The following is a 72089-nucleotide window of genomic DNA, read 5'->3' on the forward strand; positions in this document are numbered from 1 at the left end:
ACGATATGCTCGTTAAAACTCAGCATTCGAAAGATGATATATCACACTTGTCTGATACATTTCAGATTTTACGTAAATTTAATATGAAATTAAATCCGGAGAAATGTGCATTTGGTGTCGCGTCAGGTAAGTTTTTGGTTTTCTTGTTTCTAACCGTGATATTGAAGTGAATCCCGCACAGATTAAGGCCATTGAAGAAATTCCTGATATGCTTTCAAGCAAAAAAGAAGTGCAGAGGTTGACAAGAAGAATTGCATCCTTGGGAAGATTTATTTCTAAATCATCAGAAAAGTGATTTAAATTCTTTTCAACTCTTAAAAAGCAAGATCACTTTGAATGGAACGAGGAATGTCAGCAGGCACTCAAAAATTTGAAGACATATTTATCAAATCCACCATTGCTCGCAAAACCAAAGGCTGGGGAAAGACTGCTCATCTACCTTGTTGTTTCAGAAGTAGCGGTAAGTGTTGTTTTGGTCCGTGAGGACCAAGGTAAACAATCTCCAATCTATTATGTTAGAAAATCTTTGTTAAATGTGGAGACACAATACCCTCAATTGGAAAAGCTTGCACTTGCATTAATCATGGCATCTAGAAAATTAAGGCCTTATTTTCAATGTCATCCTAGCTGTAGTAATTGTTTATCCATTACGCAATATATTACATAACTATGAATTGTCAGGAAGGTTAGCTAAGTGGGCTATAGAATTAAGTGAATATGATATCACCTACCAACCTAGAACTGCTATAAAATCTCAAGTGTTAGTTGATCTCATCGCTGATTTTAGCCAAGGGATGCAATTAGAAGCAGAAAAAGAGTTGAAGGTGTTCAACAGAGCTAACCCAGGAACTTGGACCTTGTTTACTGATGGTTCATCTAACGTAAAGGGTGATGGTTTAGGGATTGTTTTGGTACCACCTACGGGTGAAACAATTCGACAAGCCATAAAATGTCACTCTATAACTAACAATGAGGCAGAGTATGAAGCTGTGATTGCAGGTTTAGAACTGGCACGAAAACTCAGCATAAATTAGATTATAATCAAAAGCGATTCACAACTCGTAGTTAATCAAATGCTGGGGACTTATACGGCCAGGGAAGCAAGGATGCAACAATACTTAGCGAAGGTACATGATTTTATAAAGCAATTTCAAACCTGGAAAGTAACACTAATACCATGGGATGAAAATGTTGAAGCTGACGCTTTGGCTAATCTTGCATCTGCGGCAGACGTGGCAAGCAATGAAAATGCTTCAGTTGTTCATTTGTTTCATTCAGTTCTTGACCTCGATAAGAATGAGGTAAATTTTAATAACTTAACTTGGGATTGGAGGAACGAGATTGTTGCTTTTTTGCAATATGGTACCGTCCCTGAAGATAAGAAAAAAGCTCATGCGCTTCGAAAAAAGGCTGCTCGGTATTGCTTAAAGCAAGGCAATCTTTACCGAAAAATGTTCGGTGATCCCTTAGCAAGATGCCTTGGACCTTCTCAGATGGAATATATAATGAGAGAAATACACGAGGGGCATTGTGGGAATCACGCATGAGGAAGGTCATTGGTAAGAACCTTAATTAGGGCAGGTTATTATTGGCCCAAAATGGAAGAAGAAGCGGAAAGTTGCGTGGCTAAATGTGATAAATGTCAAAGGTACGGTAATAATATGCATAGGCCTGCAAAGTTACTACATCCGGTCATTGCACCGTGGTCATTTATAAAATGGGGGATGGATATCGTGGGTCCACTACTACAAGCAAAAGGTCAGGTAAAATTTTTGCTCGTACTCACTGATTATTTTACTAAATGGGTGGAGGCAGGAGCATTCAAACAGGTGTGAGAAAAGGAAGTTAGAGATTTCATTTGGCGGAATATCATATGCCGATTCGGTGTGCCAAAGGAAATCGTGTGTGATAATGGCCCTCAGTTTATAGGCGCTCAAATCACAGAGTTCTTTCAAAGTTGGCAAATCAAAAGGATTACATCCACACCTTATCATCCGGTAAGTAATGGGCAAGCTGAGTCAACAAACAAAGTCATTATCAACAATTTAAAGAAACATTTAGAGGAATCCAAAGGTAATTGGCCAAAAGTATTACCTGGTGTTTTATGGGCATATCGCACAACAGCAAAAACAAGTACAGGAGAAACACCATTTTCATTAGTTTATGGAGCTGAAGCTTTAATTCCAGTTGAGATAGGAGAACCGAGTACACGATTCACACAGGCGATAGAAGAATCTAATGATGAGGAAATGCGTGTAAATCTTGATTTACTTGAAGGAAGAAGAGAAGCTGCACTAATAAGAATGGCAGCAAAGAAGCAGGTCATAGAACGATACTACAACCGAAAAGCACGCCTCAGATTCTTCAAAATTGGGGACTTCGTGCTCAAAAAGGTTTTTCAATGTACGAAGGCAGCTAACTCGGGGAAATTAAGTCCAACATGGGAAGGACCCTATAGAATTCATGATATTGCAAGTAAAGGAGCATACGAGCTGGAAACAATGGTTGGCAAGATACTTCCGTCACATTGGAATGTTGTTCATCTAAAAAGATATTATTTCTGAAGAATACCTACGATCAGGTATCCATATTTTAAAATTTAATTTTTGAATTGTTAAAATTTTACTAACGATTTTAGATGATAGGCAAAACGCTAACCCGTACTAAATGATGAGTCACGACCTGCAAGGTACGTGGAATAAATTAAACTTCTTGGCCTAGGGTTACAAATTATTCTGATAGAAATTCAAACGGGTTAAGCAGTCTTCATCTATAATCGCACCTCCGAGTCCCGTATGTTTTTCCTTTACAGGGGACCAAATAAGAGGAACAATCAAGTGCTCGAGACTTCATACTTCAACACTCAAACACTTGGGGGACTACATAATATACACGTGCATGTGTATAAGGAAGGCAAAGAAGATCAAGCCCTGAAAAGTTCACTCATTAAATGAAGTATAGAGCAAAGTCACGAGCTAAGGCCAAAGAAAAACCTTACCATAGTTAGGGTAAAGGCTATGTACTGAAATGGGTTATAGATAAAAACCTCATATTTTTTTTTTTAAATCTGTTACAAGAAAAACAGTTACGAGAAAGTTATAGATGTAATTTAAATACATGTAAAGTGTTATTCAAAACTAGACAAAGTTCAAATAAAAACTTGTCAAAGTTATTTCAAAGAAATATGTGTATTCATATTTCTTTTATCGTATGTTAACACCATTATGAAGTTGAGACGTCTTCTTCATTAAGTGTCGAATATAAAAGGGCCCTCTCTTATAAATTCATGATTAATGCAAATATTCATGAAGTTAATAGAAGCATTTTTAAAGAATAAAAATGCAAATTATTCTATAAGTCCTTAGAAATAAAGGCAAGAATAAACTAAATGGAAGTTCAAGATAGTAACGAAAAAACTTCTTAATATTAAAAAGCTTAAGACTAAGTACGAACTTAGTCATAAACTACGAATTGTTTATACAAATTTCCCCATGAAAGGTCCGGGGACTTGAATTTCCAAAACAAACCCTTAAATGAGACCAAAGGTTTTACCACAATGTTTTCAAAAAAAAAAAAAGAAGAAGAAGTTCAAATGCCTCAAACAGGCGACGACCCTCCACATTATTGGGCCAATTTGACCCAAGCAAACATCAAAGAAACGGCAGAACTCGAGAATAACAGGATCGATAGCAGGTTTGAATCTTAAAGTGAAAGGGTACGTATAGACAAATGAAAATCCGGTTAAGTAGGAGGTAATTCTTTGATTCGGATTGGGAATAATGATAGGAAAGTCATGATCCCAATGGCAGTCTCTACGAACTAAAGAAATCAAACCTTCAGTAATTTGAGTGGGATAGATGTCAGCACAGTCTAAAGAAGATACTTGATTTCTAAGAGATTCTCTGTCATTGAAAAAAGATAATTCCGCAGGAACTATTTCTTCTACTAAAGGTTCGCGAAGAGGTTCAGAAGGTTCTTTACCCCTAGAAGAAGATCTTTGTGAAAGAGAACTCCTAGTTCTAGAAGAGGGGCCAGAACTAGGCGAAGGAAGAGAAGAACCATGCAAGGATGAAGATCCCAAATTACGAAGCCTACCTCCTCTTCTGCTCCTACTGAGGACATCAGGGAAGTTATCAACTATGGAGACCCTTCTAGGGTTAGGGTTTGATGAAGACATGATGATACGATGAAGAAGCAAAAAGAGATTTGAGAAAATGGGATGTTCAGAAAACTTTATGTGGTAAAGACAAAGAAGGAAATTATATTTATACTGATAAGCAACCGCTAAAGGAAAAAGGTACAATGATGGAAGGACCATAATAATGATAACTGACGCTTCGTGAATAGTGAAGACGTGAAAAAGCCTTAAAAGAGCTGTAAAACTACAGAACTAATGAAAAGATGACACGTGTGAAGAGTATTAAATGGAAGGGACAATTAAAGCATCGATTCTGTCATAGCATTAATGATGACAAAAATCCTCATTTTTAATGAAATCCACTTCCCAAATATTCAGTCGATGAATAAATGGCAAGTGGGGGGAACTATCTGTATTGGAAAAATTGAGTTTACATGTTAAAGTGGTGTAAAGATGACGTGTCATGACACATATACTGGTCAAAGAGATACAACTGGCAAAGAGGCACGAGTTGCAACAGAAGCGAGCAGAGGCAAAGGAAGAGGCACGAGCGGTTATGTAAAAGACTCAGCGCTCGTGCTTATTTAAGTCCAAGAATTATGGGAAATGAATCTGACATTACATGGAGTATAGATACAGTATTTATTGAGCCTTAAATACTAAAAACATTAGAGAATTTGTATTAAATGCAATGATTATGTAACGTAGCATTTAATGTCTTTAATCATAATAGCCTTATTATGACAAAGGCAAAATGCATATCCCCAAAATAGCTATAAAAGGGGGAGAGTGGGTCAATTGTAAGGGACACGAAAAACAATCTTAATATACTGGTTTACTTGCTTTCTTCTGATTATATCATTGCTAGTAAAATTACGCTCTTTCATATATATTTTTTATTATTAATAACGCGAGTTCTTCTAAAATTAAAGCTTTGACCGAAATCTCATTTTCTGTTAAACAAAGACGAAGGAGAAATGATTGGTAAAGGCAGCCATAAGAGAAGGAAGAAATAAATAAATTTGTATAATGTCTTAATGCTGTGAACTTGTTGTAATTATTTCTTTATATAGAGACCACTTCTCATTTTAAAGTGTGGCAATCTTTAAGTGTTTAAATCTTACTTTTGAAATTATTTTGAAACTTACTTTACTTTTTTCTTCATTTGTCCAAGGGGAGGTGAGGGGAAAGGTTCGAGTGATTATTGTTTCCTTCCAAAATTTCCTGCTGATTAGGTGCAAATAGGGACATGTAAACTGGAGGAAAATAGTGGTCCTTTTATATTAATAAGGAAAGTACTGTTTTGTGTTTACTTTGTATATTGATAATATAAAAATTATTTTTAAAATTATTTAAAAGGTAATTACATGTGATTATATGTAATAAGTGAATTTAGCAACCGAAAGAATAAAATAAATAATCTTTTATAACATATTAAATTACACATATAAAGGTTACATTATATGGCCAGGAGATATAAGTGCTTACTACTTAGTTCATATATTAGATATCGATAGTACTCTTTCTTTAGTTTTTACTATAGTTTTCTACTTTAGAAATAGGAAGAGAGAAATAAAAAAAGAAAAAAAGTTAGAAAATGAACAAAGACAGATAAGGTGATAAACGTGGATTTTGGAAGAGTGTGGGAGGGTTTAAAGAAACTTCCATATTAGGAACATGGAAAATTATGACATTAGGTGACCACTCATAAATCAAACATTACGTGCACATCTCTTAATATTGTCTACTAGAAAGTGCATCCCCAAAACCTAACCTTTTTTTCACTTCTCCTGTGTTTGGTTGATCCTCTTCATTCTTCTACTCTATCTCAATTTGCATGCACATTTAAGTATGTCCAATAATTGACTTATATTATATTCCACTTCAAAGTGTGTATGTCTAGAAGAAATAATGTGTATTTAAAAAAATATTTAAAAAGTAGTCAGTGAATTATTGTGTGTTTACCCCAATTCACAAAATTTATCATGGTTAAGTGAAGAAAATATAATTTTTATTATTATTTTTGGTGATAATTAGTGTGTTTAGTCTAAATTCATGCGGTTAAGCTTTTTGCTCTGTGTGTGATTGAAAAATAGACAGTTGTGTTGGAAAAAGTAATATATCACAATATATTTGTCACGATCCCAGTTCTCCCTCCGTGAACTATCGTGACGGCACCTAGTCTCTACGACTAGGTAAGCCTAACAAATGCGGAAAAGAAAATAATTGCGGAAAGAAAATAATTAAAAACTGAGATAACAAAATGAAACAGTAATTAAGATGTTGCCTGGCATATAACAGTACAAAATCTCAACCTAGCACTCCCAAAATCCAGAACCGCATGAATCACAAGCTAAGAGTTTACATAAAAAGCTCTAACTCCAGAAATATCTATCAACAAGGAAAATACAGAAGGGCTATACTAGTACTGAGAATAGAAAGGGACTCTTCGGTCTGCAGACGCGGCAGATATACCTCGAAGTCTCTATGAAAGCACCTTGCTTCAAGTGTGATAAGACTGAGTGGAAGTACCTGGATCTGCACATGAAAAACATGCGCATAAAGGACATGAGTACACCACAACGGTACTCAGTAAGTGCCAAGCCTAACCTCGGTCGGGTAGTGACGAGGAAAGTCAGGGCCCTACTGAGATTAATGAAATATAAGGTATAACAGTATAGAACAAGACAATATAATTAAGTGCAACAACAAGAAAGAACATAAAATAGAAAGAACAACAACAACTATAACAGAGGCAAAACAATCACGGAAAGGAGTACAGCTCAACACAAAGGTAACAACTGGGGATTTCCTAGGATACCGTCCTGGAGTCCCAAATATACATATCCAGTGGATCTCCCGGGATACCGTCCCATAGTCCAACTCATAGTGCGCGGGGATCTACCGGAATCTCGATCTGTAGTCCCAAATATAAATACTCAGTACAGGAGAATCTACCGGGTGCAGTCCCGTAATTCTAATATAAAAGTGCAGGGAGATCTCCCGGAATACCGATCCGTAGTCCCAAAGTAAACATGCAGGGGATCTCCCGGGATACCGTCCCAAAGTAAACACACAGCAACAACACAAAGAATGCACAATTCATTTCAAATTCCATAACAAGGTAAAAACAAGTATTTTTAGCCTAGCATGCTGCACATAATCCAAATAAAGCAGTCTAAGCAAGTAACGCAATTAAGTCAATTAGACATGCTTCCCTAAACTAACAACATGTTTAAATTGCAAGTAGTATAAACAAAAAAAGAAACACAGTTAAAAATACTTAAAGAAAACATGATTTTCAACAATTAGCACAAGTATGCACTCATCACCTCACGTACAAGGCATTTCAAATATCAATAATACCAAATCTTAAGGGGAGTTCCCCCACACAAGGTTAGACAAGCCACTTACTTCGAACCGGCTCAATAACCAACTCGAAACCACGTTCTTGCCACGAGTACTCGACTCCAAATGACCCAAATCTATTCAATTCAATTGCATAATGTAAATAACACTTCAAGTAATTGATTCCGCTAATAAATTTTAAGCTATTACGCGAAATTGGGTAAAATAACAAAAATACCCTCCAGGCCCACGTCTCAAAATCGGGTAAAATTTATATTTTTAGAATCCTCATACTCTCACAAGTCTAACCATACCAAAATTATCCAAATCCAATGTAAAATCCCCAATCAAAACTCGAAATTTAGGTCCAAGAACTTTCCCCCAATTTTCCACCATAAATTCGAAATTAAATAATGAATTTAAGTGTAGATTCATGGAAATTAGTCTAAATCGAGTAGGAATCACTTGCCTAAATCGCCTAGGTGAAAATCTCTTCAAAAATCGAAAATTTCCCTAGCTCGCAAGTCCAAAATATGAATTATGACTCAAACCCTCGATTTTGGGTTTTTAAAATCTGCCAAGCTATTTCCTTCTTCGCGAACATGGAAGGACCTTCGCATTCGCGAAGCACAATTCCGCTTGGTCCAGCTTTCCTCTTTCGCGAATGCACTAACCAGCCTTCATCCTCCTACGCAAACGCGAGACTACCCTCGCGAACGCGTAGGTATAAGATCTCATAGCCTCGTCAACGCGGAAATGCCTTCGCGAACGTGAAGAACTAACCCTTCACCAGCCCCAACTCCTCTTCGCGAACGCAAACCCCACTCGCGAACGTGAAGAAGGAAACCAGAACCGACTACTGCAACTTTTTCTGCAATTTTTCTAAGTTCCAAAATGACCCGTTGAGCATCCGAAACACACCCGAGGCCCCCGGGACCTCAACCAAACATGCAAACCAATCCTAAAACATCATTCAAACTTGTTCCAATCTTCGAAACACTCAAAAAAATATCAAAACACCAATTTAACATCGGATTCAAGCCTAAGAACTCCAAAAACTCTCAAATTACGCTTTCGATCAAAAAGTCTATCAAACCTCGTCCAAATGACCTGAAATTTTGCAAGCACGTCACATTCAACACTACGGAGATACTCCAACTTCCGAAATTTCATTCTGACCCCGATATCAAAATGTCACTATCGAACCGGAAACTTAAAAAATTCAACTTTCAGCATTTCAAGCCTAAATAAACTACGGACCTCCAAAACACAATCCAAACATGCTCCTAAACTTGAAATCACCCAACAGAGCTAACGGAACCGACGAAATTCCATTTCGAGGCTGTCGTCACACTGCTCTGACTGCGGTTCAAATTCTAAAGCTTAAGCCCTCATTTAGGGATTAAGTGTCCCAAAACACTCTGAAACTCAAAACCAAACATCCCGGCCAATCAAAATAGCAGAAACAAATACGGGAAAAGCAGTTAATAGGGGATCGAGGCGTAAATTCTTAAAACGACCGGCCGGGTCGTTACAGTATTTTTCTTTTTTGACACATTTTCAACCTTTTTATTTTTCGTAAATATGGATATGATTATTAACACCCCTATGTATTGGTAAGGTCAAGGCGATCATTTCGGCAAAATTTAACTCGCAGATTAGAAGTTGTATTACAATTTGATTTATCAAACAAATTTATTGGTATAATAAAACTTAGTTTGAACATAGATAAAATATTAGAAAAAACACAATTAATGCACTAAGATTATATGGATGCAAAAAATAAAAAGTACTTAAATTCATATTAGTTTGAAGTTGGAAAGAAGGGAAAATTTTGGAAGGTTGTAGATCAACCACAAATTGGTGTATGATTCATGATTTTGATATTAAAATGTCGATGGAGACAAGATAGATATGAGCAGTGTTTAAAAAGTATGGGCGTAAGACAAGATATTTATCTAACACGGGGCGAGGTGTAAGCCTTGAGATGCAGGGTGAAGCCTCATGGATATTAATTTTAGATATTTATAAATTAATAAAATAAATATATAAATAAAAAATACATTAAAATTAAAAAATTCAAGAAAAATAAAATAGACAGTTGTGTTGGAAAAAGTAATATATCACAATGTATTTTTCTTCTTTGACACATTGTTAGCCTTTTTCTTTTTCGTAAACATGGATATGATTATGAACTCCCCTATGTATTGGTAAGTGCCTTCTCCCCTAATTCTTTATGTGAATTTATGGTCAAGGCGATCATTCCGGCAAAATTTAACTCGCAGATTAGAAGTTGTATTATAATTTGATTTATCAAACAAATTTATTGGTAACTTAGTTTGAACATAGATAAAATATTAGAGCAAACACAATTAATGCACTAAGATTATATGGATGCAAAAAATAAAAAAGTACTTAAATTCATATTAGTTTGAAGTTGAAAAGAAGGAAAATTTTTGGAAGGCTGTAGATCAACCACAAATTAGTGTATGATTCATGATTTTGATATTAAAATGCCGATGGAGACAAGATAGATATGAGCAGTGTTTTAAAAAGTATGAGTGTACGACGAGACATTTATCTAATACGGGGCGAGGTGTAAGCCTTGAGATGCAGGGTGAAGCCCCATGGATAATAATTTTAGATATTTATAAATTAATAAAATAAATATATAAATAAAAATACATTAAAATTAAAAAATTCAAGAAAAATAAAATTAGTAGGAAAATGTATATATCTATTATAACATGCTACCATATGCACAAACTTTAAAAAAAAATATTTTTTTACATTGAAAAAGTAAAAAACGCAAAGATGCATTACATCTGTAACATGACTATGATGGAACATAAGTAGAATTGTAAAAATAATGTTTTAGTTCTAAATAATTCAAGGAATTAAAAACAAAAATAAAATAATATTATTATCTAAAAGCCTAAAACTACATAACAGATCACAAATACTTATTATACTACAAATAGCGAGAGTCTTCAAAATAATATATAAACTAGAGTGATACCAATGAAATTCTAAAACCAAACGCAAAATTAAAGGAAAAGAAACTTGAAGGAAATTAAGCACAAATAAGAAAAATGTTGTAACGATTCGGACGATCGTTTCGAGAGTTGTAGCTTCGTTCACCCATTTTTTGCTTCTTTTGTATTCTACAGTTGTATTATGAATTATCGAGTAAGTTGATTTGGGTCTGGAGTGATTTCAGAATGAATTGAGACACTTAATCTCTTATTTGAAAGCTTAAGTTGGAAAAGTTGACCGGATGTTGACTTATGTGTAAACGTCCTCGAATTTAAATTTTTGTGGTTTCATTAGCTCCGTTAGGTGATTTTAGATTTAGGAGCACGTCCAGGTTTTATTTTGGAGGTCCGTAGTAGAATTGGACTTGAAATGCCGAAAGTTGAAATTTTGGAAAGTTTGGCCGGGAGTGAACTTTTTGATATTGGGGTCGGATTGAATTTTAGGAAGTTGGAGTAGGTTCGTGGTGTCATTTATGACTTGTGTGCAAAATTTGAGGTCAATCGGACATGATTTGATATGTTTTGATGTTGTTTGTAGAATTTGGGAATTTCAAAGTTCATTAGGCTTGAATTTGTGAGTAACTCGTATTTTTGATATTGTTTGAGGTGATTTGAGGATTCGACTAAGTCCGTATGATATTTTTGGACTTATTGGTATGTTTGGTTGAGGTCTCGTTGGTCTTGAGTGAGTTTTGGGTGGTTAAGGGATCATTTTTGGACTTTGGTTGATGGCTGATATCTGATGGTGTGATTCTTCTGGTTTCCTTTATCTGTCAAAAATCAAGGTCAAGATTGAGGCCATGATTGAGGGCAGAATATAGAGGGCAGAATTGAGGGTAGAATCAAGGGCAGAATCGAGGGTAGCGACCAAGGGCAGGACCGAGGGCGCCCTGGACAGAAACTTTAAGTTATAAAATAAGGGGACTTCATCCCATTTTCCATTTTTGACAAATTAGGGCTTGGGGAGATGCGATTCTTGAGATATATTTCAAGAAAAAACATTGGGGTAAGTGATTATTACTTGGTTTTAGCTAAATCCCATGATTATGTCTTTAATTTCATCATCTAATTTGTGATTTGGGGTGAAAAATTGGGGGGGGGGGAAGAGGAAGTGTTCTTGAGACGGATTTTTGAGGTTTTGAATGGGATTTTGTTATCGGATTTGAGTAAATTTGGTATGGTTAGACTCGTGAGTGAATGAGCTTTTGGGTTTAGTGACTTTTGTCAGATTTCGAGATGTGAGCCCGGGGGCTGGATTTGGGCCAATTTCAGATTTTTGGCTCTAATTCAGTAGTTTTCTTGTGGAATTTATTCCTTTAGCCTATATTAATTGTATTGTACTACTTGTGGCTAGATTCGGGACACATGCACCGTGGGAATTGTGACTTGGTCCGTCCTGTGGAATCATAAATTGGAATAACTTACTATTAGCTATATGTTTCTCTCAGTGTTATAGAAATTGGACTGAAATTCATGTTAGAAATCATGCTTAGGCTATATGAAGTCACTGTTGGGACCCGCAGAGGTTGTGTACTTACTGAATTAACTGCTATTTGTTGTCTTGTACTCAGTCATGATTTTCTTGCGTATTATACCTCCATTTGTTCTTGTTCCTTATTGATACATGTTATTATCTCTATTTAGGCTGATTTATATAATTTCTGAGAACCCGAGAGATTAGGGAGGTTGATGACTGAGTGAGGCCGAGGGCCTGAAGGTGAGGTACTGATATTGTGGTACTTGAGTTATCCGCGCGGATCCTGATATGATACCGTAGCACGTGAGTTGTCTGTGTGGATCTTGATATGATATTATAGCACGTGAGTTGTCCGTTCGGATTATAGCGCTTGGGTTGTAGGAGCCCATCTGGAGCCTGTACACCCCCAGTAAGCGTAGGTACCTATTGATTGTGAGAACTGAGGGTCGAGAGCCGAGTGATTGAGCTGTGAAGATGAGTTGAGTGACAGTTGCCCTGGGAATCTGTACTTGCTTTCATTTGTTGTTGTTGCACTTAGTTGCTATCTGTCATTGTTGTGAAATTCTAAAAGACTTTATATTCGGTTTACTTGAACTTGAACTCATAAAACTGATTTAACTTAAACTACCAGATTTGAAAGCATGTCTAGTCTTTGCTGAAATTACTGAAAATGAACTATAACTCTGTAGCTCGTCACCATCTTCAGTTCCTTATTTATTATTGTTACTTACTATGTTGGATGTACTCACATTACTCCTTACACCTCGTGTGCAGATCCAGGTCTTTCCGGACACAGTGGACATTGATCTCGTGCGTGGTTGAGTATCGGAGACTTACGAGGTAGTTGCTAGCGTCCGCAGTCCTTGTCTTTCCTTTCTTGTTATGTTTTCTTTTTTGTATTGTCATTTTGACACAGGCTGTTGTAGACTCTATTTTTAGACTGGTCGTTAGATGCTCATGACTTAGTGACACCCTGATGTCGGGCTATTTTTCGCACTTATGATTTGGGTTTACCCCATTTTTATGAAAAACTTCGATTATTTTGAATGTCTTAATTTATTTCTGTTAAATGTTGAAAGTGTTTTGAAAATGTTGGCTTGCCTAATACCACGATAGGCGCCATCACGACGGGCTAGGTTTTGGATCGTGACAAATGCAAACGTGGAAGAGAGTAAAAACTAAAGATTTTTTTTGTACTTTATATTTTGCAGACAAAGGTCTAACATATATTTGTTACTCAGTAAACGACAAAGAGAAAAAATTATGAAATTAGGATAAATTTTTTAAAAATGCTGACTTTTAAGATTTCTAGTTTGAAAATTTACAATGAGTTAATTTGTGGATATTTAAGTTTAAAAAAGAATTTATTGAGCAATTTAGCCTCAAATTTGGAATTTTTTTGGGGTACGCCCTAAACATTAGGACTTACATCTAAGCGAACGCCCAGAAGGTTGGGGTGTATGCCCCATGGTACTTACACTTCACTAGTACGCCTCCGTGCGATTTTGGTACTCCTCGCCCCAAGTTTTGCCCTGGGGCTCGCCCAAAACATCCTTTTTAAAAGATTGGTTACATTTAGCATAACTTATACCTAGTTTGGTTGCAATGTGGCATCTTCTTATAAATAATACTATGCTATTCACACAAAAAAATGTGAAAACTAATTTATTATATTATGTGGGATAATATATATATATATATATATATATATATATATATATATATATATATATATATATATATATAATTATTTTTAACAAAAATGCACTAAGTAGTTCTCGTATAATAGTAATGCCTTCATTATTGATCAATGCATAATAATTCTTTCATTATTAATCTATACTATATTAAAAGCACGAAGACCCTTAGCGAAATGTCGCTTGTCTTTTTTACCCTTCAAAAATGAATTTTATATTGGACAAAATTGTAATTTTAGTTATTTTCCTAATATTTATGATAAAATTAAAATTTGGACTTTATTAGTTACGAATTTGTTACTTTGACATTCCTTTAACTTTGGTAAGTTACACAAGTTGGATAGAATTATTCTAGCAAGTTTGCCGAATAAAATTAAAACTCTCTTCAATGTATTCTAGACATAAAAGAAATCAGAATTCAATGGAAGGTATTAGAGTTTAATGGAATTCATATTAAAAGGTAACCTAATTTATTTGTTGGTAGAATTATGACTGAAATTAGAATTTTAAAGCTAATGCATTCAAAATACAGTCCCCGTTTTTGGTTTGCATGCTTTTTTCTTTAATTAGAATATATATTTGAATTTAGAACTAGATACTTTTTAAATTATGAGAACAAATAAGTGCAAAAACCTAAGTACTATTAAATTACTTACCATGTGTACGTGAAAACGAAATGGTAAAAAGAAATATAAATACATCTAATGATGATGAAATTTTTTACAAGGCATTTATTTTTTCATTATTAAGTTAACTATATATGACAATCATCAGGTACATACTTTTTTATTTTATAACTCAACAACTTAATCTTAACATTATATTTATGAATTTTTTTATATAAAAAAAAAGACACGCGTGTACGTATAAACTAGTTATTGCAAAATAATCATTGCATAAATAACTTTTCCATGACTAATATTTACATTGCTAATTCCTACATAATTTGTCTTGGAATCAAAATAGTCCTAAATATTTTAAAAAGGAAAAACGATTGTGAAAGCAGACAGTCCAACAAAAAAAAAAAGTAGTGAGGAGGAGAAATTGTGAAAGCAGACAGTGCAGATAAATAGCAGGCGTTCACCTAAAACCCTAAACCCTCTCCTAAATCGCGAGAGCAGCAGAAATGGGGAAGAAGAAGAAGAGAGCCGAACGAGAAGCTGAATCGGAACCTCTGAATACAGAAAACCTCAAAAAGCAAAATGATGCCCAGCTCGCGAATGGGGGTTCGCTGGAGGAGCAGAGGAAGAAAAAGAAGAAGAAATCGAAAGAAAGCGTGTTAAAGAAAGAAATAACCACAGTTTCCATAGCATTACCTGGCTCTATCATTGACAACACTCAATCACTCGAACTCGCCACACGGGTAACTTCCTAAAATTCATTATCGTCTTCTCTTTCTCATTGATTTTTTTTACATTAGAAATTTTTTGATACACACAACAACAACGACGATGCCTCAATCTCAAACTAGTTATGCTCTGTTGTATAAGTCATAATTATCCATTCTACTACATTTGAACCGGTTTCATACCCAATGTAGTGTCAAGCGTGTGTTTATTAGAATATGTCTATGGGGATTTAACTTAATTAGCAGCTACTCCATTCCATATGGTCCCGTTTCGGTTGTTGTGTTAGCAGGGGCGTAACTAGCCCTTTGGTATGAACCTAGTATTTTGCACGTGGAGCAAAATATATACGTGAAAACCCACTTAAATTTTAATTATTGTTAGATTTGAACCCATAATTTTGAAGATAAATGAGTTCAGTACTAAGAATCTTAAAGGCCTAACCTATCAAGTTAAAATCATTGATTTGCCTCTTGTTGTGTGTGCCTAGAAAACGTCCCTACACATTGGTTATCAACTAATACTACTAGTTTTGGTACTGCATCCCACCTTATCGGGGTTTAGCACCGGCAATGCGAAGCTCATAGGGATGAGTTAGATGAAATAATGTTTGAGAGGAAACAAAAAGTTGGAAGTGATAAATGCATACAATACTTGATTTTTTATGCAAGTTATGAAGTGTTTATGGTTTACCATCCAAGTGTTCTAGTAGTTTTTAATTATGTTACTTGTCTTCTAATTATTTGTTATTTTTCTATCTTATATGGGCAGTTGGCCGGCCAGATTGCTCGTGCTTCCACCATTTTTCGGATAGATGAGGTGCTAATATTTGGCAAGTTATTGATTTGATCATGTGTAGATTTTGTTGAGAGAATTGGTATCGCTTTCAGTATGTGGACGTCATGTCTATATGTTTGAACATATGCATACAATACAAAATCTCTAACTGGGTTACGTGTGGTTCAAAAGTGAAATATCTTGCAACTTTGAGTGCTGAAATGAGTTGTAAGTTTTTTTCTTGCACAGGTTGTTGTATTTGACAACAAAGGTAGTTCAGTGGACGGTTCAGATCCGACTATGGAGGACGAGTCACATGATGATGAAAGTGGTGCTGCATTTCTTCTAAGGATTTTGAAGTATATGGAGACACCTCAATATCTTCGGAAGAGTCTTTTCCCCATGCATAACAATCTAAGATTTGTGGTGAGGATCACCTCTTGAATTATAAGAAAAATGTTAAAAATAGTGTGGTTTGCTTGAATTATGAAAACTAGTTTTATTATTTGAATAAGTTACTATTGTGTAATTGAATAAGTTTAATTCAGTACTAGATGGTGCTTGGTTATTACTTATTAGCTTTGAGAATTGATTTTGATATATTTACTTTTTGTACGGTAACCGAAAAAAGGTTGTGATTAACAATACTATTTTAATGATTTAAAAATAATACAATTTTGATGAGGTTTACTAATTAAGTGCACTGAAATGTCCAAACCAAACAGGCTTAAATTGAATCAATTTCGTGATTCTGAATCTTAAATTCACTATTTGTATTCAGGGTTCATTGCCGCCACTTGATGCCCCACACCATTTGCGGAAGCATGAATGGGCTCCCTATCGAGAAGGTAGCATCCTAAAGAATACCCCTATCATTTGCATGTGTGTTATGACTTGCACACTAGCAGAAGATCAAAGAACTAAAAGGACCTTGCACTCAGTCACTTATTAATTGTTAATTTTCTTCTTTGCTAAACTCTCCTATAATGAATGTGTTTCAATATTATGCTTACAAACACATTTTCCATTCCATATCTTGCAACAACTTCGAAATGTTGATAGAAGAGAATAGCAAAATACATCTTATATGTAAATGTTGCTCTCCATATACAAGCTCAGACTATCTTGATTTCCGTCTCCCAGCATCCTCCATTGGGGAGGTCTGGCACACGTAGTTTTGGCCCCTTGGATCAGCAAGGGTGTGATTGAGATGGTATTTGATATAAGTGTTTTTTTTTTTAATTTTTAAGTTGCTCTCCCCGATAGTACAATCATACATGAAAGTGATGAACAGTGCGATCATATACGAAAATGATGGCCTTTTCTTTGGCATATACGTAAATAATTACGCGCGTATGGCTGCGTGCATGAACTTGTCTCTGTCTATTGCATTGGCATTTGACGGAGTTATTGGTGGATACGAATTCTGGCCACTTGAACAATCTATACGGTGTAGGTGCATAATTAAAAAATATCTATATCTCTATTTAAATATGATATATGGTGTGATGGTGCAGAAGATGTTGCAACAACTTCGAAATGTTGATAGAAGAGAATAGCAAAATACATCTTATATGTAAATTTTGCTCTCCATATAAAAGCTCAGACTATCTTGATTTCCGTTTCCCAGCATCCTCCATTGGGGAGGTCTGGCACACGTAGTTTTGGCCCCTTGGATCAGCAAGGGTGTGATTGAGATGGTATTTGATATAAATGTTTTTTTTTTTAATTTTTAAGTTGCTCTCCCCGATAGTACAATCATACATGAAAGTGATGAACAGTGCGATCATATACAAAAATGATGGCCTTTTCTTTGGCATATACGTAAATAATTACGCGCGTATGGCTGCGTGCATGAACTTGTCTCTGTCTATTGCATTGGCATTTGACGGAGTTATTGGTGGATACGAATTCTGGCCACTTGAACAGTCTATACGGTGTAGGTGCATAATTAAAAAATATCTATATCTCTATTTAAATATGATATATGGTGTGATGGTGCAAAGTTTGTTGCATATGATGGCTTACACTTGATCTCTGAACTTCAGGTAGGTCCTGTTGAAAAATTCACTTTACTGATGCTACAACTTTGCACCTATTTATTGTCTTTAGCTAATGTATTTTGACCAAAAATAGTTATTTTGTTTGGCATTGAAGCACAATTTTTGTTGCGTATCGCTACCTAAGTACAAGAGTTGGAATATAAAAATTCTAGAAGACTATATAATGTAATAGTCTGTTTTGTTTTCATACCAATCATGTTCCTGGTCAGTTTTCAAAGATATAATAAATGGATTATGGTGCAAAGTTTGGTGCATATGATGGCTTACACTTGATCGCTGAACTTCAGGTAGGTCCTGTTGAAAAGTCCACTTCACTGATGCTGTAACTTTGCACCTATCTATTGTCTTTAGTTGATGTATTTTGACCAAAAAATAGTTATTTAGTTAAGGATCGAGGCATAGCTATTGTGTATAGCTACCTAAAAACAAGATTTGAAATACAAAAATTCTAGAAGATTATCAAAATTTAAGGGCCTGTTTGGTTGTCAAAGCAAACATGTTTCTTCTTTGTTTTCAAATATATGGTAAATGAGTTATGGTGCAAAGTTTGATGCATATGATGGCTTACACTTGATCGCTGAACTTCAGGTAAGTTCTGTTGAAAAATTCTATTTACTGATGCTATAACTTTGCACCTATCTGTCTTGATTAAAGAAAAAAGACTTTGCACCTATCTTTTGTTAAATTGACATATGAAGTTCTAGATGGAAATATAGTAAATAGAAAAACTAAGGGCCTATTTGGACTTAATACGAATCTTACATTAGATGTTTAAATTACCTGATTTTCCTTATCTATCAAGTAAATTTCTTTCTTCTCCTTGTAACATCTTCTCAAAATAATTTCTCAAGTACTTTTGTGATCTGGTTATCCCTTTTGTTTATCGTGCTGTGTTGTGATCTAAATATCATCTTGACATACTTGCTGGGTAGGTAACACCTCGAGACATCTTTTTCTGTTTCTAGGTGTCACATTGAAGGATCGAAGTTTAAAATCTGGGAGCACACTTGTTGACATCGGGCTTAGCAAGGTACTTCATGCTCCAATTTCGATGTGTTGTCTTACTTTGTGTACAGCCATGTGGTTGCTACTTTTTTCCTTGTAGTGTAGCTGTTGTCATCATGACTCTACCATTTCTGTAGCTGATAGGCAGATTCACTTTGAATGTTAAGAAGCGTATGTATGCAAATGAAAGAAGAATCTACTCACTAGCAGAGTTTGTAACAGTAATACAATTGGAGCTACTCTCGTATCTCATTTCTATTTCATATTCTTCAGATTGGCTGTTACAGTTATCATTGTTTTAATGAAATATTGTTAAGATGGGCTTAGATATGAAGGAGAACAATACCTGGAATGGGGTTTCAAAATATTGGTAAAATGGTATATTAAATATGGGCTATGAGGCAGTGTTTAAAAAAGTGCCCGCTTCCTTGCTTTAAGCGAGAAGCTGCACACTTCACCCTGCTGGGGCGACTCAAGTGTAGAAAAGCGACCGCTTCCTGCTAAAAAGCGAGATGGGGGTTGTTGCTTTTTCTCGCTTCACGCTCTTCTCAACACTGCTATGAGAAAGAAACCCACATAGAAGCTGTATGTAAATTAGGTAATATTGTTATTCTTTTTTGATTTATTGATCTTTATTTGCTTTCAAAAGCTAGAACTTTGCCATTTCCTAGGGTCCTTTTTTTCTTCAAAATATGAAGTTGGTCAGAAAGAATAGGATACATGGAGATGGAGTACCTATGTGGATTTGGTCACCAGCTTAATGTGAAGCTAAGTGTAGATTCTTTATCAGACTTTGAGGACTGTGAAGCTTAGTGTAGATTTTTTTCATTCTATGAGGAATATTTGGCTTGATGTTCACTCATGAGGTTGGAACGCTGAATGATCGAATTGGGGCCTATGTATGCAGTGCTTTGGCATTGCTTCCTTTCCCCCTTGTTTTCCAATGGTGTGGTTGCTTGAAAAGCAAAAGTTCTATTTGTCATTAATAGGATGTTTGGGATTTTATGTCCCCCCTTGTCTTCAAATAAATTACTATTGCTGCATCCCGGAAAAAGAAATTGAAACATTGTTGCCATCTTCTATTAAAATTTTTGGTTTTTCTGAGTTGGCCATCAGTTTATATTGCTAGTTTTACGCAGCCTGTCGCAATTGATCAAGTCATTGACCCAGGAAAAAGAGTGACAGTGTCCATGGGAACAGAGAGAAACTTGAATGCAGGTCTGTACCAGAACTATACAACTTACATGGCTGTATATCTTGCTTTCCTTTCAATATTTGTTGTGCTTTATTTGACTGTTACATTAATTTCCAATTTTAACACTGTTATGGCTACTCAGGAGGTGTTGATGAAGTAATCTGATTGAATAAAATTTGTTTTTACATTGTTGGAATCTTTTCTGCAGACAAGTTTACTGCCCCCCCCCCCCTCCCTCTCTCTTTAATTTGGATATATTTCTCTCTCTCTTTTTCCAACATGTATGTGGTGGTTTTGATAGGGCATCTTTGCAAACCTTGTTGATGTTTGTAGACTTCAATATAGTTTGTAGCTAACCCCGGCACAATGCACTGTAACGTTAAAACATTCTTAATTTCTCAAACTTATCGAACTTGCTTACATGATGTTTTAGTATAACAACCAAGGAAACAAATGCTTCCAGAAAACTGCCTGCAAACCTGAAGTACTGCCACTGGAACTGCTCTATTCAATTAATATTGTTGTTGGCTACTTGAGTTCACAATTCCGAATTTCAATTCTCAGACATACCGCATCAGGTCGTCTCTTCTTCAACACCTAGGGAAGATGCAGGGATGTATTGGGGATATAAAGTACGATATGCTCCAAACATCAGTTCTGTATTTAAGAATTGCCCATACGAGGTATTTGTGGTTTAGTGTGCTCAACCCCTGCTTCAGAAGCAATGTATAGATGATAACTGTGTAACACCTTTTGTTTGATTAGGGAGGGTATGATCACTTGATTGGTACCTCAGAGCATGGTCTTGTTATGAAGTCCTCGGATCTTATTCTCCCATCATTCAGGTATACTCGTCTACAGTTGGTGGTGAAATTTTTGTATATAGGTAGCCACCTTTCTTGTCTTGTAATACTTGTAGCTCAATATGTTCCTAGGCTGAATGATTTTGGAAAGCATCTCCTTTTCATCTTTATCGAGTAATGCTATATAAAATGCGTGTTGACCATGTGGAAAGCCATTTCACAGCAAAGTCTTCAAGGGAAAGAAAAGTGAGGACAAATAACATCTCCACCTTTGGGACTTGTTAGCAGAGAAAGCTTCTTAATTCCTGTTGTCTTTTCATTTTTCATTGGCTGAATTCCTTGCTATTGTGTTGTATTTGACTGAAGGACATCTACTACTACAGTGTGTAGGTCTTGGGTACTTTTATCCCCTAGTTGCCTTTCTTACATCAAGTCATAACCCAAATGTTTTCTGCTCATAAATCCTAACCTTTATACTCTTCCATTTCTCTATTTATATGTTCCCCCTTTTTGGGCTACCAATTCACAACTTAAAAAGCTGGTGAGCTCTGTAACAGGGACCCGTTTCTTGAATCTTGGCTAATTGTTCATGTTTTCAATCGTTGTTTGAGGGTATGGTTTGTTCTCTTCTTATAGGGTCTTGTGCAATTCTCCCCTCATGAGTCAACTTTTAGGGTTGAGTTGGTTGAGTTAGATCTAATTTCCATATTCTTAATTTGGTAACAGAGAGAGACATACCATCCTTGACCTTGGTCTACTCAATGTTGTTCTCTCAAGTTATGTTGCCCACGCTCTAGATGTCTAGTCCTGAGCATACGGTATGGGGGGTTGTCTTCTTACAGGATTTTGTGCAATATCACCTCATGACCTAATTCTTAAGGTTCAGTTAGGTCTAATTTCCATATTCTTAATATGGTATCAGAGACAGACCATCCTAGATCTTGGTTTACCCAATGTTCTGCTCTCATGTTATGTTATCTATGCTCCAGATGTCCATTTCTGAGCATAGAAGGAGGGTGTGTGTTAAGAGTGTACTTTTTCAGTGTACATGTTGTTGTCTCCTTGTATGGTCTTAGACAATCCTCATCTCATGAGCTAGTCGGCCTAATGTTCAAACTTTTAATAGGTCATATTTGCTCTATCTTCATATCAACATTAAATAGAAGTGCAGAAGTCTTTTCTTGCTTTCTTTTCTGAACGATTTTGCGTTACGTTGAAAATATTATTCTCGTATGACGGCTTTGGGCTACCTTTTCATGGAACTGGGTTATCCTTGAAGTGAGCATTGAGCTCAAAATATTGTGTATTTATCTGTTAATTCAGTTGGATTTGTCTTGATTTGTCTTAATCTTTAGGCACCTCCTAATTGCTTTTGGTGGACTTGCGGGGTTGGAAGAGTGTATAGAAGAAGACAAGAGCCTAAAGGTACTATTTATGGAAAGCTATTTAATTGAATATGCTAGGTCTCCAAATGTTAGAATCTTTATTTTTGATGAAATGAAGTATGTAGGTATTCCTTTATTCAAATATAGGTATTTTTAATGTTTGAATCTTTATTTTTAATTTTTAAATGATCACCTTTCACGTCTTGCCCATGAAATTAGAAGCAATTTTTCTGTGGCAAGTTGTAGTTTCTGTGACCATCTATCTCCTAAGTCACATTTTCTCTTATTTAGTCTCTGATCAACTTTGAGCATATAGGGACAATATTTAAATCATTCTGATGTTCCAGAACATTAAGGGGTCGTTTGGTAGGATGCATTAGATAAGCTAATGCATGCATTAGCTTTGTGTATTAATAATACATTGTTTGGTAGACATTTTGAACCTATGCATTAGTTATGCAAGCATTATTTATACATCCTATTTGGTATTATCCTATGCATAACTAATGCATAGAAAACAATGGTATTAGCAATGCAATGAGTTTTAATGCATGCATTAGCTTAGTTAAAGACAAAATTGTCCTTCAAAATTTATGCTTGGTTAAAATATGCTAGTTAGTATATTAATGCAAGTTCAAAATAATCCAAATAGTGAGAAATAAAATTATATCCCTAGTAAATAAATAAATACTTAGCATATTTTCTTTTTTATAAATAAATATTTAATTTTATTTTACAATATAGGTAGACAAATAAAATAATTTTTTAAAAACTTTTTCATATAAAAACATTTCTCAACATATGTTTCTTTTAAAAAGTTAGAGTGTGGACTAGTTTTGAGGGCATTTTTGGAAACAAACAATTCTTTTAGAAACTGTGCAATGCTTTAATACATCAAACCAAACAATGGATAAGAAATATGTTAGCATAACTAATACCAGCATAACTAATGCAAGCATAACTAATACCAGCATTACTAATACACCCTATTCAGCATTATTCTTATGCACCCTACCAAATGACCCCTAACTGCTAGAGTTCTAATAGATTTACAAGTGTTTAGTGAGGGAAGAAGCAGATGAGCTATCATTGAATTTTGATCTTTTACCATTCAGGGGAAAAGTGCGAAGGAGGTATTTGATTTATATTTGAATACATGTCCACATCAAGGAAGCAGGACAATTCGGACAGAGGTACTTTTCAGGCCTTTTTTATGTGTGTGTGTGTCTCATGTTTCTAAGTCAGAGCAACTTTTTTGCCACCAGTGAGGTGTCCACTAATAGTACTTCCGACCTTTCCTGCAAACAGGAGGCCATCTTCATTTCTCTCCAGTACTTACAAGAGCCAGTCGACCGTGTTTTGCAGAAGATTTAGTACCTTGGAAATTACCAACCACCTCAAGAACCTAGAATATATGTCAGAAGCTTCTGTATGACCTCTTCTAAGCTCAGATATTGAAAAATCTGTCAAGGGGAGGAAATCACGAGTTTATGGCAGTTAGTGGTGGCTCTTCCAGATTTGGGGATTCGAGATGTTTGGATTATGAGTGGGTTTTGATTGCTCAGAGAATTCACTTGGCTGTACTCTTCTGCTGCTCTGCTGCTATAATTTTCTACCAATGGCAGCTGAATGAAACATATATTCCTGCCCAAACTTCCAACTTCAAACCCCTGTTTGCGTGCATCAAGTTGGGGAGTGCTCAAATTTTGTGACCATTGTTCGCATTCATTTGATAGTCTTCTTCTGCTTTCTTTTGTTTGTACTCTCTTTTTAACATAAAACTAACCAGGTGAAAGTGAGTTTAAGTTTTGACTTTAGAGTTTTGTAGGCTGGGTGTCAATTGATTTCCAGGTTGAGTTGAGCTGATTGGTCAACTATTTTTATTGTGTACCTCTAGTTCTATTATTTTTCAAGTGTCAACATCGACAACACCAACAATTCTGTCTCAACCATATGAATTCTTATTGTTCGTGTTGCTTTATTTAAGCTTTTCTTGTTCTAATATTATTGAAAAAACTAGTTTTTAGCACACTAGAAGTTCTCTCAATTTTCTATTGGCATGTCTTTGATCAGACCACGGACTCATTGACAAAACGGAAAAAGGCCAAATATACTCATGTACTATCAGAAAAGGTTTAAACGTATCCCTCGTTATGCTTTGAGTCCAAATATACCTTTGTCGTTACTATTGGTTCAAATATAACCATTTTCCGTTAAGTTTGTCTAAAGTGGACATCAACCCTACGTGATACTGACATTTGATGAGGTGGATGCCGCATGGCTTGCCACCTCAGCGCCCCTAACCCATTTTATCCCTCCCTTCTATTTTTTCCACCACTAAAATTTCTTTCCCCTCCACCACTATTACCGCTACCATGAAACATATTTTATTTCAAAATTTAGTCTTTTATATATAAATTAGGGGCACTGAGGTGGCATGCCATGTGTCATCCACCTCATCAAATATAAGTGCCACGTACGATCGGATGTCCAGTTTGGATAAACTTAACAGAAAATAGGGATATATATTGACCCAAAGTATAACGAAGGGTATATTTAAAACTTTCTCATAGTACAAGGGTATATTTGGTCTTTTACCGTTAGACAAAATATTTGAAACAACTAAGTAGTAGGTTTCCTTACTTTTGCATATAGATCTTGCATGCGGCCTTTTACCTCATCATCTCAACGAAAATTACAAAATAATAGCTTAGAACTTCAAATTAACGTGCATTTATAGCTTATTTGGCCAAACTTTTATAATCGGCTTATTTTGTGTTTACCTCAAAAATACGAGTAACAATTAAATTTGATTTGTGATTTTAAAGATATGTGATTTAGTTCAATACCAATTAATAATAAACAAATATGAAGTAGAAATGAAAGAAATAAGGGAATCAAACCAATATTACTCAGCAGTGGTGACCTCGAGCTTAGTGACCTCGAGATGAACTAAGAGCAAGTAAGAACAATAAATGTAAAGGACAATTCTAATGAACAATTAGAGAGAAAAGTAGGATAATATATTCTTTGCCAATGATTGGATGATGTTACAAATGATTGGGGTCCCCTTTATATAATAGGAGAATCCTAAATAAGGTACATTTCCATTTACAGTAAAAAATCTTATTGGTACAGATGTCTAACCGCCTAGTACGGAATCATACAATCCTATTCCGGGATTTACGCCATAATTTTGTGGACGTGGCAGGAATCTCGCTCATTCTGTTAGATATTCATAACGACATTATTCCGAAGCCGAGCATACTCGGCTTCGATGTCCATTGTACTTTGATCCTCGGGAATTGCATCCTACCCGAGCTCGGTTCTGACATCGGGCTCGAACTCGGCCTCCCATGAACTCGGGCTTAAGACGGACCTTCGAGCCTATAAATCGGAGCCATATGATTTTGACCGTATACAGATAGTCCCCGCATTTCTTAGAATAAGATGATAAGAAATGACTTGAATCTCGATGATTCGATGCCTCGATCCTGACGTCAATCTCGTGATGTCAGCGGTTGAAGTGACTAAAAGGTCACTTTTACGTAATTCCCAGAGTCATTAATTAGAGACGGCTGACGGCCGCCTATTTGGCTTCCCCAATACGCTTGAGTGACCCCTATAAATAGACCAACTTCACCACTTTACAAACTTTACTTCTATAATCGTTTTCAAAATCTCATTAGCTCTTTCAACCTCTCTGAGTTCATCCTTCTTTCTGGTTTGCCTTTACTTCATCATCAACCCCCTCTCTGTGAATTTCTACACCATAATGGCTAAAACATCTAAATCTGTTCCCCAAAAAGAGAAAGCCTCTTCATCATCGTGGTCGCCCAGAAGTAAAATGAAGGTGCCACCTCATATCGAGGAGTGTATTCCCCCGCCGTGTGAAACAACATCCAATTTCAAAATTGAAAAACCTGTATCGACCCTAGGCCGATGTGAACCCATGTCCCGATACATATTGTTTACCGTGAAAATGGTAACAATAATTAAATTTGTAAATGAGATTCTAAAAATACGTGATCTATTTTTATGCTAGTTGTTAGAGCAGTTGATGCTAAGAGTATGGAGTTTAACAAAGAGATGCAAGCTAAAACGGGAAGTAATCAAACCAAAGGGCTTGCCGCCCGAGCCTCGGACTAGTTGATGAAGAAGCCTCGGGGTTGATATCCGGCTCGAGCTCGAGCTATCAGGGGTAGTCGGGAATTGGATAACAGTTAAGGTATGGTCAAACAAGGCTCTTTATGGCCAATACCAAGCAATAAATGAAGAACACGTATGAAAATGATAAACGCTAAAGTGGCCACGAACGAACAAGTTAGAGAGAAGAAAGAGAGAGAGAGAGAGATATTATTGATATTGCGTAGAGTAGTTGGAGATTTGCCTTATAGAGTGTTAACGACTCCCCTTTTATAAGGGGGGGGGGAGCCCAAACTTAGTACAAGATACGTTGAGTGATAAAGGAAACGGGATGAGACAAATAACTAGCTTCATGACGTATGCGTGGGCCAATGTTAGGCTGCCCAAATAGACTTAATCGACTCCGGATGCATTCTTCGAAAGCTTCCCGTGTTCGTCAGGGTTTTGGCCGATGTTATCTTCGGCTGGGTATCGACAGATCTCGAGGGAAGTGATCGGCTCGAGGTCTTGAGCCTCCGAGGCGACCTACTGAAGCAATTTGTCAACGAGAAATCGTTCCTCCGATTTCACCGTGCACAGATAGTCTCCACGTTTCTTAGAGGGAAGCGATAAGAAATGATTTTGACACCCCACTTCACAGGCTCCCGTAATGACCTCGTGCTGATGGCGCAACCCCTTTTACAAGTGCCAAGACATTTCACCCTTTCGCTTTTTCAGGGTCGTCCGTTGTGTTATGACTCCTCATTCTTCGGGGTCATAATATTGCAGTCGATTCAGCTTCCATGAACACATTGATTGCACCTGCTGTTACGCTTTTCGAGGGAGATAATGGCGCCGTCGGTTACTTTGCCCCCGTATAAATGGGGCTTCTTGTGATCAGTTTTTCATCCAAGCATTCTTTGATATCCATCCTTTCCTCCTTTCTTGATATTTTTAGTCTTTGCCGTCTCGCCATGTTTGAGGCCCACGACCTCAAGGTCTTATGTCAGCGTCATGCGTGCTATGGCCCAATTCTCGATCCTTCTTTGGTTGGACGAAGTTGTGCTGTTGTGATGCTATTGTTGTTATTGTTGTTGTTGTTGCTGCTACTACTGCTGTTGTTGCTGTCTCCGTTGGCTCGGGGCAATGAAGTAGAGGATTGATTTTCTCCGACCCGGGGAGATACTTGGATTATGCACCGCTGCTCAAAAGGGGGCTCAGATTATACACCGCTGCTCACCTTTCTTCCTCGGCTTGGCATGTTACACCCCCTTTTGGACTCTTGGGGGTATGGCGACAGTCTCTACTAGCTGTTACCTCCCGGGCCGAGGCAACATCTCAAGAAGTGTCTTTACAATGGTAGTACTGGCGGAGTTCGTACTAGCCAAATTTTTCACCCAGCCACTTCTTGTCTTCTTCCGGCGTCTCCTTCGTCATTTTTCTCTTCTCCCTCGCTTTCCTCTTCTATATCCTTCCTTCTGAAGATGCCATTCCGGGAGGATCAAGATCAGGTCCCTGAGGGGATTGGACTTGGAAGATATCTTTGAGGTCATACGCCTGAGGAGATGATGCCGGAGATGCCACACTTTGGGAATAAGTTAGATTCTTGGACTCTTGTTGTATGCATACCCTTGAACTTCTTTATTTTTGTGTAAGGATCCCCTTGCGGGCTTTTGTAATCATATGTAAGGACCCCCCGAGGGCCGTTGTAAGCGAACATTTTATGAATACAAAGATATTTCCTTGACTCCTGCCTTTGATACTTGCTGTATTTCTTTATGTTTGCGGCAGCTCTGATCACACCCTTAATCGTTGTTGCTAGGAACAACAGAGGCATGGACAAGTTGCTCTGCTCGGGTGATGACCGCTGGTATTATACCTTAGGAACCCGTATTATTTTCTTGGAAAATGGAGCAATACTCTTTAGGCGGTGGGCCCCGCGCTTTGACAGTTCTGCCTATGGCGAGAGCGAACTTAGTAGCTGTGTCTTCCTTCTTCTGTTATGTTTATACGGGCATTTGTAGGTATCGGATGGTCCCCCAGGGGCGAGGCTGTACTCCTCCGTAGAGGGGGAGGAGTTGTAGGCTTCCGAGCCAGGGGATGATGGCGATAAATAGGATATGCACTCGTAGTGCGATGGAGCTTTTAGCGGGGCTAAATGGGTCCGTGTCTCCGACGAGAGAACATCATCCGAGCCTACTGTTCTTGAAGTTTTTGATTCCGGAGCGGTGGTTCCTCCGAGTGATCATGCTTCAACCGAAGTCGATTCTTTCTAAGGCCGAGGGGGATAGGCCAACAAGGGTGTGCCTCGGCCTTCGTGGAAATCTGCCGGCTTTACTTCGCGGTGAGCTTCGACACAGATCTTCCGCATCTCGTGTCTTCCCTTCCTTATTAGGGTTTCCCTCTATAGGACTTTGATAGGCTCAGGTTTGAGCTGCTCTACCCTGGGGCTAGACATCGGAGAGTTCTAGATGAGGGTAAGTCCCTTAGGATCCTTAGCAAGGAGAAGGAGGTTGAGTTGATGCACTGGTGATATGGGGCTTACCGGAGCTCGAATTATGAGAGCTATTTGATAGGGCAGGTGACCTCTCGTAGTAAGCGTTTCGCTTTTTTAACCTTTGAGGTTAGGCTTTTGCTTATTCTTTAGTTGCAGAAAAAAGACGAAGGCTCAGGTGCAGGCTCAAGCTTCGGTTCGAGTGGATATGATCGCGAAGCTAGAGTCTGATCCCTCGAAGGTCTGGATCGAAATAATCGATGCTCGGACTGAAGTAGCATTAAGTCAGACTAAGGCTGATGAGGAAATGGTGATCCATTTGAAGGACGTCACTGATGTCCAAGTTGAGTTGGAGTGGGCCCTCGATCGTGAGAAAAGGATCGAGGGATACGTTTGTTGTAGATCTCGAGGAGAGGTGCTTGAAGAGATCAGCGCTAGGGGTTTTGTCCTCCTGGAAGAGTTGGTTTGAGTGAAGGCAAACGAGTGTGATGCTCGGTTTAATTCTTGCCGACATCACGAGGAGCAAAACTGGGGCTGGTAGGTCGTAGTCTTCTGGAGCGGAGCATAGATTTTACCACTTTGTATTTTCTGTTCGCAGAGCATGTTTGTAGATGGAAACCGCACCTTTTGCTCTTGTAAAAAGAAAAGAAACTTGAAGCTTTATCTCCTTTGTATCTCCTTCCGTATTGCTTTTGACCAGGCGGGTTGGTTTCAGAGTTCATCAGGCAGGCCTGGGGGCTCTTGTACGTTTGGTAGACGTGGCCTTTAGTGCAAGATGACGTTATAGCTTTTATGCTTTGCCCAACTATTTTGGGTTGAGTCTCTGATTCAAGTTTTTGACCCGAGCTTACTTGACCTTTGATCTCCTGCGCTTGCATGGGCGGATGATGATGGATCTTATTCCTTGCCCTTGGGCATTTGTATTTCAACTATTTTGGGTTCAGTCTCTGAGTCGTGTTGCGACTCGAGCTTAATTGACCCTCAAGTTTTTTGTGCCTGCGTGGGCGGATGAAAGTGGCTTTTATATGCCTCGGATCGAGGCGACCTTTTAAGTGTGTGTCCATGAGGCTCATTTGGCTGGCGACAATGGCACTTACGTTGTGCCCTTAGGCATGTGTAGTTAACTATTTTGGATCCGGTCTCCGAATCGGGTTACGACTCGAGCTCATTTTAATCTTCAAGTTTTCAATTTTCAAGTTGGCGACAGTGGCTCTTACGCTGTTGGTCGTTACGACCTTTTAGTGTGTGGACCGGAGGCTCGTTTGGCTGGTGACAATGGCTCTTACACTTTTGCCTGTGGGCATATTGTAGGCTTTGTTTTCCTCTCGTTAAGGTCTTTTTGAAATAATTTTGCCTAACCCGTCGTCGGTTCGGGAAGAACCTCAATTTCAAGTCGTTAGCGGCGATGTTCGAGCACCTCGGAAGGTTTTTAACTCATAGGTTGAGTAGCTCGAAGCCTCGTGATTTGGAGCTGACATGGTCGAAGATCATTTTCCTGTTGAGGGAAGCCTGTTTTAACCGGTTCTTGTCGAAGTATATTCGAAGTAATGGCCTACGATTTTGTTAGCGACGGTCGGGCATCCCCGAGTCGTGTTAATTTGGCTGGTGCAGCCGTTTTGACCGTAGTCATATGTGTTTGGCCGGAGCCATTTTTGATCCCAAGTGATAGTTTAGGCGTCTACACCGAGGGTATGCACTTTTGGGATTCTTACGAATGTACGTATAGCCTAAACTTCGGGATTGAGTTTTATACTTGTAGTAATGTCTTACAAAATTTTCATGCCTGTTGAGGTCTTATAGTTTGTCATGCCTGTTGAGGTCTTATAGTTTGTCATGCCTGTTGAGGTCTTACAGTTTGTCATGCCTATTGAGGTCTTACAATTTTTTTGCTATGTAAAATAGACTTGGCTAGACCGAGTTTGCCCGCTCGGGGTCTTATGGCCTCAGGTTTTCCAGTGTATGGCGATCGAGTCACCGAGTTTGCTTAGGCTCGGAGACCGTTACTCGTGAGTTTGGAATTGCCTCGTTGGGGCCTTATGAGCCCGGAGTTCTGACCTGGGGTCATGTGGGTGCCAAATTGTTGACGCTAAGTCTCCGAGTATTTCGGGACGCATTCGGTGGAGGGATCCCTGCTGTGAGCATGTTGAACTTTCTTTTTGGTGTACGAGGTACTTTTGGTGACAAATACCCTTTGATCTATTGACGTAAATACGTGTTGTTGTGCTTGAATAGATCTTTGCAAGATCGAGTTTGCTCGATCGGGGTCTTACGGCCTTGGGTTTTTAGGCGTGTGGCGATCGACGGTAGTCTTCATGTACTCAAGGTACCTTTGATGTTGGTGATGCTCAGCGATTCACGCGTTGCCTTACCTGAAGGTTTCGTGATTTCGGAGTTTTGACACGGAGGTCGTCTGAGCATTGAATTGCTGGCGTCAGTCCTCGAGTGTTCGGGATGTTTCCGGTGAAAGAATTGTTACCTTACTTTGCGAACGTGTATTTGACAAAAGGTATTCTTTGATTGCTTGGTACAATGGTACACATATTTGCCGACGGGGGCCTGACTATATGGACACGGTTCTTACGACTGTTTGACCTGGTACATTGCTTTCCTACAGGAACCCCATTTGGCATTTCAAGATCTTTTCGAGCGGGTAGCTTTCCGGGGGAATGCCCCTCACTGTTCAAAGTTGTCTGCAACTTGCAGAGTTTTCCTTGAGCAGCTCGCAGACGTTGCCTTGTTAAAAACCTTGCCGGTAAAACCCTTCTTTTGGGACTTAAGCTCGGTCGAAGGAAAAGAGTGCAACGGGTGCATTTTTAGAGCCTTGAAGTCTTCAGGCAGTGTTAGCGTTATGACAGCTCCGGTCGGGTGCCTGTATAAGGGTTAGTTCTAAACAAAAAAGGAGATGGTCGTACCTTGAAGTGAGATATGCTGGCGATGCCTCGGGATTGTTTTGTTATAATTGCCCGAGGCGAAAACACGGTATGGATTTCTACTTTGTTTTGTCAAGTTCGATCGAGGGTGAGGCCCGATTCAGCCTTTGGTTTATTCGGGGGCGGAGGTACAAACGTTGGTACCACATCGTGTATTGCAAACATCTCCCTTGCTGCGTGTTGTTCCCTATAGACGGTTTTAATTCTGTCCTTTGTTGGGAATTTTATCATCTAGTGAAAGGTGGATGGCACTGCTCTCATGCAGTGTATCCACGACTGCCGTTATACCTCATGTCTCCCTCGATGGCATGGAATTTGGTGTCTTGGGTCGTGCCGGCTACAGTAACCGGGAGGATGATTTCTCCTTTCGTCGTTTCACTTGCCATGTTGAATCTGTTGAGGACCCGAGTGGCGGGCACGATTTGGTTGAGCAGTCCGAGCTGTTCTATTACCCTCGACCTGACAATATTGGCCGAGCTACCTGGATCCACGAGTACACATTTTATCTAAAAGAATTTACAAGGAAGGAAATTACCAGGGCGTCGTTGTGGGGTTGAGACAGGGTCTCAGTATCCTCTTCACTGAATGTGAGGGCGTCTTCGGGGATATATCTCCGAGTACGCTTTTCTCTGGTGATGGATACTTTTGTTCTTCTCATTATAGGCTCCTGCGGGGCATCGGCGCCCCCTATGATCATGTGGATGACATGTTGCGACTCGTTCGTCTCGTTCTTCTTGGTTACCTCCCTTTCTCAGAACTGGTTTTTGGTTCGATCGCTAAGGAATTCCCGGAGATGTCCTTTGTTAAGCAGCCGAGCTACCTCTTCTCGTAGTTGATGACAATCCTCGGTCCTGTAGCCGTGCGTGTTGTGAAACTCTCATACTAAGTTGTAATTCCTTTGCGAAGGATCTGACTGTATAGGTTTGGGCCACTTAGCGTCTCTAATTTTACTGATAGCAAACATGATGTCTAACACATCGACGTTGAAGTTGTATTCTGATAGGTGGGGAGCACCCGTTGGTACCACGTTTTGATCTAACCTGGTCCTGTTGATGAGCCCTCGAGGGTCCTGCCCTCTATCCACTCTCCGATCATTGCGGGGTAGGTTGCGCCTAGGAGTGTTCCTCCTATCCTCGAGGTATGGCTGATACCTTTCCTTGTTTAGATTCGGTTCCTTTGCCAGGAGCCTGCTTGGGTATACTGAGCCCGAGGGGGCTCCCAACTGCTAATCCTCGGCCCTGATCTTCGACTGGTACCGGTTGTGGACGTTTGACCAGGTCACGGCTGGATACTCGATTAGGCTGTTTCAGCTATTTTGAAGCCACCGAGCTTCGTTCGTTCAGGCCTTGGGTGAAGGCCTGCACTGCCCAGTCGTCAGAGACTGGCGGTAGCTCCATCCGTTCCATCTGAAAGCGGGCACGAATTCCCGCAGCATCTCATTTTCTCTCGTTTCTTGATTTTGAAAACGTCAGACTTCCTTGTTGCTACCTTGATGGCTCCGGCATGTGCCTTTACGAAGATGTATGCTAGGATGGCGAATGAATCTATGGAATTAGGATCCAAGTTGTGGTACCACATCATGGCCCCCCTTCGAGAGTGTTTCCCTGAATTTTTTCAGCAATACGGACTCGATCTCGTCATTCTTTATATCGTTGCCTTTTACTACGCAGGTGTAGGCAGTAACGTGTTCATTAAGGTCGGTGGTACCGTTGTACTTAGGGAGTTCCTACATTCTGAACTTCTTTGAAATGGGTTTCGGGGCCGCTTCCTTGGGGATCGGCCTTTGTATGAACTTCTTAGAATCCATGCCATTGAGGATCAGAGGCGCACCCCGAATCTGATCGACCCTAGAGTTGTAGGTCTCGACCTTTTTATCGTTGGCTGCTATCATTTTCTTACCCGATTCGATCCTTGTGTTAAGGTCCTCAAGCATCTTTACTATGGCAGGGTCGGCTACCGATCCGTTATTGCTTGATCTCTCTGGTACTTATTCGGCGGGGGGAGTTGTTTCCGGCGCTGCTGTGCTGGGAGTCTTCGGATGGCTTTGTATCTGAGCAATGGCCAACTGTTGTGCCTGCAACATTTCAAAAATAACATGAAGACTAACTTCCTATTCTTCCCGGGCTGAGGTTCTTTGGGCTTTTTGTCGGTCGCTATGCCGTATGCTCCTGTCGGTGTGTGAGGTTTCATCGACCTGTTGTGCATCCTGTGAATTCGTGTCTGCTAGAATTGGTCCGGGCGCGTTATCGAGATTCTGTGTTGGCGCGCCGACATCCGGAATAACCACTCCATTTTCCCCGTGGTTTTCGAGGTTGTCGTTCTCGAATCTGTTTACTGAGCCAGACATTTTGACCTGAAATAAAAAATCTCGAGCAAGAAAAAACGTGAAAGATAACTTGTGTTTGTGTAATGAAACTAGCAAGAAAATAATCACTATTATTTTTAGCCCCACGGTGGGCGCCAAACTGTTTACCGTGAAAATGGTAACAACAATTAAATTTGTAAATGGAATTCTAAAAATACGTGATCTATTTTTATGCTAGTTGTTAGAGCAGTTGATGCTAAGAGTATGGAGTTTAACGAAGAGATGCAAGCTAAAACGGGCAGTAATCAAACCGAGGTGCTTGCCGCCCGAGCCTCGAACTGTTCGATGAAGATGCCTCGAGGTCGATATTCGGCTCGAGCTCGAGCTATCGGGGGTAGTCAGGAATTGGATAACAGTTAAGGTATGGTCAAACAAAGCTCTCTATGGCTAATACCAAGCAATAAATGAAGAACAAGTATGAAAATGATAAACGCAAAAGTTGCCTCGAGCGAACAAGTTAGAGAGAAGAAAGAGAGAGAGAGAGAGATATTATTAATATTGCATAAAGTAGTTGTAGCTCTACCTTACAGAGTGTTAACGACTCCCCTATTATAAGAGGGGGGAGCCCAAACTTAGTACAAGATATGTTGAGTGATAAAGGAAACGGGATGAGATGGATAACTAGCTTCATGACGTATGCGTGGGCCAATGTTAGGCTGCCCAAATAGACTTAATTGACTCCGGATGCATTCTTCGGAAGCTTCCCGTGTTCATCGGGGTTTTGGTTGATGTTATCTTCGGCTGGGTATCGACAGATCTCGAGGGAAGTGACCGGCTCGAGGTCCCGAGCCTCCGAGGCAACCTACTGAAGCAATTTGTCAACGAGAAATTGGTCCTCTGATTTCACCATGCACACATATGTCTGATAACCGAAGACGAGCTCGAGCAGGTAAAAAAGGACTGCAACTAGTAGAAGAAAGATGTAGTGATCCCTTCACACGAGGAGGACATCACTACTCATAAAGTGGGGTACTTAAGCGTGTATACCTACCCATTCATGTTGGGTTCCGCATATCCAACTCTGGGTCCCATAGAACCAGTTATTCTTGATTTTTGCCAACAATACCAAGTGACGCTCGGCCAGATCTACCCTTCATTCAGGCGAATCATCAATTTGATAAGATACTTCTCGAGCCAAGTCTAGGGGATGCCTTTTACCCTTGACCATCTGATCAGGCTGTATAGCCCTCGTCTTTAACGAGGTGGCATGATAAAGCTGCAATGCCGATCCTCGAAATCTCTCTTCTCCAGCATCGATGAGGAGAAAGACCGAGGGTGGATGAGCTGGTTTGTCCGAGTCAGGACTTCTGACCTGATTCGTGCTGAGAGGATGCCATTCCCTAAGGAATGGAACATGAAACGTAAGTACATACTTATCGGTAGTAATTTATACCCTGCTCCCCCTTCTTTTTCTTGACTCCATCTTTCTCTCGATGTAACCTCTTTCCGATGGTGCAGCTGTTGCTTGGTTTCTCGGTGCGGTCCCAGATCTCAAAGATTGGGTTCAAAAACTGGCCTCTACTTCCTCATACACGGAGCGCTGTTAGCGTGACCTGGCCAAGGGTCGATGAGAGGCTAAAAACCATGGTGGGTTTTCTTGTTTGTTTACCTGTATTTCTCGATGAAATACTTACTTTGTTCTTACGCAGGCCTTGGAGACACCGTTGCTATGTGGCCGCCCCCGGCCAGTGAAGAAGAGATCTCAGAGCCTTCCAAAGAAAACAAGAGAGAGAGGGGGGGTCGCATGCAAATCCCCCGAAGCCCAAGAAAAGCGTGACTCGAAAGCTTAAGGTCGATACTGTGGCCTTATCTCGAGAAACGGCCCAACACCTTCGGGACCAGGAAGAAGAAGAAGACGATGACTGCCTATTGGTAATTCGTAAAAGAGGAAGCACCGGTGCTTCAAAGTCTGCCGAACCGGTGGTGGTAGATACGGTTCATTCTAGAACCGAAGAAATTTCTGAGGGGAGTTCGAGCAAAGTCCCCACGCCATTGGACAGCAAAAGAGCAGCTCGTCTTGGAGGTCATTTGGGGGTGAGACCGAGGGGCCCGGTACCGAGGTCCTTCGAAGAGAAGAGAATGCCCCGAGTGGATCACTTGGGGTAATCAACTTGGATGAGTCGCCGCCTGGTCCTGAGTTCTCCGAGGGGCATTTCCGAGATGCTCAGAATATGAGAACTCTTGACGTGGGGACGAGCCACGAAGGGCATGATATCTTTCGAGAGTGCCTCACAAGGATGGAAGATGGTCCCGACCCAGATGCTTCTTTTATCTTTGACGAGGCCCATCAACTTTTCAAACAAGTAAGTTTCTATCCTTTAAAATTATGCTTGTGCTTTATCCTTGTTGTTCTGAGTCTAACTTTTCCCTTTTTGTGAAGGCTGTGGCGCTCCATAAAGAAGCATTCTCCAAGTCTCAAGCTGAGCTTGCTCGATGTGAGGCATGTTTGACTCATAAGATATTAGAACCTTTTTGAACAAATCAATCAAAGAGAATGAAGGGGTAAATCCTAGTTAAGGATAATTAACTCTAGATCCGAGATAAATAATATGAATAAAAAAATATAGCCGAGTATAAATATTGGCAGTGATTATGGCCAGATTTAATAGCATAAAGAAATATGCATTAGGTAATATTAAGTAGCAATAAAATATAAATAAAGGAAAAGATTCACCCAATCTTGAGTAAGACAAATCTTCTTTCATTAGATAAAGATGAATGATAGACAAATACAAGAACCTTAGGACTCTTTTTGGATATGATGAAGGTATGGGATCACAGATCCTCCCATCACTTTAGAGATGTGTGTTTACATATTTTCTAGAGAGAGGGAGAGGGAGGGAGAGAGAGAGAGAGAGAGAGAGAGAGAGCGAGAGCCCCCTTTTTGGGAAGTCCTCTCCCCTATTTATAAGGGTATTCCTAGAAAAACCCTAAAAGAAAAGGTACAATTAGAGGGAATATTCATTAGAATATTCCTTTTGAGGATTCCGAAGCAAACTAGTTGTTTCATCAATGCCCGACCTCGGCTTTATTGATGAATTTCTGACCTCGGCCTTATGTTGCTGCGTGTTGATTTTCTCTGATCTAATTTTGACCCATACAGTTAGTCCCTCCGCTTATCGAGGTCGTCTCTTGGTTGAGCTCGGTGAGCGGACTTCATTAATCGTAGTTCGAGAAATTCGGATGGGGAGGTTGACTAGTGTGGATCGCGGCTGAGGGTGCCAAAAAGTGGTATCCCCATGGGCCGAACTTTAGCAGAGTTCGATTAGGGCCAATGACTTGAGTGATGAGTCGATCGAGAAGACGGTAGAGTTAGAGAAGGCCGTCGAGGCCAGGGTAGCGGTTTTGGAAAGGATAGAGGCATCAGAGGAGGTCATTCGCATCCTTAGATCTGGACGGGCGAGGAGGTCGAATATGAATTCGGACTAGGTCACCGAATCGGATTCGGGCGAGGTCGCCGAATCTGAATTCGAACGAGGTCGTCGAATGTTGATGCGGGTGAGGTCGTCGAATGTTGATTCGGGTGAGGTTGATGAATGTGCGTTCGGACGAGATCACCTACTGTGAATTCGGACGAGGTCGCCAACTGTGAATTTGGACGAGGTCCCCATTGTAAATTCGGACGAGGTCGCCCATTGTGAATTCGAGCGAGGCTAAAGTTTGATTCAGACGAGGACGAATATTGATTTGGATGATGCCGAAGATTGATTCGGACGAGGCCGAATGTTGATTCGAACGAGGCCGAAGTTGATTCAGACGAGGCCGAAGTTGATTCGGAAGAGGCCAAGGATTGATTTGGACTTGGTCGAACTCTTCTTTTTTGGCAATGGCCCTTGGGCGTCAGGGTGTTATTTCGAGCTGGTTGAAATGTTAACTCGTCGCGGTTCGAACGAAGTCGAACTCTTCTTTTTGGTGATGGCCCTTGGCCATAGGGGTGTTAGTTTGCGCTGGTCAAAATGTTAACCCGTCATGGTTCGAACGAGATCGAACACTTCTTTTTTGGAGAAGGCCCTTGGCCTTAAAGGGTGTTATTTCGAACTTGTCGAAATAGTAACCCGTTGTTGTTCGTTCGAGGTCGAACTCTTCTTTTTTGGCGAAGGCCCTTGGCCTTAAAGGGTGTTATTTCGAACTTGTCGAAATAGTAACCCATCGTCATTCAGCCGAGGTCGAATTCTTCTTTTTTTTTTGATGAAGGCCCTTGGCCTTAAAGGTTGTTATTTCGAACTTGTCGAAATAGTAATCCATCGTTGTTCGACCGAGGTCGAACTCTTCTTTTTTGGCGAAGGCCCTTGGCCTTAAAGGGTGTTATTTCGAACTTGTTGAAATAGTAACCCGTCGTCGTTCGGTCGAGGTCGAATTCTTATCTTTTTTTTTTGGAAATGGCCCTTGGCCGTCGGGGTATTATTTCGAGCTGGTCGAAATGTTAACTCGTCGTGGTTCAAACGAAGTCGAACTCTTTTTTTTGGAGATGGCCCTTGGCCGTAGGGGTGTTATTTCGAGCTGGTTGAAATGTTAATCCGTCATAGTTCGAACGAGGTCGAACTCTTCTTTTTTTGGCAGTCACCCTTGACCGTAGGGGTGTTATTTCGAGTTGGTTGAAATATTAACCCGTCATGGTTCGAACGAGGTCGAACTCTTCTTTTTTGGCGAAGGCCTTTGGTCTTAAAGGGTGTTATTTCGAACTTGTCGAAATAGTAACCTGTCGTCATTCGGTCGAGATCGAATTCTTCTTCTTCTTTTTTGGCGAAGGACCTTAGCCTTAAAGGTTGTTATTTCGAACTTGTCAAAATAGTAACCCGTCATTGTTCGATCGAGGTCGAACTCTTCTTTTTGGCGAATGCCCTTGGCCTTAAAGGGTGTTATTTCGGACTTGTCGAAATAGTAACCCGTCGTTGTTCGATCGAGGTCGAACTCTTCTTTTTGATGAAGGCCCTTAGCCTTAAAGGGTGTTATTTCGAACTTGTCGAAATAGTAACCCATCGTTATTCGATTGAGGTCGAACTCTTCTTTTTGGCGAAGGCCCTTAGCCTTAAAGGGTGTTATTTTGAACTTGTCGAAATAGTAACCCGTTGTTGTTCGATCGAGGTCAAACTCTTCTTTTTTGGCGAATGATCTTGGCCTTAAAGGGTGTTATTTCAAACTTGTCGAAATGTTAACCCGTCATTTCATTGTCAGATTTTGGAGGATCGCAGGTCGCTGTACCATTTGTGCATACGTCGAGGTGAATCCTAGCATACTCGATTTTGTGTTTACTGGAGAATATTGGATGTTCCCTGGGGGAGTTTCAATTTTTCTTAACTTTTGCTTTTCTTGTGTGAGTCCCAGTTTGCTTAGTTTTGCTTGCGCTGGGGAATACGATGCATTCCTAAGTGAGTCCCAGTTTACTTAATTTTACTTGCATTGGAGAATACGACGCGTTTCCCTGGTGATTGCTCCTGCTTCTATTCCACTTAGAGAAAATCAATTAAAACAAAATGAAAGCGTTCGTTATCTCAATTTGATCGGTCGACGAGTGGAGAGGAGTGTCCACGTTCTCTTCTCCGGTTATGCTTTTAGTGGCCGCTACCAGTTTGGCAAGAAAGGGTTGTTCCGCCGAATAAAGAGGAATATATGTGGAAGACACCCTAAATCTTAGAGAGAGAAGGCAAGCCCTCGTCAAGTACAATCCCAACATTCATCTTCACGAAGACGTCTGAATCGACAAACTTTCCGGCACCATCGTCTCCGCCAATTTCCTCGTCGGGAACGTAGAGGCTCAATTTAATAGACAATAACAAGAAAACTTTTGTCCTTCGCTTTTGATTTACTTTAACATATATGTGTATTAATGAGGCAGTTTGACCTTGATGCTTCTTCCCACAAAAAATAGCATCAGTAAACAGAAAAACAGTAAATTTTGAGCAGTAGTGATCCTCATCCTGTAATCTTTCATGAGATACTTAGTCATATTGGGTAAAAGCCCATAGCTTGCGGTGCTCTCCAATGCCTCATTTGCGATAATAAAAGGCATAGTTACAATGCCGCCCTTTTTCTTCTCTTAATCGGAACATTTAAGGAAATATCATGTGGAGATTTTTGCTACTGCTATTGCTGATCTTCCATTTTAATAATTGTTTGATGTAAAGGAATCATCTCTTTCATCTCCTGTTGCTCCATATCTTTTACAATTACTTAAGATTAAGCTGTTGAGGAAAGTAATTAAACTCAAAGCTAAAGGAAATTGTGAATTCAGATAATTGGAATATCTAAAATCAGACAACTGAAGGTTGCATGCAGTTACTTTTTTGCAAATACAACAAAGCCATGTCTATCTTCCTTTTTATATTTAAGATAGAATGACGTATACTTCATTATGTATTTGGAAATTCTTTAATTTTCAAATTTTCATTGTTTCCCCGTAATGATATGCCCTCCTAGGATGACGCTACAACGAGTAGAAAGTGGAACTAGGATTGAATTAAAATCTAGAGGAAACTAAAATTTTAACTAGAAAATTTCCACAGACGGCGCCAAATTGTTTGACTCAAAAGATATTAGAACCTTTTTGAACAAATCAATCAAAGAGAATGAAGGGGTAAATCCTAGTTAAGGATAATTAACTCTAGATCCGAGATAAATAATATGAATAAAAAAATATAGCCGAGTATAAATATTGGCAGTGATTATGGCCAGATTTAATAGCATAAAGAAATATGCATTAGGTAATATTAAGTAGCAATAAAATATAAATAAAGGAAAAGATTCACCCAATCTTGAGTAAGACAAATCTTCTTTCATTAGATAAAGATGAATGATAGACAAATACAAGAACCTTAGGACCCTTTTTTGATCTGATGAAGGTATGGGATCACAGATCCTCCCATCTCTTTAGAGAGGTGTGTTTACATATTTTCTAGAGAGAGGGAGAGGGAGAGCGAGAGAGAGTGAGAGAGAGAGAGAGAGAGCGAGAGCCCCCTTTTTGGGAAGTCCTCTCCCCCTATTTATAAGGGGTATTCCTAGAAAAACCCTAAAAGAAAAGGTACAATTAGAGGGAATATTCAGTAGAATATTCCTTTTAAGGATTCCGAAGTAAACTAGTTGATTCATCACTGCCCGACCTCGATCTTATTGATGGTTGTCCGACCTCAGCCTGCCCGACCTCGGCCTTATTGATGACTGTTCGACCTTGGCCTGTCCGGCCTCAGCCTTATGTCTTAGCATGCCAAATTTCTTTGATCTAATTTTGACCCATATAAGGCCAAGCTTAAGAAAATCTCAAAAGAGAGGGACGATCTTAAAACCCTCTATGTCAAGAAAGAGGAGGAGATCAGTGATCTTCGAGCCGTACTGGCAAAGGCTCATCAAGAACAGACCGAGCTTATCAAAAAGGTAAGATACCCTTTGAAGTTTCGTTATGCATTTGCCCGATCAGTTGACTAACACTTCAACTTTGCAGGATCAACAAAAGGGCAAGCTGGTGGAACAACTCCGAGATGAGCTCAAGATGAAGGAGGCCGAGACCCTAGGGTGGAGGCAAGGCATGGATAGTCTTTCCTCGGAGAAAGATACTCTTCGGGAGCAGTTGGCTTCATCCGAACGCCACCTTCAAAGTGTGAAGGAGGATAACCTAGCTCGAGGCCATGAAATCGAGGAGCTTAAAGCTAACTCCGTTACTGAGCTTTCCAAGGCCAAATCTGACGCTGAGGCATTTATATCTTCGTACCGAGCTGACGCTGAAGCAACTAACACCCGAGCAAAGGAGATCTCTACTGTGGCCGAAGTTAAGTTATCATGTGCACTTGACCACGCCAGGCGACAGTCCTGGAGAGAAACCCTTGAGGAGGTGCATGCTCGTGGCTTCGATCTCTCAGTCGATATTGAAAAGGCAAAGATTTTGGAAGAAGAGGCTGCCGCTTTGCTTTCTAATGACGAGGATTCAGCCAACGGCTCCGAGAGTGGAGAAGATGAATATGAAGTCCCCGATGATGAGGCTCTCGAAGATGCAGCTCCCGAAGATGCAACTGCCGAAGATGTGGCTCCAGAGTAGTTTTAGGTTTCTTTATTTTGTTTTTGTGTTTTTGTGTAAGGACCCCTTGTGGGTATTGTAAATATTTTTTGCAAGCATCTCTTGGAAATACAAAAGGACCTCTTTGTTTCAACTTTGGCTTGTGTTGAATCTCATTTTGTCCTCGTTTGTGGAAAATTCAATTGAACGACTCAAATGATCAGTCCGAGTATTGGTTTGGTCTTAGAACATAATAAACCCTTAGGTTTTTATTGATCAATATAATACCCCTTAAGGTTTTTGTTAATCCTCGAGCTAAGTTTAAATTGAGTTGATGCGAGCTCGGGATGTCGGGACTCTTGAGTTTGAGTTGGGTGAGAGCAAGGTCTCAACCCTATGTATTTTGGCCCTTAGGCTCTTTTAGGTTGGCCCTTAGGCTCTTTTAGGTTGGGCCAGTTCGGCCTCTAAAGTTGCTATATAATTTTTCCCTCTTTTCGGCTAAAAGACTTAGTGAAAATTCTTGTATGCCTTAGCATGTGTTTTTTGTACCCGTTTGGGTTTTCCAAGGTTCAATCAAATTGAAACTCGTTTGTAAGTTGTTTGTGTAAACATAATCGAATACCTCTTGAGGTTTTTCCGAAAACTGATGTTATCGAAGCCTCTAAATTATTCGAGGGCTAATTTTATCGAATCCCTTTATTTTTGCTTTTGTCGAGGGTAGCCTGATTTAACCGTTTTTTTTCAAAGTGTTTGAAGGCCTTTAATTTTATGGCGGAAGTCGGACGTCTCTGAGGCGCATTATTTCGGACGTAGCCTTTTTATATGACCATTGTCTTTAATATGGTCGTAGCCTTCGGGGGTGTCTTTTGGACTTGGTTCCCGATAACCTTTCAAACTTGTTCGGAAGGCTAGTCCCCGAGTATGTTGGTCTTGGCCTTTATATCGAGGGATGCCTCTTTGAGGTCTTATGAGTCCGAGCTTTTTGGTGACTCGGAAGCATTGACTGTCGATGACTCCCCTAGTATTCGGGGGTGCATTTATGTTTTGGCTCTTGAGCCGTTTCCCATAGGATTATAAGTGTATAGAAATAATAACAACCCAATAAAATTCCACTAGTGGGGTCTGGGGAGGGTAGAGTGTACGCAAACCTTACCCCTACCCTAGAGGGGGTAGAGACGCTGTTCCTGGAGACCCTCAGCTTAGATACAATATATCTATGACAACAAAACCCAAAAAATAATCAGCAACGTAAGAGACAACAAATAAATAGAAAAACAGTAACACAAGTATTATGCAAAGGTGTGAAATACAACATAAATCACTAGCAGTGCTAGACAAAACACTATCATACTCGTCGGTACAAAGAGGAAAACCACTCGACTACCCTTTAACATACAACCCTAATGCTCGACCTCCACACCTTCCTATCAAGAGTCATGTCCTCAAAAATCTGGAACTGCGCCATGTCCTGTCTGATCACCTTGCCCCAATACTTCTTGGGCCGCCCTCTACCTCTTCTCGTACCTGTCAAAGCCAACCGCTGACACATCCTAACCGGGGCATCTAGGTTTCTCCTCTGCATGTGTCCGAACCATCTAAGACGCGCTTCCCGCATCTTGTTGTCCACTGGAGCCACGCCCACCCTCTCCCGAATATCTTCATTCCTAATATTATCCAGCCTAGTGTGCCCACACATCCATCTTAACATCCTCATTTCTGCTACTTTCATCTTCTGGATATGTGAATTCTTGACTGGCCAACATTCAACCCCATATAACATGGCTGGTCTAACCACCGCTCTATAGAACTTCCTTTGAGTTTTGGTGGCACATTCTTGTCATACAGAACTCCAGATGCTGACCTCCATTTCATCCACCCCACCCCAATATAGTGCGTAACATCCCCATCGATTTCCCCATCTCCCTGGATAATTGACCCTAAGTACTTAAAATTTTCTCTCTTGAGGATTACCTGTGAGTCAAGCCTGACTTCCACATCTGCTTCCCCCGTCACCTCGCTGAACTTACATTCCACATATTCCATCTTAGTCAAGGATTATAAGTGTAAAACTCGTATAATAATAGACTTCTCTGAGACACAAAGTGTTTTAGATATAAATAGAATGCTTCTTTAAATAATGCGTACATGTTTTTCCTTCGGGGCTCGACTATTCTATATGGACACGGTTCATCTGACCGTTTGGCCCATTACAAAGTTCTCCTATCAAGGCCCTCTTAGGCATGAAGTGTTTTCCTTGAAAACATAACCTCCGAGGGGTGATGCCCCCTAGTATTCGAGGTTGATTGAAAAGAAGCCTTGGATACTGTTGAGTTCTCCTTAGGTAGCATATAGTTGTTGCATCGTTAAAAACCTTGCCGGTAAAACCCATTTGGGACAAAATCCGATCTAAGGGAAAAAGAGTGCAACACATGCTTTAAAACCTAAGGTCTTCATGTAAAAAAGGGTGCCTTCTATAGCTTCGATCAAAAATTTGCAATGAGTTAGTTTTAAAATCAAATGGACAGAGGATAAAGTCATACCTTAGCAGTAGTATCGTTTGAGTAATGATATGTTCCCATTGTTCAGCCCTTGTTCACCTTCCATTGTACTAAGTTTGTAAGATCCTTTACCGACAACTCCGAGGACTCGGTACGGTCCTTCCCAATTCGAGTCTAGTTTCCCTTCATTCAAGTCTCGAGTATTGAGGGTGACTTTTCATAGAACTAAGTCCCCAATTCCAATGTGTCGAAGAATAGTCCTTCTATTATAGTATCTTTCGATCTTTTGCTTCTGCGCGGCCATCCGAACAAGCACTGCTTCTCGCTTTTCATCTAATAACTCGAGGCTAGCAGTGATAGCCTCGTGATTTGACTCCTCCAATTCATGTCGAATCCTGGTGCTGGGTTCTCCGACCTCGATAGGGATGAGGGCCTCGGAGCCATAAACTAAAGAGAACGGAGTAGCCCCTATGCTAGACTTTGATGTTGTTCGATATTCCCAAAGGACCTTGGATAGAACTTCTCTCCATTTTCCCTTCGCATCATCCAACCTCTTTTTTAGGTTTTGAATTATAGTTTTGTTTGTGGACTCGGCCTGTCTATTTCTAGTTAGGTGGTACGGTGTCGATAAAATACTTTTTATTTTGTGTGCTTCAAGGAACTCCATCACTTTGCTGTCGATGAATTGTTTTCCATTGTCACATACAATCTTGACAGGTATCCCGAACCGGCATATGATGTGGTCCCAGATGAGGTCAATAACTTCTTTTTCTCTGACCTTCTCGAAGGCCTATGCTTCCACCAACTTAAAAAATAATCAGTTATAAACAAAATAAATTTAGCTTTACCTGGGGCCATTAGTAGAGGGCCGACTATATCCATTCCCCATTTTATGAAAGACCACGGGGATAGGACTGAATAGAGTTGTTCTCTGGACTGATGGATCATCAGTGCAAATCGTTGAGACTTATCACATTTTTTGACAAATTCCTTAGTATCTTTTTCCATGCTATCATAGTAATACCATGCTCTGATAATTTTGCGAACCAAAGACTCGGCGTCAGAGTGATTTCCACAAGTACCTTCGTGGACCTCTCGTAAAACATAATCGGTGTCCCCCAGCCCTAAACATATTTCCAATGGCCCATCGAACATTCTCCTGTACAATGTTTTGCCTTCGTCTAATGCAAACCTAGCAACCTTGGTTCGTAAGGCCCTCGATTATTTATGGTCCGATGGGAGTTTGCCATCTTTTATATAATCAATGTACTTATTCCTCCAGTCCCAAGTCAAACTTGTTGAATTTATCTCGGCATGACCCTCTTCAACCACAAACCTCGATAACTGAACGACTGTCCACGGGACATTATCATTTTCTTCGACCGACAATCCCAGATTTGCAAGCGCATCGGCCTTACTATTTTTCTCTCAAGGCACATGATCCAGAGTCCATTACTTGAAACGATGCAATGTTATCTATAGTTTATCTAAGTACCATTGCATCCTGTCCTCTGGAACATCAAAACTTTTGTTTACTTGGTTTACCACCAACAGTGAATTGCACTTGGCTTCAATGACTTCTGCTCCCAAGCTTTTAGCTAGCTCGAGACCTGCAATCATGGCCTCATACTCGGCCTCATTATTAGTCAAACTAGAAGTTTTGATAGACTGTCTAATGGTACCATCCGTAGGTGGCTTCAAGACAATGCCAAGCCCGAACCCATATTCGAAGCACTGTCCGTGAAAGCGGTCCATACCCCCAATGATGTACACGAACTTAGCAGGAGTTCTTTCTTCACTTCGGGTACGAGGGTCGGCATAAAATCAACCACAAAGTCAGCTAGGATTTGAGACTTGATGGTCGTACGGGGTTGATATTCGATATCTTACCCGCAAAGTCCGACGGCCCATTTGGCTAGTCGGCCCAACAGCTCGGGCTTATGCAAACATTTCAAAGGGGGTAAGTGGTTAATACACATATGGGGATGACATTGAAAGTATGGATTTAGCTTTCTAGATGCGCTTATCAATTCAAGTGCTAATTTTTCTACGTAAGGGTACCTAGTTTCGGCATCTCCTAGAGTTCGGCTTACATAATAAACAGGAAATTACGTACCTTGCTCTTCTCGAACTAGTACCTCACTTACTGCTATCTTGGATACTGCCAAATATAGGCAAAGTTTTTCATCTACCTTCGGGGTGTGAAGCAAAGCGGGCTCGATAAGTATCTCTTCAGTTCTTCCAAGGTTTGTTAGCATTCCGAGGTCCATACGAAATCCTTTTTCTTTTTGGACAAGGAAAAAACTGGTGACTTTGATCTGATGACCTCTAAATGAATCAACCCAAAGCAGCTATTCGACCTGTTAGCCTTTGCACGGCCTTCACACTATCCATGTTCCACAATCGTGATATCCTCGATGGCCTTGATCTTATCGAGGTTAATTTCAATACCTCGATTCGATACCATGAAGCCGAGAAACTTACCCGAGCCGACCTCGAAGGAAAATTTCTCCGGGTTATGCTTTATGTTGTATTTCCTCAAAATTTTGAAGGTTTCCTGCAAATGAGCTAAATGGTCCACTGCACGTAGGGACTTAACCAGCATATCATCAATATAAACTTCCATTATTTTACCTATCTGTTCTTCGAACATTTTGTTAATTAGGCGTTGGTATGTAGCTCCTACATTTTTTAGCCTGAAGGGCATTACATTGTAACAATAAGCTCCAAATTTGGTAATAAACGAAGTATTTTCCTGGTCCTCTGGGTTCATCTGAATTTGATGTACCTGGAGTAGGCATCGAGAAAAGTTAGGATCTCGTGGCCGGCCGTGGCATCGGTCATACAATCGATGTTGGGCAGTGAGAAAGAGTCTTTTGGGCATGCTTTGTTCAAATTCTTGTAATCTACGCACATTCTAAGTTTATTTCCCTTCTTAAGAACTACAACTACATTAGCTAACCATTCAGGGTACTTTACCTCCCGAATAGACCCTATTTTAAGAAGTTTAGTTACCTCGTCCTTTATGAATGCCTGCTTTACCTCGGACTAGGGCCTCCTTTTTTGTTTTATCGGTTTGGACCTCGGGTCGAGGCTTAGCCGGTGTGTTGTTATTTCCGGTGGAATACCTGTCATATCTAAATGGGACCAAGCAATTCAATATTATCAATAAGAAATTGAATGAGTTTTTTCCTGAGTTTGGGGGTTAATCCCGTTCCCAGGTATACCTTTCTCTCAGGCATGTTTTCGATCAGTATGACCTGCTCCAGTTCCTCGATCGTTGACTTAGTTGCATCGTACTCTTCGGGAACGACGAAAGTTCGAGGAGTAAGAAAATCATCATCTTCGTCTTCGATTACCAGTTGCTCCAATTCTGTCGAGGTTGGAGGCAGTAATTGCTATTTGGCCGCTTGCTTACCTGTGGTGTTCAATTTTTTCGAGGTCGAAGGCTCTGGTATCGGCGTCATTTCATCAACTACAAACATCTCCTTTGCAGCGTATTGCTCTCCGTAGACCGTTTTCACGCCATCCTCTATTGGGAATTTCATCATCTAATGAAGAGTTGAAGGTACCGCCATCATGTTGTGTGTCCATGGTCTTCCAAGGAGTGCATTGTACCTCATGTCGCCTTCGATGACATGGAATTTGGTGTTATGTATGGTTTCGGCTACGTTTACTAGTAGGATTATCTCCCCCTTTCTTGTTTCACTTGCCATGTTGAAGCCATTTAGGACTCGGGATACAGGTACAATCTGATCTTGCAGGCCGAGCTGTTCTACAACCCTTGATCTGATTATGTTTGTTGAGCTACCTGGATCCACTAAAACACGTTTAACTTGTATTTTATTTAAAAGTATAGGAATTACCAGGGCGTCGTTGTGCAGTTGGGATATGCCCTTTGCTTCTTCATCACATAATGATAGGACGTCCTCGGGCACATAGCTCCGAGTTCATTTTTCTCTTGTGATTGACACCTTGGTGCGTTTGAACACAGGCCTTTGTGGGATATCGACACCGCCAACAATCATATGGATCACATGTTGTGGTTCTTCTTGCTCATTTTTCTTGTATCTCTCTCCCTGAAGTGGTTTTTGGCTCGATCACTGAGGAATTCTCGAAGATGACCTTCGTTGAACAACCGAGCCACTTCTTTCCTTAGCTGCCTGCAATCTTTTGTTCTATGGCCATGTGTGCCATGATACTTGCACATCAATTTTGGGTTCCTTTGAGAAGGATCAATTTGTATAGGCCTGAGCCACTTGGTATCTTTGATTCTTCCAATAGCTGACACAATCCCTGATGCATCTATGCTGAAGTTATACTCCGACAATCGAGGTGCCTCTGCGAGGTCGGTATGCTTATCGAACCCGCTCTTACTCATGAGTCCCCGTGAACTTTGACCTCGATCGCTTCTCCGATCATTTCGAGGGGCGTTACGACCCAAGCCGTTGTTTCTCCGATCGACGTATGGCTCATACCGTTCCTTGTTCGATCTTGATTCTTTGTCCGTATCCCTGGAGGGCTTGGCTGCGAATCTGTTAGGATGAACTGAACCCGAGGGGCTCCCAACTAGTCGTCCTCGACCCTGATTTTTGATTGATAACGATTGTGTACGTCTGACCACGTCACAACTGGATACTCGATAAGATTATGCGTTAACTGTCAAGACGCAATCGAGCTCCTTTCATTCAAACCTTGCATAAAAGCTTGTACTTCCCAGTCATCTGAGACCGATGATAGTTCCATTCGCTCCATCTAAAATCTAGACACGAACTCTCTGAATATCTCGTCGATCCTTTGTTTTATCTTGAAGATGTCCGACTTCCTCGTTGCCACCTTTATGGCCCCGATGTGTGCTTTTACGAAGGCGTCTGCTAACATAGCAAACGAATCAATAGAGTTAGGAGGCAAGTTATGGTACCAAATCATGGCTCCTTTCGACAATGTTTCCCCAAACTTTTTCAATAATACTGATTCGATCTCGTCGTCATTCAATTCATTTCCTTTGATCCCACAAGTGTATGAAGTAATATATTCGTCAAGGTCGGTTGTCCCGTTATATTTAGGTATATCGGGCATGCAAAATTTTTTGGGAATGGGCATCAGAGCCGTGCTCTGAGGGAATGGTTTTTGTATGAACCTTGTGGCATCTAAACCTTTCAAAACCGGAGGTGCCCCGGGTATTGGGTCAACACGGGAGTTGTAAGTCTCCACCTTTTTATTATTGTCCTCAATTTTATTTTCTCCAAACTCGATCCTCTTAGTGAGCTCTTCGAGCATCCTCATAATGGTTGGGTCAGTCCCCGAGTCATTTTCGTTCGACCTCTCTGGTGCTGGTTCAGTACGTCAAGTGTTTTCAGGTTCAGCTACACTCGGAGTCTTATTCTGACTTTGAAGTTGAGCGATGGCGATCTGTTGTGCTTGCTGCATCTCGAATATTACTTGGAGGCTGATTCCCCCATCTCTCATTCCTTGTGTTCCTTGGCCACCGGATCGGGCTTCCCTGCGTTAACTCCCTCCAGGGTTTGTGCCTAAATCCGAGTTTAGAGCAATGTGCGAACTAACATCAACTGGTTCCATATTTGGAACTTTCCTAGGGTTCACTTGTGGTACATCGGCCCCTATATTATTGTTTTCTCCAAGACCTTCGTTGTCATGAACATGTGCGTTTTGTGAGCTAGACATGTTTTAGCCTGAAAATCAAAAAGTTTTGACAAGAAAAATTGTAAAAATAACGTGTGTACTCAGAATCAGTAATGGAATAATTACTATTATCTTTAGCCCCACGGTGGGTGCCAAACTGTTTACCCTGAAAATACGAGTAACAATTAAATTTGATTTGTGATTTTAAAAATATGTGATTTAGTTCAATATCAATTAATAATCAAAAAATATGAAGTAGAAATGAAAGAAATAAGCGAATCAAACCAATATTACTCAGCAGTGGTGACGTCGAGCTTAGTGACCTCGAGATGAACAAAGAGCAAGTAAGAACAATAGTGTAAAGGACAATTCTGATGAACAGTAAGAGAGAAAAGTAGGATAGTATATTCTTTGCCATTGATTGGATGATGTTACAAATGATTGGGGTCCCCTTTATATAATAGGGAAACCCTAAATAAGGTACATTTCCATTTACAATAAAGAATCTTATTGGTACAACTGTCTAACTGCCTAGTACGGAATCGTACAATTCTATTCTGGAATTTGCGCCATGATTTTGTGGACGTGGCAAGAATCTCGCTCATTCTGTTAGAAATCATAACAACATTATTCCGAAGCCGCGCATACTCGGCTATGATGTCCATTGTACTTTTATCCTCGGGCATTGTGTCCTACCTGAGCTCGGGTCTGATCCATCGGGCTCGAACTCGACCTCCCATGAATTCGGGCTTAAGACGGACCCTCGAGCCTATAAATTGGAGGCATATGATTTTGACTGTATACATTTTGAAAAGCTTTTTTCTCAAAAGTGCTTTTCAAAAAGTATTTTGGAAAAGAAACTATTTTTTTTGTTTCTCGAAACTTGCTTCTACTCGAAAGTACTTTTTAACAGTTTGGCCAAATACTTTAGCTTTGGAAAAAAAAATAATTTTTGGCAACAAAAAGAAAATACACTTTTGGCCACGAAAAAAAACTTGGCCAAATAGACTAATTAATTTTGTTTACTTATCTACTTCTCTGTTTAGGTTCCAAAAAGTTAATTTCATCTTCAAGCATAAATAGATTAATAGATCTCAGTAACATTATACTGCAGTTTCAAACCAATTGAAGTCCCTATATAAATTGCTTGTATCTATTTCGCTGCATTGGATGAAAATAAAAGGTGGAATACCGGAAAAAACCCCTAAATTTGGCGTGAATTATTAGTTGCACCCTAAATTATTTCTGGTCTTAATTATTCCCTTGAACATAGTTATTTGATAGTTGTTATTCTTTTGGACGCTAGTGTGGCAAAAAGCATAAATACACTCTCTTCTAGGCGTGTGGAAAAATAAAAAATCAACTTCCAGATAAGCTATTTTCTAACTAATAATTGGCACATAATCATATATAATAATCTATTTGTGACAATTGTGTATTTCTTCTTGTTTCATTTTAATTTACAATGCACACTTTACCTCAAAAATTTTATTTTATTAATTTCTTTTATAAATACAATATCTATTTATTCCAATTGTGTGTTTTTTCTTTTCGGGCCAAATAAGTGAAAAATTTGGCCAGAACTTCATCAATTTAGCCAAATAAAAATATTATATCTAAAATAATGGAGTACCATATATGTATTCTTGTCATTTTTTACTTTAAATATAATGGTTATATATTTTAACTATGCATTTTTATTTTTGAGTCAAATCAATAAATATTTTTGGCTACAACTCCATAATTTTTTACCAAATAAAAAAGTATAATCAAAATAATGAACTTGTAATAGTGTACTTCTTTATTATTTCTTCTTTAGATGCAACAACTATTTTTCTTAACTGTATTTTTTTTGGGCAAAATATGTAAATAAAAGTACTTGCTTAGAGCTTCATAATTTTTAGCTAAATAAATTTTTCTGCCTAAATAATGAAGTTCAAACTATGTATTTTTTTTTAATCTTTTTCTATAATAATTTTTATGGTGTATTTTTTCTTTTAGGCTAAAATTTTAAAAATTTAACTGAAACTTTATCATTTTTAGTCAAATAAAAACGGGGGATTTGCATCTATACCAGTTTTTTTGTGTTACGTTTTAACTTGTGCTCGCTTTGCAAAAAAAATTACAAGCGTACCGCTTTTTCACATAACTTCAGCATACGGGACAGAAGTAGCAAAGACAATCACACAAAACTTCAGCATTCTAGTAGCCGGGCCTGAAGTTCAGCTCTAGAGCTGAAGTTTTTGTTTTTGTAACTGGCGAACTTCAGCTCTAGAGCTGAAGTTTTTATTTTGTAACTGGCGAACTTCAACTCTAGAGCTGAAGCACCACAATTAGCAGTGATTTTTTAAGAAAAATAGTGTACATCTTCTCAGCTCAAACACGAATAAACATACAAAAACTCCAAAATTTTACAGCTCATCCTACTGGTAACTTAAACTTTTTCCTAAGACTAATTTGCTGTAAATTTGGAGCAGAAGTACACCTGCCGAACTGTTCAATTAAAAACAATTGACCGAACTGTTTGTATTTTACCAAAATAGAAAAGCGATCGGAGAGCGGGGAGAGAAAGACATCATCCAAAATTGATTAAAATTGAGAGGCTTATCGTCTATATCAATTTTTAAGTTTTAATCAGCTTCTTCTTCGATAGTATATGATCTTTTGTTTTTTTCCCGGTGGTGCCATTGCATAGTAACGAGAATTGATTCTAAGGAAAAAGTTGATTTATATAAGATTTTCTTTTAAAAATTACTTGATGAAGTCATATTATGAAAGAGCTTATTCATTAGCATTATTTTTTGAGCACCTGTAATTGTTAAATGTTTTATGTTATAATATTTGAATTCTGAAAGTATAGAAAGGAAAACAAGGGAGTAGATTATAACAGTTTTTATAAATAAATAAGGTTACGAAAACAGGCAAATAAGATATATGCTATTTTACGGAGTGCAATTAAATTAAATCCATAAAAAAGTTAACTCATATTTTATAGAGTGCATTTAAATCAAGTTTATGGAATGTTCCCGTAAGGTCTTATTAGTTAGTACCCGCGCGGATGCGCAGACACTAATCATGTCAAATATATAAGTTATTTGGATTGCATGTAAATAATCTTAAAATTTATACTTTCTCAGTAAATATAGATAATCATTGGATATTAACTACATGAAAAAAAATTAACCATTTCTTCTATTTTTTTTTTGATAACATTCTTGCAGGTGTCATTGGATCCTAAAAATAGTCAGGAAGCAAAATAATAGCTCATATTTATGGCAAAACAATCAAATGATGAGATAATGAATGACTCTTTGGATAAGACTTAACTCTTTTACTACTATTTGAACTCTTATTTGGTGTGTTGATATCTGTTAAAAAATATTTCTTTCTTAAAATTTCAGTTTCTAAAATATTATTTTTCAATAATAATTATTTTTATAATAATGTAATTGAAAATATTATTCTTAATTCAAAACTCATTTTAGTTGGTTATCTAAAAATATATATAAAACAAATTAGCTAGTGAATTTTTTAACTCCACTTTGATATTTGACATTAACCATGTAAATATCTGAGTTATTTGAATTATATATAAATAACCTTAACATTTAAACCTTCTAAATAATTATAGATAATCGCCAGATATTAATTAAGAAACACTACATGAAAAAAGACTAACATTTTTTCAATTCTCGTAGTGATAATTTTTATTTTTGTACTATTCTCATAGGTGTCATTGGAACCTAAAAATAGTCACAAAGTAAAATAATAACTCATATTTATGGCAAAACACAAAGGTTGACACGATATAAACAATTATTTGATTACGACATGACTCTTATACTACGACTTGAACTCTTATTTGGTATGATTTTATCTTTCAAAAAATATTTCTATTTTGAAATTTTAATTTCTAAAACTTTTTATATATTATAATAATGATTATCTTTATAGTGATGCAAGTGAAGATAATATCCTTAATTTAAAATTCACTTTAATTGACTATCTAAAAATTTAAATAATTCTTTGGCCAGATTTGTTTCAATATGACTCCACTTTAAGTTTATCGATATCTCTAGTCCCAGAATTTGAACTTTTAATACCCTATATATACAAAAAATTTGTTTTTTGAATCATTAAATATTTTAGTTGATTATTAGTATAAAATATTGCATATATTGTCTTAAAATTGTCAAGTAGTTTATTTTTCGACACCATACTTGGCTTAACCTCAATGCAAACTACTCAAATTGCATTCCAATTCAATTTCAAATATCATATCAGTTTGTTAGTAATAATAAATTAAAAAAATATTCGAAGATATCTTTATCTTATAATCTATGTATTTGAGTTGGAAAAAAAATGTGAAATCGATGAGATTAACTTTCAATTTTTTTATACTCAACAAAGATGAAACATAAGAAGAAATTTATTGTCATCTTTTATTTCTCGTTTTTCTAGATCTTTCTAACATTTTTTTCAATATTTATTTTCTTTTATCTTATTTTTATGTCATTATTTCCTTTGTTACAAAAAATTAATTTATTTCACTGCAAAAGGATGTGTTTTAATAAAAATTATCTACATATGAACTTTAATTATATTTTTAGTCTTTGGTTGAAATTATTTCATATTTTCCTTTTGGCTTTATCTAATCAGCCTAAATAGGTGCTCACCCGACCACTTAAATTAAAAAATTGAATGACGTGTAATTTATATATTGTCACGACCCGAAATTTCCACCCTTGGGAGTCGTGATAGCGCCTACTAGTGAAAGCTAGGCCAGCCAACCGTTTGAACAATTTACTTTTTCCCATTTTTAATCCTTAATCAATTAGGAACCAACAGTTTATAAACAGCGGAATTTAAACAAGCGGAAGAAATAAATAAAACCATTTAAATATTTTCAATACAATTTCTTAAACAAATACTACCCAGAACTGGTGTCACAACTTCACAGACGGTCTAGGAATACTATAATCAAGGTCTGAAAAATAAATGCAACACTGTTTCTTAAATGCGTAAATGAAACAGGATGAAAGGATAGAGGGAGACGCCAGGGCCTGCGGACGCCTGCAGGACTACCTTGGATCTCCATATGGACTAAAGGCAGCCACCCAAGCTAAGGTCCAAAAGCTGCTGCACCGGGATCTGCACACAGTGCAGAGTGTAGCATCAACACAACCGACCCCATGTGCTGGTAAGTGCCTAGCCTAACCTCGGCAAAGTAGTGACGAGGCTAGGACCAAACTACCAAATAAACGTGTGCAGTTAAATCATATACGGCGGAAAATAAAAGCAGGAATGCACAGTAATGAATGGGAGGGGGAACATGCTGCGGGGATGCATCAAATGATAACAGAAGGACAGTAGGTAAATATAAGAAACACCATAACTCAACTATCAACAAGAATCAGAAATCAAACAAGTGCGCGACATCACCCTTCGTGCTTTTACTCTCGTCCTCACCATAAGAATCAATATAATATGTACGGCATCACCCTTCGTGTTTTTACTCTCGTCCTCACCATAAAATCAATATTATCAGCACAGAATTGTACATCGTGCGACACGACATCACCCTTCATGCTTTTACACTCTTCCTCACAAAATCATACACGACATCACCCTTCGTGCTTCAACACTCTCTCACCAAAATAATGCACGACATCACCCTTCGTGCTTTAACACTCTTCCTCACCCAAACAACAATCACAAACAATAAGGGCAAGGAAATAAATAAAATCACAATAAAATTCCGGCAAGGGAACAATAGTTCAACAACCAAATCTCGGCAAGTGAACAATATCAAAGGCATAAACATCCCGGAAAGGGAGATAGCATTAAAAGCAACAACATCCCGGCAAGGAAGATAATATAATAATCCTCTTCTCTTTTTCACATTTACTTCACAACCTGAGCCAATGCTCTATAAGGTTTAATTGCCAATTATACTTCCACAATTCATTATACAACTTGCGTCAACGATCTTCAATATGCAAATACCACTATTACTTCCATAAGCTTTGTTCAACAATAGAAACTATCACATAAGGCCTGAACAATACAAACAGAGTCATAATATAAGACTCACGGACATGCTTGACACCAACGTATAGATACTCGTCACCATGCCTATACGTCGTACTCAACAAATAACACATAGCAAATAAGACAAAACTCTTAATCCCTCAAGCTAAGGTTAGACCAAACACTTACCTCGATGCCACGAACACAATTCAAGTTTCAACTATCGTTTTACCACTTGATTCCACCACCAATTCACTCGTATCTAGCCAAAAGTTACTAAACTATATCAATAAATGCTAAATGAATCAATTCTAATGCATAAAAATAGGTTTTCTAAAGTTTTTCCCAAAAAGTCAAAAATCGCCCCGGGCCCACATGGTCAAAACCCGAGGTTCGAACCAAAACCCGATTACCTATTCCCCTACGAACCCAAATATATAATTTATTTTGATATCGAACCTCAAATCGAAGTCCAAATCCCCGAAATTTAAAAAACCTAGGTTCTACCCAAAACACCCAATTTCCCCCATGAAAATGTTTGATTTTGAGTTGAAATCATGAGAAAAGATGTTAAAGATTAATAAAAAATAAGTTAGAAATGACTTACAATCGTTTTGGAAGAGTACTTGTCTTTGAAAATTCGCCCAAGAGTGTTTTGGTTTTGAAAGGGTTTGAAAAATGAAAGATTTTCGGCTGAGTTATGAATTTGCAGGCCGCAGATGTCGCAATTGCGAACCCTTTAAAAGTATGCTATTCTTGCATTTGTGACAGTAGTTCGCAATTGCGAACTCGCATTTACAATGGGGGAGTCGCATTTGCGACAAAGGGAAATTTCTGGGCCACTTCGCATTTGCGAAGAAGGGATCACATTTGCGATCAGCCCTGCCCAGGTCTTCTCTCACATTTGCGAGCTCACATTTGCGAGCCAGGCTTCGCACCTGTAGGCCTGCAACACACTAGCTAAAAACCTGCAACTTCCTAAGTCTAAATTTCACTCCGTGGCCTATCCAAAACTCACCCGAGCCCTCGGGGATCCAAACCAAACATGCACACCAAACTTAAAACATCATACGGAATTGCTCGTGCAATCAAATCATGAAAATAACATGTAAAACTATGAATTAAACCTCAAAACTCATCATTTTCATCAAGAAAACTTGAAAGTTCATAACTCTTTGACCGAATGTCCAAATCACATCAAATAAACTCTATTTTTCACCATATTTCACAGTTATCATTTAAATACTTTAACAAGTTTGTACTGGGCTCCGGAACCAAAATACGGGCCCAATACCAATGGTTTCAAGCATTAATTCTTTTCTTTATTTCATGAATAATTCAGCAAAATAATTTCTTTCAAAAATTGATTTCTAAGGCTTGGGACCTCGGAATTCATTTCCGGGCATATGCCCAAGTCCCACATTTTATTGCGGACCTCCCGGGATAGTCAGAACACAAATCCGGGTCCGTTTGCTTAAAATGTTGACCAAAGTCAACCATAATTAGATTTTAACTCTAGAAATTTCTATTTCTCATATTTTCACATAAAAGGCTTCCCGAATATAGGTCCGTACCACACACGCAAATTGAGGTAAGGTAAAAAGGAGGTTTGAAGGCTTCGGAACATAGAATTTATTTCTAAAATAAGTGATGACCTTTCGGGTCATCACATCCTCCACCTCTAAAACAACCGTTCGTCCTCGAACGAACATAAGAAGGAAGTACCTGAGTCGGGGAAAAGATGGGGATAACGGCTCCGCATATCAGACTCGGACTCCCAGGTCGATGCCTTAGCAGGCTGACCTCTCCACTGAACACGAACAGAAAGGAAACTCTTCGATATCAACTGATGAACCTGCCGGTCTATAATAGCTACCGGCTCCTCCTTATAGGACAAGTCCTTGTCCAACTGGACAGTGCTAAAATCTAACACGTGAGATGGATCGTCGTGATACTTCCGAAGCATGGACACGTGAAACACTGGATGCACGGGTGACAAGCTCGGCGGCAACGCAAGTCTTTAAGCCACCTCTCCCATCGATCAAGAATCTCAAACGGACCAATGAACCTAGGGCTAAGATTGTAATTCTTCCCAAATCTCATCACGCCCTTCATAGGCGACACCCGAAGCAATACCCGCTCACCGACCATGAATGCCAAATCTCGAACCTTACGGTCGACATAACTCTTTTGCCTGGATTGGGCCGTACGAAACCTATCCTGAATGATCCTAACCTTGTCCAAGGCATCCTATACTAGATCCGTACCCAACAACCGAGCCTCCCCCAGCTCAAACCATCCAACCGGCGACCGACACCGCCTACCATATAAAGCCTCATAAGGAGCCATCTGGATACTCGACTGGTAGCTGTTGTTGTAGGCAAACTCTGCTAGAGACAAAAACTGATCTCACGAGCCTCCAAAGTCAATGACACAAGCTCTGAGCATATCCTCCAAAATCTGAATAGTCCGCTCGGACTGCCCGTCCGTCTGAGGATGAAACAATGTTCTCAACTCAACCCGTGTGCCCAACTCCCGCTGAACTTCCCTCCAAAAATGTGAGGTAAACTGCGTACCTCGGTCCGAAATGATAGACACGGGCACACCATGAAGGCGAACAATCTCACGGATGTAGATCTTAGCTAACATCTTGGAAGAATAGGAGACTGCCACAGGAATGAAATGTGCTGACTTGGTTAGCCTATCAACAATAACCCACACTGCATCGAACTTCCTCTGAGTCTGTGGGAGTCCAACAATGAAGTCTATAGTGATACTCTCCCACTTCCCCTCAGAAATCTCAATCTTCTGAAACAAATAGCCAAGCCTCTGATCCTCGTACTTAACCTGCTGACAATTCAAACACCGAGCCACATATGCAACAATGTCCTTCTTCATTCTCCTCCACCAATAATGCTGTTGCAAATTTTGATACATCTTAGCACCGCCCGGGTGAATAGAGTACCGGGAACTATGGGACTTCTCTAAAATCAACTCCCAGAGCCCATCCACATTAGGCATACAAACTCGACCCTGCAGCCTCAAAACTCCATCCTCTCCTAAGGTAACCTGCTTGGCACCTCCGTGTTGCACCATGTCTCTAAGGACACATAAATGAGGATCATCATATTGCCGATCTCGGATATGCTCCAATAAAGAAGAACGAGCGACTGTGCAAGCTAACACACAGTTGGGCTCAGAAACATCCAACCTCACAAACTGATTAGCCAAAGCCTGAACATCCAAAGCAAGCGGTCTCTCACCAACCGGAATATAAGTAAGACTGCCCATACTGGTTGACTTCCTACTCAAAGCATCAGCCACCACATTGGCCTTTCCCGGATGATATAAGATGGTGATATCATAGTCCTTTAATAGCTTCAACCACCTTCTCTACCTCAAATATAGCTCCTTCTACTTGAACAAGTATTGCAAACTCTTGTGATCCGTGAACACCTCACATGACACGCCATATAGATAATGCCTCCAAATCTTCAACGCGTGGATAATGGCTGCTAACTCCAAATCATGAACCGGATAGTTCTTCTCATGAATCTTCAACTGCCGTGAAGCATAAACAATGAACTTGCCATATTGCATCAACACCGTACCAAGTCCAATACAATATGCATCACAATAAACTGTATAAGGCCCTAAACCTGTAGGCAAAACCAACGCCGACGCCGTAGTCAAAGCTGTCTTGAGCTTCTGAAAGCTCACCTCACACTCGTCCAACCACCTGAACTGGACACCCTTCTAGGTCAACCTGGTCATCGGGGCTACAATAGATGAAAACCCCTCCATAAACCGACGATAATAGCCTGCAATCCCAAGAAACTCCGGATCTCTGTAGCTGATGCTGGTCTAGGCCAGTTCTTGACTACCTTAATCTTTTTCGGATCTACTTGAATACCCTCTACTAATACAACATGACCCAAGAATGCAACTGAACTCAACCAGAACTCACACTTCAAAAACTTCGCATACAACTGACTATCTCTCAAAGTCTGGAGGACCACTCTCAGATGCTGCTCATGCTCCTCCCGGCTGCGGGAATAGATCAAAATATCATCAATGAAGACTATCACGAATGAATCCAAGTAAGGCCTGAACACTCAGTTCATCAAATCCATAAAAGCTGCTAGGGCATTTGTCAACCCAAATGACATCACCAAGAACTCATAATGCCCGTACCGAGTGCGAAAAACTGTCTTAGGGACATCAGATTCCCTAATCCTTAACTGATGGTAGCCAAATCTCAAGTCAATCTTCGAAAATACCTTGGCACCCTGAAGCTGATCAAACAAATCATCAATCCTCGGCAATGGATACTTATTCTTGATTGTAACCTTGTTCAACTGCCGATAATCCATACACATTCTCATCGACCCGTCCTTCTTCTTAACAAACAACACCGGCGCACCCCAAGGCGAGACACTAGGTCTAATGAAACTTTTTTCAAGCAAGTCTTGCAACTGTTCCTTCAACTCTTTGTCGTGCCCCCCTTTTTCTAAAGCAAAAATTGGGTTTGTGACATTTGGGAGACAACTCGGTCCCTCTCGGGAATTGAATTTGAATTAAAGAGTCACCACCTAATGATTTAAGTGCATTAGTACACTAAGGAAGGTTTGATTTGAACAACCAGAGATTGGGTAAGGGCTCAAAATTATCTCAAGGGGAAAGTGTTAGGCACCCCTCAAGATCCACTAGTGTGGTTCCCGGCCAAGCTATTGTTGTGACTTAAGTGCAAATAACACATATGCAAATAAAAGCTTCAAATAAGAGGGAATTTTTCACGTAATAAACAAAAGTAAGAAAAAGGAACTAAAGAGTCAATTTTCTTAAAAGAAATGGTTTAAAAAGATTTAAAAGAAACAAAGAAAACAAAAGGGAAGGGGGGGAGGGGGTTCTAGGTTTATTAATAATATGGATCACCCCACACAACACCCGGTAATCACTCCTCAATGAGGGGCTACACGAGATGTTATCGCTTGGTCATCATATCCATATCTACCCTCCCACCTCGTTGAGGTATTAAAGCGCAAAATGGTCTCGTTTACTTATTACATGCCATTACCCGCCTCAATCCTATCAATCCCGGAGGCATTTGGGACTACTAATCCTAAATGGGAGGGATGTTGGGCTTATTTTTAGTTTCAAAAGGTAAAAATACTAAGGCGACAAACGAAACATATATGACAAGTATGGGGAAGCATATAAACAAATGAAAAGTCTCAAACAGACCTCCTTTAAGCAGAGAAAAGCAAGTAGTTAGCATGACTTGCACATACTGTTTAGGGTGTGATTAAACTTAAAGGATTGAGGCAATCTATTTTATTGCATAGTTCAGATAAGAAGCCCGAGTTAGGCCTGCCTGTTGGTTGTAGCATATAAAATCTGATAAACTTTCACCCTATGGCTTGCCTAAGTGTTAGATGAAGACCCCTATAGGCATGATATCTACTGATTCCAGAAACAATGAAACAAACATGAATACATACTGATTTGAGAAAATCGTCTGTTATTAAAGAAAGGTGAGTTCTAGCAAAAGAGCATGCGTCATTGTTACTGGTTTTAGACCTATAAGCAAGTGAAACGATTCAGATTCGATTAAGGCTCCTATAGGTATGCTTTCTATGTGTTGTTGATTTTGAACACTTTTATAAACGTAGTAAAACTGCAGAACCCTATAGGCATGACATCTAGATGATGAATTTCGTTTAAAGCCTATAAACATGATATCTAACTGCAGTTGATTATTTAAGACCTACGAACATGTTTGCCTGATGAGGAATGCATATGCAAGATTCAGAAAGAACCTATAGGCAGGATATCTACATGAGGTGCAAAAATTCAGAAATTCCTATAGGCAGGATATCTATATGCTATGCAGAAGTTCAGAAATAAATTATAGGCATGGTACCTACATGAGAATGCAAGATTCCTATAGACATGGTATCTATGCATGAGAATGCAGAAATTCTTATAGACATGGTACCTATATGAGAATGCAAGATTCCTATAGACATGGTATCTATATGAGAATGCAGAAATTCATAAACTCCTATAGGCAGGTTCTCTACCCCTTTTGCATACATAGTTACCCTCCCTCTTCACTGACCATCCCCGAGAGTTTTATTACAAAATTATTACAACCCAGAAAAAGTAAAGTAAAGGAAAAATACATCAGAAATTAAAAAGTACAACCAAGGAGAGCCTGATTCAGACTTTCTGTCTGAAGTATGAAGTAAATCAACTCCAAGAGATCATATTTCAAAGACTTTCTCCTATTTGGGGTGTGTCAGAGTTCTCTAAGAGTCTCATATGAACTCCGGGCAGTGCTTACACCCAAATGTATCACTGATTAAGCCATAGTGCAGAAGGGCCAGCCCTCAAGTGTCCAAGTTCAGAGGGAACTCAAGGTCCCAAGGCAAGGCTCACAAGAGGGGGGCAGAACTTAGAGACTAGGAGAGAGTGCAAGTGCAGAATTCTGAAAGGGGAAAAGGGAAAGGGAAACAGTACACATAGGGATATAGGGAATGGGGGATTGCAAGAGCACAAGAAGAGCAGGCTGATGGGCATACCCAGTAATGGAATATGCTGACACACCCTCCAGCCTATTTAGAGGTTAAAACCCCATTGGTTCAAAACTCAGTTCAGGGGCAACAACTCATATTGCCATGCCCTAAGCTACCATTTACAAACACATAGGGGTAATGTGATAGAGAGCAAAGATTCACAACAGAAACAGGAAGTAGAACATAGACATACTAAGCTAAATGTTGAACTCTACAGAAAACAATAAAGTAGACATGGATATAAAGGCTATAAGTAAACACATTGGGGTGATGCTGAAACTTAAATCAAGATATACACGTTTCAAAGAAATAAGTAGAAAAAGCAGTAGTCTTGTAAAAGCCAAAGTGCAAACAAGAAGACAGAATACTATAAGTGTGAGTTCAGAAGAGATTGTGAAATTGTGAAGTCTAAAGTGTGTGTTTGTGAAGAAAGGTCATGCCTTTTATAGTGTAGAAACCAAGTAGAAATAAGGTAAGAAAATAATTGAAGAGCTGATTGTCAATCAATTACACAAGACTCCCTTTAATTAAGGAATTCAGATTCAAACGGGTGAAACCAATTAAGGAAATAAATTAACCAAGCACTTTGTGCAAAGTAGGCAATTAGGGGTGAATACATAAAAGTTTTATTTAAAAACAGAATTTTAAAATACATGGTTTGTATAAATAAGGTAAGGAAATCAATTGACAGCCAGTAAATCAATAGTCAGGGATTTTGTATGAATGAACCAAGTCAAAAAGATAGGAAAGTTTTTTAACTTAAGGGAAATCAGCAAACAATGGAAAGGGAATCAATGAGACCATATTCATAGGAAAGTATGAACTAGTCACAAATTTAAAAGCCACTTTAAAGGTAAGTCTATCATATATAAGGAGCATACGAACATGTTAAGCATGAAAGAAAAGATTGTCATGTCACTGTAATATTAGTAGAAAAATCCAGAGTAGAAGGGTTTAGTAAAAAGGTCAGAATCATATGAAAACAAGGAATTGTCTGAAAGAGTTGGGGGTTTTGAAATAAGACCCCTAGTTCAGGCAAATCGTAAAATCAAACTTGGCGGAACCCCCAAATTCTAGGGTTTCCACCTTGAATCAAGTACAGAGATGAGAAGGCAAGTAGTCGAAACAGGCTCAGAGGTTTCAGAACTGAAACCTCTTGCATGCTTCTTTCATCAACAGAAACTCATGAGAAAACATGATAGCAAAGTAACATGCAAACACAGTAGAAGGATTCAAAGAACATAATGGAAAATACTGATAAGAACAGTAGAAGAAACATGCTTAAGAGGTTTTCTAGAAGAAACTTAAACAGGGCTCAATAGAAGAAAAAAATAGTAAAAACACTTAAGAATACAGTAGAAAAATATAGTAGGCAGAACATAATAGAACATGGTAGAAGAAAATACTAGAACATAGTAGAAGGGCATACGAGAACATAGTATAGAAAACACAGTAGAAGAACATACAAGAACGGGGTATACAAAACACAGTAGAAGAACATACGTGGTAGAAAAAAAACATAAGAACACAGTAGAGGCAAATACATACAAAAGAAAAAGGAGAGAAAGTCAGAGAAACACTTAAACATTTTCAGAAAACCCTAGACCGGAAACGAAGCGGTTTTGAAAGTAATTTTTGAAAGAAAAATTAGGGAAATCATTTGAAAACTCAAGGAGAGCACAGATACACAACGGGTCTAAAGAAATCGGAGAAAACCTCGAAGGGTTAGGGTTTCAGAAGAACCCTAGGAGTGAGATAGGCTTTGAAAGGTCACCGATCTGAGTCGGAGAGGTCGGAATCAGGCTCAAACCACCATGGTAGGCCAGAGCAAGGTCGGAGATGACCGTGGAACCTCAAGTCGGCAGAGGTCTAGGTGCAAACCTTTGAGGTCAGGCCTCGAATCTTCAGGTATCAGGTGCGTGGGAGCAAGAAGAGGTGGGTATGAGACTCCCACAACCTGAGAAGCCATGGATTCCGGTAGGTTTCAAGGTAGAAGTGGTGGTAAGAGGAAGTTAGGGTTTGGGAATGTTCGAGAGAGTTTGAGAGTTCAGAGACGGCTGGTTAGGTGAAATGATTTAGGGTTAAGGGGTGTTGGTGGATTAAAAAAGGAAATGAGGGATTGTGGCCGTTGATCATTTTGATCAACGGTTTGGATTTAATGGGGGCTGGGCGGGTTGAACATAATTGGATCAGGGGCGGGTAGTTTAGGAATTGGGCTGGTCCATTTGAAATTGAAATTGGGGTTAATTTGGGGGTTGATTTAGGCTAAAATAAAAATAGTTAGGGCTTGTATTTAAATAGCCATTTTTTCCCTTTTTATTTTATAAAAATAGTAAAATGATTTCTGAAAACAAATTAAAGGTACTAAATTAATTAATAATACACAAATATTAAATTAAAAATACTAGGATCAATTTTGTAATTATAAACGCAATTAAATCTTAAAATAGGCTAAAATTGCAATTATATGCAATTTAATTTTAAAAATACTCAATAAATTTGTAAAAAATGTGCAAAAATTACCTTAGATATATTTTGGTATAAGTATCAGAATACAATAAAGGAGTTACCAAAAAATGATAATTTGGGAAATAATTATTGGTTTTTTTCCCCTGATAAAATAAGGCAATAAATTGATTTAAAAATCTTTTAAAAATTGGAAAAATAATGAAACACTTGGACATTCTTATATATGTATACATATGCTATTTTGAAAGTATTTTGCATATGAAAAATATATAGGGAAAAATTGGGTATCAACAGCTGCCCCTCTTTACCCGGGAAGGATGAAAGAGTTGTCGGGTAAAGATATGATGACCAATTTTCACCGAACGAAATGGTTTGAAAAGGTTGACCGTGACCTGGTTACTAAGATGCCTACATATCCCTGGTCTTATAGGAATCGATCCATATGTAGTTCAGGATCCGTCAGCGGAGTATACCGATGGAGGTTTTCCAAGAATGGACGCAATGTTTAGGTTGGGCTGGATGGTTAAGGCCTAATGGGGATACGGGAACTGGAGCGGGATCTCTCCTACTGAGACGGCCGTTGCTCGCCAGTTTACCTGCAAATAAACAATGTATTGTGCGGAAATTTAAACATGATTCAAGTTCCCATCGAACCATGAATGTTGTCTTCGGACGGTTAGGATGACGCCCTTAGACCATGACGTCCTGGGCCATGAAGCACATAATAAGGATTTGCAGGCCATGAAATGGTGCTCTCGGGCCATGAGAATGATGTCTTCGAACTATGATGCCTTTGAATAATAATATGCAAAAGATAAAAGGGGTCCTCAGGCCAGGCATGGCGTTCTCGGGCTATGAAAATGGTGCCTCCGAACAATGACGCCTTCGGATGATTTGGTGATCTTTTAGCCTATGAGATTCAGTAGGTGGCGATCTTTCAACCAGTGCAAATGTAAATACGGTGGCAATCTTTCAGCCAATGCAAATGTGAATAAGGTGGCGATCTTTCAGCCATGCAAGATGTAAATAAAGTGGCGATCTTTCAACCATGCAAGATGTAAATGAAGTGGCGATCTTTCAGCCATGCAATATGTAAATGAAGTGGCGATCTTTCAGCCGGTGCAAAATGTAAATAAAGGTGGCAATATTTCAGCCATGCAGATAGAGGTAGAGCTTAACCTCGGAAGGCAGAATGGTATCCTTATGCAATGCATAGAATGCAGACGGAGACAGAGCTTAGTCTCGGAAGGCAGAATGGTAGCCTTATGCAATGCAGAGAATGCAGATGGAGGTAGAGCTTAACCTCGGAAGGCAGAATGGTAGCCTTATGCAGGAAGTAAAAATGGCAAATGTCAATAGAGTTTTCTTAGCTGATAGCAGATTGCAGTATCGTGATTGCTGGGGATATTGTGCCTGCTGGGGACACTATTATGCGGATAGCAGTTGCGAGCAAGTGCAACGGTTCGGAGAGTTGTATTCCTGAACGTTGTGAGTGAGCGTATAGTATATTTGATGATTTTGCAACTCAAGTGCCTGCATCCAAAGAAAAATCGTGAGTTTGTAAAGGAGGAAAGGTTAGTTCGTATCCCCGCTGGCTTTGCTTGACCTGCTCGGCTTTGATCTGGTGATACTGTATGTAACATTAGGGTAGCATTTCTAAACAAGGTAATTTTAGTAATAAACATGCATAATTTAGTAAAAGCATAACATTAGTGCATAATTAAGAATAATTTTCTTTAGATGAACCGACGACTGCGATGTGGTTCAAGACATTGCAACTTCGCTTGCTCCAGAATTTTAAGGGTCCTCTTCAAAATTTTTCCCCAGTTTACTGGGATGCTGCTCCTGACGACTGTTAATGATAAATGGCTGGAATCGACTTCGGAATTTGAGGGTCCTCCTGAAAATTCTGCCCCAGTTTCCAATAGCGGGGGAAATGGAAATTTTATTGAATTGTGACCGAACCCATAGGGCTGACTACGTATCCCCTCTTAAATGGGAATCAGGTCAGGCGTAGTTCAAACTACATCATAAAAGAAAGCATAAAGGTTACACAATTGATCAGCTTTGGCCAGACTTTTCCGTCCATTTCTGCAAGTATGAGGGCTCTTCCTGTTAGAACCCGGTGAACCATGTACGGACCGTGCCAGTTGGGAGAGAATTTCCCTTTGGCTTCATCTTGATGTGGAAATATTTTCTTTAACACCAGCTGCCCCGGTGTGAACTGTCTCGGCTTGACTCTTTTGTTGAAGGCTCTGGACATCCTGTTCTGATAAAGTTGACCATGGAAGACTGCATTCATTCTCTTTCCATCTATAAGAGCTAGCTTCTCGCAACGATTCTTCACCCATTCTGCATCGTCTAGCTTTGCTTCCTGTATGATTCTTAATGAGGCAATTTCCACCTCGGCGAGAATGATTGCCTCTGTACCGTAAACCAGCATATAGGGGGTTGCTCCTATCAATGTGTGGACTGTGGTGCAGTATCCCAATAAAGCAAATGAGAGCTTCTCGTGCCACTGCTTATGCTTCTCTATCATTTTCCTTAGTATCTTCTTGATAATCTTGTTGGCATCCTCTACGGCTCCATTCATTTGAGGTCTGTAAGCTGTAGAATTCCTATGTTTGATCTTGAAGGTTTCACAAATGGATTCATCAAATCACTGTTGAGGTTGGAGCCATTATCAGTAACGATTGACTCTAGAATTCCGAACCGACACATGATACGATCGCGAATGAAATCCGCCACGACTTTCTTAGTCACTGCCTTGTAAGATGCTGTTTCAACCCATTTGGTAAAATAATCAATTGCTACTAGGATAAACCTATGACCGTTTGATGCGGCGGGTTCCATTGGTCCAATAACATCCATTCCCCAGGCAACGAACGACCACAACAAGCTTGTTGCATTAAGCTCATTTGGAGTCACCTTTATCATGTCTGCATGTATCTGGCAGCAGTGGCACTTTTGGACATACTGGATGCAGTCTGTTTCCATAGTCATCCAAAAGTAACCATCTCAGAGTATTTTCTTTGCTAAAACAAGGCCGTTCATATGTGGACCGCAGGTCCCTGCATGAATTTCCTTTAATAGCCTAGATGCTTCTTTTGTGTCGACACACCTTAATAATCCCAAATCAGGAGTCCTCCTGTACAGGATTCCTCCGTTGTGAAAGAAATTGTTGGATAACCTCCGAAGCTTGCGCTTCTGAATAGCGTTTGCGAGCTCCGGGTATTCTCCTTTTGCCAAGTATTCCTTGATATCATGAAACCAAGGCTTCCCATCTGCTTCTTCTTCGACATGATCATAGTTAGCGGGCTGATCATAGATCTTTACCAGAATGGGATCAATGAAATTCTTGTTTGGATGTTGTATCATGGATGATAGGGTAGCCAATGCATCAGCGAATTCATTATGGACCCTGAGAACATGCTGGAATTCTGTCTTTGTGAACCTCTTTCTCAACTCCTGCACATGATGCAGATAAGGGAGTATCTTGGAGTTCTTGGTTGCCCATTCTTCTCGGACCTGATGTATAAGCAAGTCTGAAATTACTAGCAACTCTTGGATGTTCATGTCAATGACCATCTTGAGCCCTAAGATGCAGGCTTCATACTCGGCCATATTGTTGGTGCAGGGGAACCTGAGTTTGGCAGACACTGGATAATGCTGACCGGTTTCTGATACTAGGATCGCTCCTACGCCAACTCCTTTGAAATTTGCCGCTCCATCAAAAAACATTCTCCAACCGTCATAGGATTCTGCAATGTCTTCTCCTATGAATGATACCTCTTCATCATGAAAATATGTTTTCAGGGGTTCGTATTCTCCGTCCACGGGATTTTTAGCAAGGTGATCTGCTAGTGCCTGTCCTTTGATTGTTTTCTGAGACACGTAGACAATGTCAAATTCACTCAATAGGATTTGCCACTTGGCCAGCTTGCCAGTGAGCATGGGCTTCTGAAAGATGTACTTCAAGGGATCCATTCTTGATATGAGATATATAGTATAGGCACAGAAGTAGTGCCTCAACTTCTGAGCTACCCAAGTCAAAGCATAACAGGTGCGCTCTAACAGAGAATACCGAGCCTCGTATAGTGTGAACTTCTTACTGAGGTAATAGATGACCTGCTCCTTCCTCCCCGTTTCATCATGCTGCCCCAGAACACAACCGAACGCTCCATCCAATACTGCAAGGTAAAGTAATAGAGGTCTACCTGGCTCAGGCGGAACTAAGACTGGTGGTATTGATAGGTATTCCTTGATTCTGTCGAAGAATTTTTGGCAATCATCAGTCCATGTGGTAGTGGTGTCCTTCTTCAATATCTTAAAGATCGGCTCATAGATGACCGTAGATTGTGCTATGAACTGGCTGATGTAGTTAAGTCTTCCCAGGAAGCTCATTACGTCCTTCTTGTTCTTTGGCGGTGGCAGTTCTTGAATAGCTTTGACCTTAGATGGATCCAGTTCTATCCCTCGGCAACTCACAATGAACCCAAGTAGTTTTCCGATAGGAACCCCAAATGAACATTTCGCGGGATTCAGTTTCAGGTTGTATCTTCTCAGTCTATTGAAGAACTTCCTCAAATCTTCCATGTGGTCAGTGGCTTTCTTGGACTTTATGATGACATCATCTACATACATCTCAATCTCCTTGTGTATCATATCATGGAAGATAGTAGTCATGGCCCTCATGTAGGTGGCCCCTGCATTCTTTAACCCGAATGGCATCATCTTGTAGTAGTACATCCCCCATGGCATAATGAAAGCCATTTTCTCAGCATCTTCTTCGTCCATCCAAATCTGATGATATCCAGCGAAGAAATCTACAAATGATTGCAACTAATGCTTGGCACAATTGTCAATCAGGATATGTATGTTCGACAAGGGGAAATCGTCCTTTGGACTGGCCCGATTGAGATCCCGGTAGTCGACATAGACTCTGACCTTCCCACCCTTCTTCGGCACCGACACAATATTGGCTAACCATGTCAGATATTCTACTACCCTGAGAACCTTAACTTTGACCTGCTTAGTGACTTCTTCCTTGATTTTCAGACTCATGTCGGGTTTAAACTTTCTGAGCTTCTATTTTATCGATAGACATGTTGGATCAGTTGGCAGTTTATGGGACACAATAGATGTTCTAAAACCAGTCATGTCATCATATGACCAGGCGAATGACGAATATGTCCTCATATTCCCTTAGAAATTTTGTATTCTCTTCCTTTTCTGACGGTGACAAATGAACGCTGATTTGAGTTTCTTTGATATTTTTTGCATCTCCCAGGTTAACAATCTCGGTCTCGTCTAGGTTGGATTTAGGTCTGTTCTCAAAATTCTCGACTTCTTTAACAATTTCTTCCGGTATGTCATCTTCCTCTGAATCTGTATCCGTTTCTTGCATTGTCTCATTGTATGTCATAGCCATTAGTTCATCAAGATAGGTAATAGTAATGCTGTATAAGTAAAGTAATGAGAGAAAATAATAAGAGTAAGATTTGTAAGGAAACCGAAATGCTTTGATAAATTTCATAACCGTTTTGAACATTGGAAGATCTTATTGCGAAAATTCAAAAATGCGAAAGGAAAATCAACTAGTAAAAATAAAAGATAGTGCATGATGCTTTGTTCAACCTTGCTACCCCGAGGCTTTCCGGGCTCTGGTGGTTTTGATGGTCCAATTGTTGAGGCATGCTCCTCGGCTTACGGCTTATATGGAAGGGCCTTCCTCCCCCTCCTCCTCGAAAATGACACAACAATCCATGCCATTATCTTTTAAGAACAAATTCCTTACTGTTGCCAGTGCTTCCTCTTCTTCTGACCCATAGATAATATCGGCCGGCTGGAAAGTCTGCTCCAAATGTGGTATTGGCTGCTCCAGCGGGTAGTATGGACCGCGCCATGGTGGCGACCAGTTGTTGAATTACTCCCAAGTATACTCATATCCCAGACCAAAAGTGGTGCCATGTTTCTTCAATTTCATAGGCTTGGCAATTCCTTGGAGGTTCTTGCCAAGTCCTTTGCCAGGTTCATATCCGCACCAATTTAGTATGCTCTCAATTTTGTTGCCCTACCACTTGTCTTTGTCGATGACATTAACTCGCTTGATGCGGTGATAGGTTTCCCCTCCTATCCTTCTCCTTCCTCCAATCGCTGGGATGGTTTGGCGACTGTATATGGGATTGCTACTGTCGCCGTGAATGATCACCTCTTGGTGGTTCCACTCAAATTTCACTGCCTGATGCAGTGTCGATGCTACGGCCCCAGCGGCATGAATCCATGGTCGTCCCAACAGCAAGTTGTAAGATGCCGGCACGTCTATAACTTGAAAATCAACGTCGAACCAAGTAGGCCCCATTTGCAAACACATGCTGATTTCCCCAATGGTGGATCTTTGGGAACCGTCGAAAGCTTTGACATTGATGGCCCCGTCCTTGATCTCATGCATCCCCTTCCCCAATGTTATGAGTGTTACCAATGGACAAATATTGAGGCTGGACCCTCCATCAATCAGGACCCTAGTGATAAAATAATCTTCGCATTGCACGGTGATGTGCAACACTTTATTGCGACTCAACCCTTCTAGTGGCAGCTCATCTTCATGAAAAGTGTTCTTGTGATTTCCAATACCTGCCCTACCATGTTTTCCATTTCTTCTCCAGTAATGTTGCTTGGAACATATGCCTTACTCAGCACCTTTA

The 72089-nt window shown here is 39.5% G+C and overlaps 4 protein-coding genes and 3 non-coding genes across 7 annotated transcripts; 5 read left to right on the forward strand and 2 right to left on the reverse strand.

Moving 5' to 3' along the window:
- Positions 1-14732: 14732 nt before the first annotated feature.
- On the forward strand, positions 14733-24250 carry LOC104232630 (uncharacterized). The gene is made up of 11 exons (XM_009785887.2): positions 14733-15058; positions 15813-15860; positions 16068-16244; positions 16600-16666; positions 18847-18911; positions 20026-20104; positions 20646-20764; positions 20847-20926; positions 22240-22309; positions 23385-23462; positions 23578-24250. The coding sequence occupies exons 1-11, from the start codon at positions 14822-14824 to the stop codon at positions 23641-23643; spliced, it is 1086 nt and encodes a 361-aa protein (XP_009784189.1). The 5' UTR covers positions 14733-14821; the 3' UTR covers positions 23644-24250.
- On the forward strand, positions 17840-17901 carry LOC138882023 (small nucleolar RNA snoR101). The gene has a single exon (XR_011403483.1). It is a non-coding gene; the product is annotated as a small nucleolar RNA snoR101 (small nucleolar RNA).
- LOC138882024 (small nucleolar RNA snoR101) lies at positions 18142-18203 on the forward strand. Its single transcript, XR_011403485.1, has one exon. It is a non-coding gene; the product is annotated as a small nucleolar RNA snoR101 (small nucleolar RNA).
- Positions 18443-18504, forward strand: LOC138882018 (small nucleolar RNA snoR101). Its single transcript, XR_011403479.1, has one exon. It is a non-coding gene; the product is annotated as a small nucleolar RNA snoR101 (small nucleolar RNA).
- A 12170-nt stretch (positions 24251-36420) lies between the features above and the next one.
- Positions 36421-42209, forward strand: LOC138870738 (uncharacterized). The gene is made up of 5 exons (XM_070148575.1): positions 36421-36486; positions 36564-36623; positions 40309-40377; positions 41420-41551; positions 41619-42209. The coding sequence occupies exons 1-5, from the start codon at positions 36421-36423 to the stop codon at positions 42207-42209; spliced, it is 918 nt and encodes a 305-aa protein (XP_070004676.1).
- Positions 42210-43366: 1157 nt separating this feature from the next.
- On the reverse strand, positions 43367-43896 carry LOC138870746 (uncharacterized). Its single transcript, XM_070148583.1, has 2 exons — positions 43588-43896; positions 43367-43381 (listed from the first exon to the last, which is right to left on the reverse strand). Exons 1-2 carry the CDS (start codon positions 43894-43896, stop codon positions 43367-43369), a joined length of 324 nt encoding a protein of 107 aa, XP_070004684.1.
- Positions 43897-67403: 23507 nt separating this feature from the next.
- On the reverse strand, positions 67404-67978 carry LOC138870751 (uncharacterized). Its single transcript, XM_070148588.1, has 2 exons — positions 67669-67978; positions 67404-67408 (listed from the first exon to the last, which is right to left on the reverse strand). Exons 1-2 carry the CDS (start codon positions 67976-67978, stop codon positions 67404-67406), a joined length of 315 nt encoding a protein of 104 aa, XP_070004689.1.
- Positions 67979-72089: the final 4111 nt, after the last annotated feature.

Source organism: Nicotiana sylvestris, chromosome 1 (assembly GCF_000393655.2).
Source record: "Nicotiana sylvestris chromosome 1, ASM39365v2, whole genome shotgun sequence".
Lineage (NCBI taxonomy): Eukaryota > Viridiplantae > Streptophyta > Magnoliopsida > Solanales > Solanaceae > Nicotiana > Nicotiana sylvestris.

Excerpts from the sequence above, each read along its gene's own strand:
- LOC104232630 (XM_009785887.2), top strand. The coding sequence starts at position 14,822 with ATGGGGAAGAAGAAGAAGAGAGCCGAACGAGAAGCTGAATCGGAACCT. Across the intron at positions 15,059-15,812 it reads CACTCGAACTCGCCACACGG|TTGGCCGGCCAGATTGCTCG; the intron begins GTAACTTCCTAA and ends TTATATGGGCAG. Across the intron at positions 23,463-23,577 it reads GCAGGACAATTCGGACAGAG|GAGGCCATCTTCATTTCTCT; the intron begins GTACTTTTCAGG and ends TCCTGCAAACAG.
- LOC138870738 (XM_070148575.1), top strand. The coding sequence starts at position 36,421 with ATGGAAGATGGTCCCGACCCAGATGCTTCTTTTATCTTTGACGAGGCC. Across the intron at positions 36,487-36,563 it reads CCCATCAACTTTTCAAACAA|GCTGTGGCGCTCCATAAAGA; the intron begins GTAAGTTTCTAT and ends CTTTTTGTGAAG. Across the intron at positions 36,624-40,308 it reads CTGAGCTTGCTCGATGTGAG|GAATCATCTCTTTCATCTCC; the intron begins GCATGTTTGACT and ends TTTGATGTAAAG.
- LOC138870746 (XM_070148583.1), bottom strand. The coding sequence starts at position 43,896 with ATGAAAGTAGCAGAAATGAGGATGTTAAGATGGATGTGTGGGCACACT.
- LOC138870751 (XM_070148588.1), bottom strand. The coding sequence starts at position 67,978 with ATGAATGGAGCCGTAGAGGATGCCAACAAGATTATCAAGAAGATACTA.